The sequence below is a fragment of the Biomphalaria glabrata genome, chromosome 9, assembly GCF_947242115.1.
Source record: "Biomphalaria glabrata chromosome 9, xgBioGlab47.1, whole genome shotgun sequence".
Classification (NCBI taxonomy): Eukaryota; Metazoa; Mollusca; class Gastropoda; family Planorbidae; genus Biomphalaria; species Biomphalaria glabrata.
In genome coordinates, this window is record NC_074719.1 from 37,261,212 (window position 1) to 37,333,300 (window position 72,089).

Here is a 72,089-nt window from a genome sequence, read left to right on the forward strand (position 1 = left end):
AGGGGGAACTTGAATTTACTTTCTCGGATCAAGTTGAAACTTTACACAATTTCATCGTACCTAGCAAAACACGAATCATTAAAAGATTTTAAAAAAATATTTGTCAATTAATTAGTGGTGATTAATTATTTGAATTTATAGCAAAAAAGGAAATAAATCCTACATTATTCAGAGATATGGTTATAAATGTGGAATTGAGTAAGCTAAAAGCGTGCAGATGTGCTGAATTAAACAATTCGTACAAATATTTTCTAATCGAACAGATTTATTATCACAAATTTAATTGCATGACTGACCCAAACTAATTGATACAACTACACTTAATTCAAGCTTTGTTTGTTGTTGTTTTTTAAATTATTTTCATTTTTTTCTTGTTTCAAATTAAATTTTTGATTCTTTGCACTTAGGTATCGAAGGAGGCGGTTACATCCAGCCCAAACAGCAAGTGGAGAGTGACGACAGCAACTTCTCCACCGATGCCTATATCACGATACTATGGATTGTACTGGTATCGTTGCTCGTGATTACTATCGTACTTACTCTGGTCCTGGTGGTCGTCTGCAAATACAACAGGTAAAGTGAATAGAGTGATCTAACCAGGGCCCTAATCAAGGCAGAGCAGGTGGGCTACAACCCCGAAGTATCCACAAAAAAGGGGCCTCCCTAAAAGAGATCTTAAAAGTCATCCATGGTCTCCCACAAACTCAAATTAAAAAAAAAAAATTTTTTTTTTGGACAAAAATTGCATATTAAATAATTTTAACTTTTTTTAAAGTAGTAAAATTAGATACAATTTACAAGTACTCTTTTTTCTTTCTCCTAAAATATAGCTTGCTATCAGATATCAGTATTTTTATTGATAAGTGAAATTTTATTAAAGCTTTCAAAAAAGTGTGAGGGGTATCAACAAATGTCTGGGGCCTCCACATACTGAAATCCTGGATATCCCCCCCCCCCCCGCCACAGTGATTTTGTTTTCAGCATGCACTGAAGTCCTCTCTAATTCCATTTTCATTTCTGGGGTCTTTAGTCTTTATCCTAAACAAGATATACGTTTTAATCATTTTTACAAAGCTTATATCAACTCACTCTGTCTGTCTGGTACAAAGGTTGTACACTTTATTTCTCCCACACCCATTCTTGGATCAAGTTGAAACTTCGCACAATTTTTCATGGGCATAGATAAGACAGGAAACAAGAAAAATAAATTAACAAATTAGTAAAATAATCAATGGTAATTATTTTTTTGTTTGTTTGATACCAACAAGGGAAAGTAGTCCTTCAGTATTCACATATACTGCTAAGTATGTAAGGTTTGGTCCCCTTAAATAATTGTACATTTTATTTCTGCAACACCCGTTCTTTAAGGAAGTCGAGACTTAAAACGATTATGTAAAAAAAACATGAAAAATAATAATAAATTAGTTAATTAATTATTAGAAATTAATTTTTGTGTTTGATATTAAAAAGGGGAAATAGCTTCTACATTATTGAGAGATAGAGTTCTAAGTGCGGAGTTGTTACCCGTAGATAAGATTTTGTTGTTGTTGTTCGTTTGTCTACACGTTTACATATGTCCATCTTCTCTTCTCTTACATCTTACAGAAGCCGCACAGAGAAGAGGAAGGCAATAGAGAAGTACACATACAACAAAGAAGAGAGCTTATCACTCTACGAAAAAGAAAGGTAACATTTGTTTTCCATGACAACGGGTCACATGGGGCAGAGCTGTGTCTGCGTCATGTCAATGCGTTGGTTCTGTTTTTTTTTTTTAATAGTTCTAAGGTTTTTTTAATCGCTGCTTGATATATCAATGTAGATCTAGACACATAATAATACATTAGTACGATTGGATAAATATTTATCGCAACTTTCATGCTGATAGCATGCTCAGTGCACTAGGGCCGGGGTCGGCAACCTGCGGCTCGCGAGCCACATGCGGCTCTTTGAATGTGAAGCTGCGGCTCTTATTAGTTCCATACGCAAATATTATTTATTTTATCGAATTTTTTTTTCAAATAGCCACTTGTACTCGCTTTTCACCAAACCCCTATCCCATTACACACGTCCTCACTGTTGATAAGTCCGTCGGAAGCTCTCGGCAGTCGTCGGATGTTTCTATGTAGGTTTTAATTCGCTTTCGACGCAAGACGAATTAGCATCTTCACCATGTGCTTTGGCTGTGACGAATAGTTTGTTGTTTCAAGTAAATGAGTTATTATCTTCTAAAAGCTAGAAGCAATGTACAAGTAATGCAAATATGGCTAGCTTTGCGGTACCACTAGAAATTGCGCAAAAATGCTAATTATTTATAGATGGTGAGTATGTCAAAGACTGCTTCAGACATGCATCTGAAGAACTGATTTATGATTTCAAAAACAAACCAGAAATTTTGAAAAAAAAAAAGATTTGCCCTATCCGCTAAAACAGAACAAGATAGAATAGCTCAATTGTCTTCAAATGTAACATATTTGCAGATGAAGATATTCCAACTTTCTTTTGTCTTATCACTTGATATAGATGAGTCTGGCAACATAAAGATACAGCAAAAGTTGTCCATTTTGTCAGGTATATGTCAGGTATATGTCTTCCCAAAGGTCCAAAAGAAGAACTCTAGGATTGCTACCGCTCTCGTTACAAACTAGAGAAGAAGATATAGATTAAGATCGATTTAAATAAAATCGTTTCAATAACAACTGATGAAGCAAAATAAACAGTGAAATTCCTACGTTTCACTGCATAATACACCAAGAAGCGCTCTGTGCCCAAACATTTTAGGCCGAAATAGTTCAGGTCATAGATTTGGTAATGAAGATTGTTAACAGCATGTTGTCAAAAGCAACCGTGGTCAGTTCAAAGACTTCTTAAAGGAAGTGGAGACTCAGTATCCCTACCTCCTTCTTTCCAATAAAGTACGAGGGCTTTTCTAAGATTGAAACGTTTTGCTTTGTGCTTGAATGAAAGAAATACATTCCTAAATGATAAAGGCATTAATCACCCTGAATTGGAGGAAGACAAAATTTTTTCTATATGGTGGATATAACATCGAAATTAAACGAGCTGAACCTTAAGCTGCAAGGAAAGCCGATGCTTTGGTAGAAGAATTGTTTTGTTTTGAAGAAAAAGCTTTCAAAGAAATGTCGCGAGTTAATGAGTTGAATAGTCTTCCCGACTGCTACAGTCAGGTAAAGAAGTTGGCATTTGGAGTGCTGACTATCTTTGGATCGACTTATTCGTGTGAGCAATCGTTCTCTTGTATGAATAGAATTAAAAGTAAAGTAAGAAGCGAACATCAAATGAAAATTTAGAGTCGTGTTTGAAACTCAAAACAAATTATGAGCCAATGTATCCAAACTTTCTAAAACTTCGCAAAGTCATCGCCCCAATTAAATTGGTTTTGCTCAATTGTTTGTTAGTTAAGTACAAATTAGTGTTGTAAATAGATATTTAGCTGCTTTAGTTAATTAGCTAATAATTCAATATAGTATCTAATTTTTTGTGAAAAACACAATATATATATATATATAGGAATAAAAAGTTTTAAAAGAGTGTGTGAGTACTATTTATTGTTGGCAAAAAAAAATGTGGCTCTTTAAAAACTTAAAAATTTTGTAAATTCTATGTAAATTCTAATTTTTGGCTCTTCCGACTCAAAAGGTTGCCGACCCCTGCACTTGGGTCCAATCACTTTTGTGGACCAGACAGGGGGGAGGGGGGTAGCTGAGAGAAGGTTGCCGTGCTGCCTTTTCAAAAACAATTTTTTTTTTTAAAAGTTGCTTGAGACTGAATTTGAACTCGAGGTCTGGAGCCTCTATGATGGAAGGCCGACATGTTTGCCACTGAGCTATTCTAGTACTTTTACAAACAGAAGACTTTAACGTCAAAAAAAAGTTTTAGCGAACGAACTAGTTTCTACACAACATTTATCTCAGTACATTTCCTACATAAAACACAATTAATTAAATACCACTAACTGAATAACTAAAGGGTTAATTTTTTTTATTTATTAATGTGATTTCATCGACAATAAATAATTGTGCGAAGTTTCAACTTGATTCGAGAATGAGGAATGACATGTAACAGCTTCCACCCAGACAGACAGACAGAGTGACTTGATATAAGCTTTGTAAAAAGAGTGCAGTTCTAATAAAGTGGAGCCTGACTGAAGTGTGATAAACATTCGAGGCATAAGTAGGGCACATATGCCCATGTTGCGGAACAGTTTAGGTCATGAATATATATATATATCAGAACGATGTTTTTTTTACAGAAATTTAATTTTTTTGTTTACATGAGAAAGACAGGTAGATTGGCCCGGAGGGGTATTGTAATATCCTCTGAAAGGTAACGTTTGGGGTCGTACTGGCTGTTGATCAGTGTTTCCAAAACTCTGTTTCGCTTAGCCCTAGTGTTCCGCGAGAAGGTGTTCCGCGAGGCCTGAGAAGGTGTTCCGCGAGGCCTGAGAAGGTGTTCCGCGAGGCCTGAGAAGGTGCTCCGCGAGGCCTGAGAAGGTGTTCCGCGAGGCCTGAGAAGGTGTTCCGCGAGGCCTAAGAAGATGTTCCGCGAGGCCTGAGAAGGTGTTCCGCGAGGCCTGAGAAGGTGTTCCGCGAGGCCTGAGAAGATGTTCCGCGAGGCCTGAGAAGGTGTTCCGCGAGGCCTGAGAAGATGTTCCGCGAGGCCTGAGAAGGTGTTCCGCGAGGCCTGAGAAGGTGCTCCGCGAGGCCTGAGAAGGTGTTCCGCGAGGCCTGAGAAGGTGTTCCGCGAGGCCTGAGAAGATGTTCCGCGAGGCCTGAGAAGATGTTCCGCGAGGCCTGAGAAGGTGTTCCGCGAGGCCTGAGAAGATGTTCCGCGAGGCCTGAGAAGATGTTCCGCGAGGCCTGAGAAGGTGTTCCGCGAGCTACTAGAATAATTATCTAATAGGCCGCCGCGTGAATCAACCTCTCTAAAAAATAAAAGTAAGCAAAGTGTTCCGTAAACTACTCAGAATGTGCGAAGTGTTCCGTTAAGGGAAAAAGGTTGAGAACCACTGCTGTAGACGATTATCGAGAAACAGGTTGAAAGAGAAATTATTTTAACATAGATACAAAATGTCTTCTCAATTCCCCTTTCAGACCTTGTGATCTATAGGGTAGATGATGTAAAGGTCATCTGTTTATGTGACCCAGAGGGTGTCATGTGGCCAGAACAATGACCAACCTTTACTTTTCATGTCTCGCCCCTTTCGAAAAGAGAGGGCTGGTTGGTTGGGGGGGGGGGGCTGTATCCATAATGAGCGCCTCATGAATGACTGGGGGGGGGGGCAGTGCAGTGGTAATTAAAATACTGACAAAGGATACACTGCTGTGAATGGATGACTTGAGGAATAGATTGTCTTATAGTTGACAACGTTTGTGCATGACTTTATGTGATTTCATTGATTTTTCGGTCAATGTAGAAATAAGTTGAATGATATAGAAAAGTCAATTGACATGAGTAGTGAGCCTATTTAGATACGTATCTTTTCTTTTTTCTGCAGCACATCACCTAAAGTTTATGAAGATGACTTTGACTCTATCAGGTATTTATCTAAGTATATCTTTGAAGCATAATCAAATACTCCAATCTGAAAAATAAACTAAAAAAAACGTATCTGTATTCAGTTCAAGAATCAAAAGAAGGGGTGATCCTTCATGCTCAATGACATTGAAAAAATAAAATTATCATTGATAATGCCCTTTTCATGCCCGTTACTGTTAACCGTTGACTATTCCCGTATGGTTAGACATCTCTGAGTAATATATCTGAATTAATACCAAATCTCGAAAACAATGCAGTTCAGAATTATATGGAAGAGGAGAGCGTTAAGGATTATCATTTTTTTTATTGCTATTATAAACATCTCTGAGTTAACAATATAGGCGTTCATAGCGTTATATTAAACAAAATATATAATAAATACTTTTAAAAAATATATACTTATCTAATGGAAAAACCTCCACATATATAGCTATAATCTCTATAATGTAGAATTAATGTCCTTTGTCGGTATCCAACAAAATAGCTAATTACCAGTAATTAATTGAGATATGGTTATTTTTTTTTATTGATTCCTGTATTGTCTTCGCCAATTAATAATTGTGCAAAGTTTCAACTTGATCCGAGAATGGATCTGTGAGAAGTAACGTTTTCAAACGTTTTACCAGACAGACAGACTCACAGACAGAGTGAGTTGATGATAATTTTTGTAAAGTATTAAGCCACGGTGGTATAAAAACTATCAGCAGTTTTGGATCCAAATTTACGAAGCGTAATATAAACCTTAGTTTCTTAAGAAGATTTCAATCTGTACATTCATTTCACTTTTATTCTACTTTCAGGGCGTTTCCAACAGAGACGGATATATCATTTTCTAACCCACTCTATCGAGGCTGCCACACGGCGCCCCCAAGACGCAGTGAGATTACCTTAATCTCCGCCTGCGACGCCCTCTCGGACAGTGGGTGCAGCAGTAGTAACAACAGCACTGGTCAAGGCAGCACAGCACTGCTAACCAGTCCATGTTAAGGTCAAGTAATGGCCTAAAGACTAGACCAAGACTGTTTTGTAAAGACAACTAACGCTACAGCTGATGTGTATAAAGTAAATACATTTTCTTAACACTGTTGATCAAGCTCGATTAACGCCTGACTCATTTCAATGGATCTAAAAATGTTCAACAAATACCTGGCCCAAGCAGTGGATCTAAATATGTTCAATAACTGGGTGGCCTAAACAATGGATCTAAAAATGCTGAACAATAGCCTAGCCTTAGCAGTGAATATAAATAAGTTCATCAAATGCCTGGCCTAATCAGTGGATCTCAAAATGTTCAACAAACGCCTGGCCCAAGCAGTCGATCTAACTATGTTCAATAACTGAGTGGCCTAAGCTGTGAATATGAATATGTTCATTGAATGCCTGGCCAAAAAGCAGAGCATCTAAAAGTGTTTAGCCAATGCATGGTGTAAGCAATGGATCTAACTATATTCAATAAATGCCTGCCCCAATCAGTGAATCTAAACATGTTCGGAAAATGCCCGGCTCACATCGTTGAAGCCAAAATGGATTGCACACCGTAGAATTGATTATATTGGAATGTTCATTTACCACAAGATAGGCTTTGCCTCTGTGGTTCATTCTTGTATTTTCCTGAAGCAGAAACACCAATTTACTGACTCATAGTCTCTTAATTCCGAAAATAGGATGACAAACTCGATTTTTCTTGCCAAGAAGCAGGAGGAACATGCAAAAGGTGATTCAATTTAAATATTAGTGTGATTATATTGCAGTAATTAATATTTTTTTAAAAGTCATTGTCGATTTAAATATAAAATGTGGCTAGTGAGTTTTCTAAAGAAGAAAAGAGAATGGATCCCACGTTACAAACATAGTTATTAGTGAAGATCAATTAAGATGTTACACGTGATGAGAAAATAACTGCACACAACCATTCCCCATTGTGTATGCCGCTTCCAGTAGCTCTATGTCAAGCAAAAGGGATTCTTGTATGCGAAAGTCAGAAAATTTCAAAAGTATCCGCACATAAAGAAGGAAGAAAGGGTTAAACGGAATTCTAAACTTGTTATGATAGATTCTAAGTGCTAGATCCTAGGTGTTAGGTGCTAGTTGCTGCTATGTGTATTGAGAGCCAGACAAACTAAACGACTTACTGTGAAAACAACTACTATACCTTTTACTACATGAAGTAGTCGGATCAAAGTTCATATGCAGCAATGGCTGACACTCACCAATCAGCAGACGAAGAGCAGGGGGCATGTCCAAAATGTTTGACTTTTACCTGATTGACTAGTTTACATGGAGTTGTACATAGGAAGGCGTTCTTAAAAGGGGGGATGTCAACTCTAAGAGGTATACAGATACCCTCTAGAGACACACAGATACCCTCTAGAGACATACAGATACCCTCTAGAGACACACAGATACCCTCTAGAGACACACAGATACCCTCTAGAGACATACAGATACCCTCTAGAGACATACAGATACCCTCTAGAGACACACAGATACCCTCTAGAGACATACAGATACCCTCTAGAGACACACAGATACCCTCTAGAGACACACAGATACCCTCTAGAGAAAGAGACACACAGATACCCTCTAGAGACACACAGATACCCTCTAGAGACACACAGATACCCTCTAGAGACAGATACACACAGATACCCTCTAGAGACACACAGATACCCTCTAGAGACACACAGATACATTGTAGAGACACACAGATACCCTCTAGAGACACACAGATACCCTCTAGAGACACACAGATACCCTCTAGAGAAAGAGACACACAGATACCCTCTAGAGACACACAGATACCCTCTAGAGACACACAGATACCCTCTAGAGACACACAGATACCCTCTAGAGACACACAGATACCCTCTAGAGACACACAGATACCCTCTAGAGACACACAGATACCCTCTAGAGACACACAGATACCCTCTAGAGAAAGAGACACACAGATACCCTCTAGAGACACACAGATACCCTCTAGAGACACACAGATACATTGTAGAGACACACAGATACCCTCTAGAGACACACAGATACCCTCTAGAGACACACAGATACCCTCTAGAGAAAGAGACACACAGATACCCTCTAGAGACACACAGATACCCTCTAGAGACACACAGATACCCTCTAGAGACACACAGATACCCTCTAGAGACACACAGATACATTGTAGAGACACACAGATACCCTCTAGAGACACACAGATACCCTCTAGAGACACACAGATACCCTCTAGAGAAAGAGACACACAGATACCCTCTAGAGACACACAGATACCCTAGAGACACACAGATACCCTCTAGAGACACACAGATACCCTCTAGAGACACACAGATACCCTCTAGAGCTCTCTCAAGAAATGCAACATCGAAACAAAAATGACTTGGAAGAACTATTCTGGAATCGATCAAAGTGTGGTGCCGTTGGTATTGTTCTAAGCTTTAAAATACAAAGAAAACCGACATCAAGACAACAATCTAGGAAACTTAGAGCTGAAAGAGACAAGGCAGCAAGAGGAGCAACGTTCTCGTGTCCTGAAGGTTATCGACTTTTCAGACCCGAACCCTTCTATTTACGTTTAGGCATTTAAACGAGCTTCAGCATTGAGGAGAGCTGTCTGGTTCAAACCCCAAAAGCAACAATGTTATCAACATGAGCCATAATGACTTCTATTTCCTTCGATGGCTGCCTGCTCGTGAGGTAGGCCTATTCGCTCTGTACTTTTGTCTCGATGGTCATGGGTTCAAACCCTGCCTACCGCAATCTCCAGCCGTCCTGCTGGATTTCTGGGATTTTCGGCTAAAATGTAAAAATTTTCATTTCTTAAGGAACCGCTAAAAAAGTACAATCCACTTTAGATAAGTCATGGGGTCTATTAACTCTTTCTCTCCGTAATTATTTACCATATTCTGGTGGAATCAAAGCTGGTATCGTCAGTTAGGAGAGAAAGAGTTAATGAAATTCTTTTATTTAAATCGGTGTCACTAAAAAGCAGTTAAAATTATATATATATTAACGAAGCCTACTTGCTGAATGTGTGTATCGAAAGACCACCGAAGCTTACATGGCTAGCAATTTGAAGGACATTCAATGATAGGGCATCTTATACTTCTAGAACTGAACGCAAAACTGTAATAACTATTTATTTATTTGTCATTGTATCTATCCAAGTATCCATCGAGCGATGTAATTATTTGTACATTTAAATATGAACCTTTACCGTTTTGTAACTACAAACAATTGTTGATTGAACATTCTTTGATTATCTAATTATAATAGTTTTATTTGTGTATATTTTTGTTGATGTCATAAGGCTTACATTTAATTAAAACAGTATTTCCATTGTTTTTTTTTATTTTTTTTTTTTTTTTTTTTTTTTTTTTTTTTTTCAAATATCAAAATAGTCTGACTATACATAAGGCTTCATAGAAACTCTGTTTAAGTTGCATACAATGTGCAATGTAAAAAGAATATTATAGCACTTACCACTTCCCATATAATGTAAATCAGTCACTATCTTGTCTGACTGAACCTCTAACTGTTATCGTCCACAATTCTTATAATACTTTTAATAAACTAAAAGTATTCACGCGCGTTTCATATTTTTAAAGACAATTTTTTTATTTTTTTACGTTAAAATATCTGAAACATCTAGTGATTGAATAGTATTATATGCGTTGAGATGAAAAAAAAAGATTTTCTAGTCAAAGGGGAACAATCGCACAAATGAACGGTATACTATATTAATCCCTCTTTCCACAAGGTTTATAAAATTATGCTTCTTCTAGGCTAGGGTATTTAAAGTTGTAGCTAATTTTTATATCATTACAATTTCAAATATTTTTCTTATTGAGAGTTCCAAAGTTTAATTTGAAAATGTATTGTATATCTGATACCTATATCCTTGATGTGGTTCAATTATGTTTGCCTTAATACAATGTTGTTACTTAAAAGAGGTTAACGGTTGGCATTATAGAACGACTTGAGGTTCATTCATTTTGAATTTCATATCTTCATAATTAATGTAATGTGATGTGAGATAAGACACTTAGTCACTGAGGCAGACAGAGAGAGAGAGAGAGAGGCCTTGAGATTGTGAGTCGGAGAGAGAGAGAGAGAATTAAAGATTCTTTATTTATAAAAGTCCAGTCTCGTAACAAATGACATTATTTTTAAAAAATATCATTATGTGTGTTTATTATTCATTGCTATTGGGAAGAACTCTACATTTACAGACATAATTTTCAATACTGAGAGAGTTATTTCCAATCAAACAAAATTTGTCCATTATGGCCTACCACTATTTAATTAGCTAGCTGATTTACTGTTTACTGTTTAGGAACAGTTTGAAGTTAGCACGATAATTTCCCTTGAATTAAACTTAGAATTCATTCCAAATATTTTTCAGAACTTACCAATGTACATCCTTTTTTTTTTAATGAGAACTACATAGTGAACGTCACTGTTCCATTCTTTGTTCATTCTCTATAAATAATGTATTATATATAAATATCTACGTATGAATTCATCTCACCAATGCATAAAATATATATGCTACTTTGAACATAATGCTACATTGACATGTAGGCCCACATCATTTTTATATTTATCATCAATCTATTTATAACTAATCCTGACGATAAATGTATAATCGAGTTAATAAATAATTGAGTTTATGTTTTAATTCAATGTTCAACACAAATGCTGTTTATTTTTACGATGTTAATTTATGGATTATATTTGTACATTCTATAAAGTACAGGTATATAGTTTATTTGTATTTTACTGTCATTTTATTAATGCCCATATTTTGGTCATTGTTTTCTATATTACGATACGGTCAAATAAAGTGAGTGCTGAACATAACATTTGAGGGGTTTTTTGTTTTCAATAATTCCAGTCAGGGATGTCCACTTAACACCCCAGACTATAGAAATAACAGTAGTGGAGGTGTCAAAAAGAGCTACTAACATACGTCAAATTGTTTTTCTGCACAGCGCTTAGCATACAATGGATCGCAATAAAGCTTTAACCAGAGCATTAGATTTTTTTTTTTTTTTTTTGGTTTCTTAGTTGAGAAGACAACTTCAAGAATGAATAGGGTCTGGTCATTGAAAAAGACTCTAGTCAAGACAGAGAAGAATGGAGAAAGACGGTCGAAGAAATCATGTGTGGTGCCCCAGCGGTCCACAGACCAAAGGACAGGTGGATTGACCTTTTTTTCACAGAGTATCTCCAAAATGACCAATTATTTCCAAAAAAAGCATCACTGTTATTAGGCGTACGATTCTAGATAAAATTGTAAGACATCTTCCATCTATAAAGTTCTTGTCAATAATTTATAAAAAATTTTTTTTTATTTAATCTAGGAAATGAGACGGGCTAGATAAAGGGGGATGGAGAGGCAATATAGTGATTATGTAGTTAAATATGTACCTTTCAAACTTGTATCCTGAAGAGAACTCAGACTTTCAGTGTAAAGTGTAATGTTAGAGGGCAGACTTCACTGAATTGGGGATAATAAAATCTCAGTGGATGTGATGGCTAAACAATACACTTCCAAAATTAAAGTTGCAACTTTGACACTATTACTAAGCACTTAGTAGGCCTATACACATGAGCACAGGTTCTGCGACTATATAGTTCCACAATATACATTGTTGTTTTTTATGTTCAATTGATTCACTTCAGTCAATTAGTGCAACATGCAGTGTAAAACAGTGATGCCCAACCTTGTTAGACCTGCGGATCCATTTTAATTTCCGACATTCGAAAATGTACCGGTACAAAAACGAAATAAAATTGACCTGATCGACACGTTGTAACAACGTTTCGGCGGGCCGAGAAATAAAAAAAACGTCGTGGGCCATATTTGGGCATCCACTGTTGTAAAACATTGTGACTGGCAAAAGTTGTACACCTGGATTCTACTTGGGCAGAAAGTATTCATACAGGTGACAGACAAGCCTTAAGTCTTAAAAAGTATGTTGAAATACAAGTATCAGCATTTTGTTCTTCTCACTACCCTCCACACCCCAACCAACAATTTATCCATCGCCGAATATTTCTTATCACTGCACTGACTCATTCCATGCGCCTATTAAGGATACCCCACCTACCGGCCTTTTTTTTCCCAATGGGGCAAAGATGGTCATTTTTGTTGTCTATTTTTAAAGAGGAACAAGAAGGCGTGGTGTCTGATTGGTTAAGTGTTTGGGCTTCCAAACCTGGGGTCCTAGGTTCGAATCTCAATGAAGACCTGGTATTTTTAGTGTGCCCTTGTGTCCACCCAACTCTAAATGGATACCTGACTTTAGTTGGGGGAAAATAAAAGGTGGTTGGTCATTGTGCTGGCCACTTGAACCTTGACCGTTGGCCACAGAAACAGAGATGACTTCCATTATCTGCCCTATAGATCGCAAGGTCTGAAAGGGGAACTTACAACTTTACCCCAACCAAAGTCTTAAGAGTAGTCTTCCATTACTCACTGCCTTTTTCAAAATGAGTAACACCAAAGTCACTACTTTTGTTTTATTTATTTGTATAGCATTTATATCATCACTTCCTGACATTCAGTTTCTCCCGTCTGTCATTCAAAGTTATAGCACAAACTTAACATCAACAAAACAAGGAAGTCAAACAAAGGAAATAAAACTTCACATAAAAAAAAAAACATGGTGCCATTGTTATATTTTTTCTTCTTCTTCATAAATTGAACAAAAAAAAATATTTCTGATAAAACTTTATAGGATACTGTACATACAGTCACACACCAGCCTCAGTGTAAGAAGAAAAAAGTCTACAGTTTGCCCTATATTCTGTCTTCTACATTCTTATACATTGCATTATACAATCAGAACAAAGGGGTAAAGACAAAAAAAAAGCTATTAATGAAAGCAAAATAAACAAGTAAAAAGCCACAATGTATGATGGGAAGGGAAAACCCAAGGAAAAGAAAATCACTACATGACAAAAAAAACATAGTACTGTCATTGACTACAAGGGTGGTATATACTACATCACAGAACCAGCCAATGAAAACAGTAGATTTGAATCATGGTGACACATTCAAGCACACACACACTCTCTCTGATTGGTCACTTCTGCTTACATTCTGGCTTTGAAATTCTTTGATTGGAAAAATGAAACCAATGAATGCTCTAGTGGAATGAGAGAAAGACAAGGGGGTGAAATAAATAACTTCTACACTGACGGGAGGAGGGGGGGGGGGAACAAGGACCAGCAACATCCTAAGTCAGGTCAGACTGATCAAACATTCAAGGCCACAAGAACACTGCTGTAATGGCTGTCAGAATGATACAAGTTAGGATGAGCAAATAGCTATTGTCTAGGATTTGGGCTGCATTGATTACAATATTATAACAAATCTAATATACTAGATTTAAAAAAAAATAGTTTTGCATTTATTTAGATCTGGGCAGACACTTCCAAGACCAACCCCCCCCACACACACACACTATTTGGAGCCCTCTGTAATATTTTATCAATAACGGAAGAGGTGGAAAGAAGGTTTGCAGATTTTGTGGGAGATGAGAAATGTTCTCTCTGAAGTTTGTTCTGCTGGCCCTTGAGTTTCCCCTGGTCAGTGCAGGACTTTGGTTATAGCTGTCTTACCCACACCTAGACATCTTGAGTTTCTCTTTAGCTCTACAGGCTAAGTTTCAGTTCCAATGAAAGGAACATCAGTTTGAACATCCACGAGATAAGTTCTCCAGTTAACGAGATAAGTTCTCCAGTTAACGAGATAAGTTCTCCAGTTAACAATGTGGATAAAGTCTGAAGATAAATTGCAGTTATGGTCGTCACCATCTACATCTTGAGGAAATATCTTAATTTTTATTTGATAGTAATTTAAGTTTTATTGACAGCTGGCAACTTTTAGGACACAGAATTCAACAAGCCAATGTATTGGTTCAAATAATTAGATGAATACACCATTTAGTTACCCACAAACGCACATTGTAAATTCATACACAAAAATTATTTTTAAAAAAGAATAAAGAACATATTTATATATCAATAAAAATATATTGGGTTTAGTCCCCTGGCCTTTCAAACCAGAAGAAAATGCATACAGGTTTTTCAAAGACATTCAAAATAACAAGATGGCAAGTGCAAGGTGTGTTGCACCAGTAACATCAAGAGAAAACGCCTAGGAATAATTCATTCATTTTGTGTGTGGATATTGAAACTAAATATTGCCATTCCTCACTAGCCACACACTTTTCTGTACTTGCACACTGATTCAAACGCTTACAATTTTATACATTTTGAAGGTTGGATAGTCAAGTGTGATTTGTCACTAAATTGAGTCTTGTATAGTTATGTACCTGCATTAAAAAGAACAAAAAACTATGAAAAATAATGTTGACCTTAATTTGCAATTTTATACTCTAAGATAAATGTCGTAACTTTAATTTTAAAAGACCAGTCACAAAATACAATATGATTCCAATTTAGAAACAAGTGAGTCAAACTAATGTGAACCTATGACAAAGCTAAAATAATTTTATCAGATTTAGAAACCTTGAAAAATAAAATACCTTTATTCAAACAGTACCAGTATTTAAAAAAAAACAAACAAAAAAACAACTTAATTTTGATAGATCTCATCAAATGAAATTATTTTTTTTTAAACTTTCGATGTTCTGTAATGGGCATTATTAAAGGTCTCAATTCCTAATCCTTGATCAAACATGTCTCACATGTTGCTGAACTATTTTAAAATGCATTCTAGCCACTATACTAGTGTGAACAATATCAAAATCTGTTCGTATTCCCCATAAAAAAAAAATGTAACAAGCTACAAGACTTTCACACCAAACCACTGATAAATCCACAATATATGTACTGTACAGGCTGAACAAGGTCACACAACATACAAGTATGTACATTTATATACACACAAACTGTATACACATATATAACATCACTATATATATATATATATATATAAATATTTATAGACTTCACTCTATATACACTTTATATACAGTAACAACTCTGGAATAGTCAAAAAAAAAAAAAAAGGGACAACAAAAGACGAATGAAAGGAAATGTTCTCTATGTTCATAGATATATATATATATATTGAGTAGAGTGTGAAACTAGATTTCACACAAACAATAAGACAAGGCCTAGGAAATCAATACTGTGATAACATTAAACAAACATAAGCCTTACATAAACAAGGTAATTGATAAAAGTAAGACTAATTTACAGCTGTAAAAGTTGGACTTGTCACCTAATGTAGATCAAAAATAAAAAGGACATCCCATTTAAACACTTGCAAATCAATCAAGGGGCACTACATAGAATGCAAGGCTACGGGTGACACTAGCACTCATTGTGTTTATGGTTACACAGTTATGTAACTTTACTTTCTACTTTATGTCATTATAAATAACAAATGTCCAATGCATCTGATGTAGTCACTGTTCCATCGGTAACTGGATTTCCCATTAAACACAATTTTATAATGGAGGTGAGAGTCCTTTTACTCCAGTGGGTTAAATAAAATTATATATATATATATATTTATGGCATTTCTGAGTAAAAAAAATCTAGAAATTTTCAGATAAAAAAAAAAAAAAAAGAAAATTATCAATTAAAAACATTTTATTTTTAAAAAGAGCCAACAGTAGTAAAAAAACAACAACAAATAATAACTGCACCAGGGTTCCGAGACTAGCGTTTCCATTTTTTTTTCAGGGGGGAAAATATGAATTCTTCAGTGAGGTAATAATGCAAATACATTTAGTTTAAAAAATGACACACCAGGTATTTAGCAGTGACATTCCTGGTCTATCCTAAAAATAAAAATCCACCTTTTTGATGTTAACTATTGGTCCTGCCAATGAAGGAATTAGAATAGATATTTCAGTGTTAAGTTCTGAATAAAACTTCATGTATTGGAAGTGTTCAAGAAAAAGTTGACAAGCCACATGAACTTCTTCCAAAACAGGAAATGGCTAACAGGAGGTCAAAGGCTCCACTAGTTTAGTTATAAAAGTATAAAATTATGCTAATTATAAAATAACCATTAATATGGTCAACTTACTAGCCTTGATAAATCCCTATATTCTAATGTCTAGAGCCTAGTCTTATTCGTATCGATCTAGAAATCTGTGTCTCAAAATTCAATTAATGTGTTATTGAGTTTTCAAGTTTCTAGACTCGATAAAAAAAGTGGGACTATACACCTGTATACAAAGTTCTTCATCTAGTACTAAATAAATTAGATATGTATTGAATTAAATGAATAAAAATATTGTTTTGGACTTTTCTTTACAAAATTTTCTACATTGATCAGTCATTAAAATTATAAAAAAAAACAACATATTTTTGTTTTTAAATAACTCTGCACTGGCGAAATAGTAAGAAAAGGTGTTAATTAAATTACATGTATTTCATGAAAGCTCACAATGAAATTTTTTTTATAATGAGAGTGACTGTTTTGCATAATGAAAAAAAGTTTATATCTCATAGCTAACAACTTGGCATTATAACTTTATTAATTTTTGTTAATCTTTCTCAGATTTCCAGAAATGATTTTCCATAACAAATTTTTTCCACAATAACGGATTCCACTCAGAAATAAAAATAATATCTACATAGTAGCTATTAAATAAGAATTTTAAAAAAAAACCACACACATGGAACAAAAATATTTTCAAATTTTCACATCAATTATAACTTAAAAGACAAAAAAAAAATACTTTGTGTGATTGAAAATAAAAAATTAACACTAAAAAATACACTAGATGTGTTCACATTAAAACTGATATTTAATCGAACCCGTACAAGAAAAAAAGAGGGTGCATGACATCAATTACAAAATAAAAATATATTGTATCCTCATGTGTAACTGATATACCCCTAAAACACATACACAGATATATGCCACCGTCATTTTGTCATCACATAAAGGATTTAACTGTGACATCACATTGCTTGTACGCAACAATATCATGTTTGGAGTATGTAGTGATTTTGTTGGTCACACAGCCAGCCACTTTGCTCACACTCCAGATGAAAGATAGGGTTTCAAGCTTTGGTGCCAGGATCACTTAACACAAAGCCAAATAACAAAAAAAAATATAAAAATAACCCAAAAGTCTAGGCTTTTAAATTATAACCTTTGACATGTTCAACAGATGGTTTTAAAATGCTTATTTATTTTGATGTTCCAGAAAACGTCTATACATATTGTAAGTGAAAGTTTTGCTATTTTCTATTTTGCCAAGTTATGGCCAAACAACTCTGTATACAAAGTAAGTCTTATTAGCCTCCCCTCTTATGTGTTTAGCCTGGACAGTCTTGGTCTTTAGTACTCAAAGCATGACATGTAAATAAAAATGAATACAACTGCTGACAAAAAGCTTCAGCCTCTTCTCTTGGCATGAAGCATCTCAGTAAGGAGAGTCTGGTCAGGCACTTCATTGCTCATGTGCTTAAAATAGAGAAAGTCTTCCATACGAATTGAAATGAGGCGAATCTCAGGGAGCCTCATGAGAAGCTGGCTGAACTTGTCCGTCATCTCTGGGTAGAACAACAGGCAGTATTCAAACAAGGCAGCGTTAACCTTCTCCTGACTCTGTTCAATGAAGTTTCGGTTTTCTAGGCCAGAAACATCTAAGGGAAAAAATGTCAATAAATCATTTATACCTACAAGAGTTATTTCAATTTTTAATGAAATAGTTAGGATTGGCTTAACAGAACATCTAGATTAAATGTCTGAAGCAAAATTATTGTGGTTTTGTTAGCAGCAGCTGTTTGTTTTTTTAATTAATATAACCATTTAGATATTTAGATGTACATCTTATAAAAGACATTACAAATATTGCTTTTGAGTTTGGATTTGCACTATTAAATTAAATATGATCATTTAGTGGTTTTAACTAATTTTGTCAAGTTGATCATACATAAAAAAAAAAACTTGATTTCTGTAAAAAATCAATATTTATTTTTATTTGTCTTAAGTTGGAGGAGGTCCAGATTATTTAAAAAGTTATATTTAATTTAATTTGGCTTGCATATCTCACACAGACATGCCTATCCCGAAAACATACAATGATGAGCCCTTGTTAAAAATGTGGAGCTTTTTTCCTCAATGTATACAATAAACTTTAAGAGACATTTATGAAAGCAAAAATTAAAAAAAACAACTAAAAAAATGAAAGCGCATTGATAAAAATTTATTTCTTTTAACTATTTAAACGTACAAAATAAGTAAATATTTTACTTATCTTATATAAACTTCTCTTGGAATATAGATTTAAAATAAAGAAATGGAATTTCAAATTCACTGCTAAATAGCTATACACTGTATTTTTGTATTTTGCGTTTTTGGCACATCTGCACAATTTAGGCCATGTCAAGCCTGTAATCCTCAAGGGTTATTCTCCCTTCATATCACAAGAGCTAAATTTTATACAGTTAGGTCATTAAAAACAAGGTCTATTTACAGTTAAGATAGTAAAAAATGTATTAATTCAATAAAAATCTGTTGTGAATATTGTATGTTCACAATTTCTTTGCCTTATCAAAAATCAAACCTTTGCAGGCAACCCTACCTACCTCCCCAGGGTCAACATTATCAAACAGTTAACTGGGGCAATCAATGAGGATATGTTCCACGGTGAGACAAGTGCCACAGTACTCACAAAGTGGGGGCTCCTCTCTCTTCAGCACAAAGGAGTGTGTGATGTAGGTGTGGCCAATACTAAGTCTGGACATGGTCATGCCTTGTCAGAACCTTAGATGTGGAACTACAAACTGCAACTGCTGAACAATAGACAGCCCTGTGCATCCATACAAATCTCTGTACAAAAAGAGTTCTGGGCACACACTATTTCTTTTTGAAAGATGACACTAACATTTTTGTCTTCTGTAGGTCAATTTATACAACCCTTAAGGGAGCTTGACTTTAAGTACCAAGGGGACTTACCAGGATTAAGCAGAATCAGAAATTTAAGGCACATGTATTCATTGGAGTCCAGCTTGAGTTCTTTCCCTTTCTTGATCAGTTCAAACACTTTAGCTTTCACATCTCCGAGACCAATCTTGTCCAGGATATCAAAACCAATACCTGTACCATTCGGCTGTGAGGAAGAAAGAAATAACACTTTTTCAAAGGTTGTGAGAACATCTTTGATTCTAATACCTTACCAGTGCAAGATATAGGCTAGCAAGAGATAACGGCATAGATCTCAAACTAGCTGAAAGACAGGTTATCGAGAGATCAAAGCATAGATATCAAACTAGCTGAAAGACAGGTTATCGAGAGATCAAAGCGTAGATCTCAAACTAGCTGAAGGACAATACCAATTCTAATTCAGTTTACCTATGATCTAGACCTAGATTTTCATTACTACTGTTCATTTGTGATAAATAATGGATCTAGAATAGTTTTATATTTCACTTCTATTTAGCAGTAAACTTTGTGAACTACTTACAAGTCAGAGTGCAATATGAACAAATAAAGCCTTGGCAATGATGATTTTTTACAGATAAACAATACTAAAATAAATTGCCCAGCATGGATAATTATTGGATGTAGATCTACCGTTTCTGTTGTTTTCATTATAAACATTAGTCTTAGGTCTACAGATCTAGTTAAATGTAAAGATAGATAAAAGCTTAGATCTCAAACAATCTTGATCTTCATTCCAGACCTAGCCTTAGCCACATTAGGACAATACTAGTAAATACTAATAATATCCAAGTCAGGTTCAACCTTTGCTAAATCTAGACCTACTAGATCAGTGATTCCCAAAGTGGTCTATACTGACCCCCAAGGGTCTACGAAGACTTCAAAGGGGTCTAGAAAAGTGAAAAAATAAATTGGGGGTCTATGAGATGTCTACGATTATTGATTTCATTCAAGCAGGTCGTGACTTTAATTTTTACATCCCATTCATTAATTACATTATATTATTTGTACTTTAGTTAATCCTTTAAATATTCCTTCAATATTCCTGCTATTCAAATGAAAAATTATTGTATTTAATTCCAATACTTATTTAAAGAGTTTAATTTAGTCTACATGTAACTAATGTTTAGCATAAAGAAATGTAGACTGTACAACAATGATTATTTAAAATTGGGATTCCTTCCTTCCTTGTCAAACAAGCGGTTGCCTAAGTGCCTCTTATATGATGATATTAAACAAATTATGCTGGAGGATCATCCGAGACGATGCCATCCTGACAAAATAGATAAAGATTTGAAAAACTTTCGAACACTCAAAGATAAAGAATAGAACCACAAAATCTCTATTCGACATCATATAAAGAAGATGATGGTTTGTGAGAGTCTTACAATATCTCTTTATAGCAAAATACGGAAAACACTATAGATAAAACATTGATTTTCCCAGCCGTTGTAGTTTTAAAAACTGTTTTACACAACAAACCTACATCTGATATTATTAAAAGAATTTTTTTAAAGCAAAATACAGCACATAGGTGGCATGAGTTATAAAATTAAAGGCTTCTTAAAATTCTTTGCAAACGACATATATACAGTTTGGTATCAGCGGCGTTACAGGCTCTGACAGGGTGTAGCGCTGTGTGCTGCAAACTGCCTTAGGGTTGCCGACTCCTAATATTTTTCTTAGGGTTGACCCACAAAAGCTTTTCCATGTTTGGGCATAGTTTCAAGGTTGCAGAGTTTTAAATTCAGGTGGGTAGCAAGCCAAGACTAATGAGCCCTTTCTGCTCAAAGCTTACTGGTTTAGAAGCCAGTTACTTGCCTTCGCCCCTCCTCCCTAAGTGAAAACAGTTCTGTGGATTCAATATTTGTGCCACACGTGAAAGATCTTCTGTGGACTCATTATTTGTGCCACAAGATCAAGATCGAGAAACTGCTCTTTGCAAAAACTTTTACAATGACACTTTAATTAATTAATATTTAATGTTTGAAAGAGTACTTCATAGAACAGCAAATTCCCATATGAAATATAATATCCGTAGCAATAGATGATAAACCTTGGAAAAAATTATTTCCAGTGTGTTTGGTGATTCCAGGAATACATATTGTTATGTTTAAATTTGAATTTTATCAATAAAAAAGACAGATCTTTATAACTTAATTTGTATTTATTTATTTTTTTACTCAACGCACTAAAGTTAGAAATTAGTTTTTACAAAATTGTTGATGAATTTGTAAAAATGCAATACAACTTAAGCAGGGCGTCTACCAAAAACAAGAAAACATGGCAAGGGGTCTAAAAGATAAAAAAGTTTAGGAACCACTGTACTAGATCTATCTAAATATTCATTATCACTAATATCACTATTATAGAAATATTGTTAAGATTCTTCTCTAGTAAACATTGTGGGTGTGTCTTGGACTAGCCTAACCATGGAGTTGTTATTTGCAGATAAACAATACTAAAAAAAATGATCTAAAATAAGCAAAAAATGCCCACTGTGGATGATTATTGGATGAAGATCTACTATTTCTGTTTTTATTTGTTCTAGTCTTAGATCTAGAGATTTATGTGTTATTTATCTATATCTAGAGACAACAGCTTAGGTCTAGTCAATTGCAATCTGCACTCTACACTAGCCTTGTGACACTACTGGTTCTAGATCTAAATACTATATATATATATATAAATAAATACAAATCTACTTCATCCTATGCTAAATCTATACCTACTAGATCTAATCTCGATCAAAATCTTTATTTCACTATTTATTTATAGAATAATTATTAAGTTTCTTCAGTAGTAAACATTGTGGGTGTGTCTTGGATTACTGTAGCCATTGCGACGTTTTTTACAGATCAACTATCATAAAAAACATAATAAAATAAATGTCTAAATAAGGCCAAAATAGTTCTAGTATTGTTAGTTAAAAATTTAGATTAAAAAATGCAATGAAAATAAGGTAGGGTACAAGCATCTTTCCCAGAGAAGTTCTGTGCTTTTAGGGGTTGTCAGACTGTCTCTCTGGTCCTACAGATTGCGGGGCCCTATGCGAAACGGATTGCGCAGGACCCATTCTGGGTTGTGATTAGGATAATAGATGAAAATTAGGATATTGTATTAAAAAATAAATTCGTCTTTGCAATTTATTCATACTTTGCTAAGTCACTGGCAAATTAGTTTGACGAGCCATCTACAGTAGATTGTTTTTCAACAAAAAGCTGCTAAACATTCAGATCTGCCTTTTAGATTTACTATCGACTAGCAAAATATCGCTTTTGTTGTTCTTTTTAAGAGGTCGAGATAGATTTAGATCTATATTTGTATGCCAGTGACTATTAAAGTAAATTAAGAATTTGAACTTTTGTTTAGGTTAAAATTTGACTTATTATTACATTTTATTAAATAAAAGCTGACAATGCCATTTTTTATTTCCAATTGCTAGTAAGATTAGCATTCGCTATATTGAATGACACCCAGAAATGACAATTTTATCTGTTATTAAGGAGATTTGCATCAGTTTTCAGAAGATTTTAATAATTTCAGGAGATTTTCATGACCTTTTACGTATATTTTACTATTTCAAGAGAATTCCAGAAACCCTTTAATATTAAGTTAAAATGGTTTATTTTAATAATTTACACCTAGAATTCGCGCGGGGCCTGTGAAAATGTGGGGCCCACTGCGGCCGCATAGGTTGCAGTGGCCTGAGGCCCTGCGGCCGCATAGGTTGCAGTGGCCTGAGGCCCTGCAGCCAAATGAGTTAAACAATTAAGAAATCAGAGTAAATTATTATAAATGTTAAGTGCCAAACAGACTGGATGATCCTGACTGACTGATCAGTAGAATAACTGAGTGACTAAGTGTACCATAATGTGTAGCACTTACATATTTAACTTCTAACAAGTTACAACATTGAAAGCTGATAGAACAATGATCAAAGATTTTACTTTTCAAAATAATGATGTCCTCAAACGACCATTGTATTCTAAAGAGCCAGATAATGTCTTGAACTTATGGCCCACTGCTCAGCATCTCACTTGCAAAGTCTAGTGCTGCTTGAATAAAATGTTTTAGAAAGACTTACTTTCATGATATCCTTGCCCCAGACACTGTGGACATTCCTGTACATGAAGTCTAAGATAAGTATCTCACTCCAACTGCTGTGTAGTAACTTCATCTGGTCTTCAACCTGAGGGAAGAAAAGCTGAAGTTGTCAACTCATTCAACCAGTTGTAACCTATATCCATCTGAGATATGGGTGCAATACAGAAAGCAACTTTAGACTTCTTGAACGCTTTCATTAAAGATGTGTGCATTTCATCATGGACATAATGGCAAGGGGTAGGTAGGTTTCTCTTTTCAAACATTACGATCTATAGGATAGATGATGTTAAAGACATCTGGCCAACACAATGGCCAAAGACTTCCTTTACTTTCCCCAACTAATCTAAAATTGGGTAAACATAAGAGTAGGCTGGACTGACGGACAATAAAGATTATTATTATTATTAAAATATCTAGATTCAAAACCCCAGTCTTCACCGAGTTTCAAACCCAGGACCCAAAGCTCAGAAGCCAAACGCTTAACCATTTGGCCACCGTGCTCCGAATGACGGCAAGACTGCACTACAAATAGCAATGTTCTTGTGAATGCACGTATGGACATTATAGATGGACTCCTTATAGTTTGACAGCTATATCGAGCAGGGTGGCCATATGGGGAACAATTGATTGCCAAAGGTAGTACGCGAAACAAAGGTGCCTCCAGAAACGGAGTAGCTTAAACTGACATAGAGAGAGAGAACCTTGCAGCAGGCCGCTTCCAAGTGACACAGCTGAGAGATTTCTAAATTTTCACACAGGCCACGGAATACACATTCGAGACCTAAAGAAAATCCAGAGCTGAGGGCAGAGATAGATTGTCTACTGGTTGACGTTTTTTTCTGCGCACTGGATGTGGCAAAATATATAGTTGCAGCTGTAACTGCGTAGCCACATAAAATACTGCACTCCTCAATAAACTTCAGATTCAAAGACATGCCTTATTATACTTAGTATTAAAAAGTCTTTGATAAGTGAACCAACTTCTTTTCATCCTGATGGGGTAAGAAAAGAAGATGAAAGTCTTACTCAAAGGTATGTATTGTTAACTTGTACTGTCTTGAAAACTTAGAACTATTAAAATGAGGTCACTCCTTCAGTACTACACATGAGATTCATTCACCACAGCTTAGGATTTAGCAACAGCAATGTAATGCCTGTACAATGAATGATTCCTCTCTTGACAGCTAAAAATAAACCTTAATTGCATGTTAGAAGTGAACTCTTTTCAAGTGCCACTTGGGCATGAGTTATTTGAACTAGCCAGGGAAACCATTCAATTTTAAACAATTTTAATTTCTAATTGGCACCAACAACTAAAACATATATGCCTGTGGGCCGGATGTAATGTTTGTAATTTAAAAAGAAAATCTGTATAAATATTTTTTAAGAGACAAACTAAATCGCGGGAGAGGAAATTGATAAGGGAATTATAACTCACTAGCATGCACACAAAACATTTCTCTACTCCCCCTTTTAAAAACTTCTTTAACTGCTAAATAAAAGTGCTGCTCAGCACATATTTATCTGACTTAAACACTGTAACACAAGGACCTATAACTAATCAGCCTAACATGTCACTTATTCACATGTGGTTTGAAGACTAAATAGAATAGCCAGACATGCCTACCCCCAATACCCAGAATGTGGAACACTCAGGTTGAAAATGTAGAATTTTGGACCTCAATGTGGAATATAAACGCGTTTACATTTGGCAGCCATTTTGCGTGCAATAAATAAAACTTCAATTACTATTTAATTAACAATGCTAGTTTGCTTCTTGTACATTACATAATGTAAATAGTATAATTAAAACTATAAAAAACCTGCCTGTCATATTTACGTTCTTTGTTTGAAATCAATAGTCCTATCTAACTCTATATGATGAATTCAATTCAAAATGTATTCTAATGACCTAGACTTTAATGTTACTATCTATTTTTATTTACTACTAGATCTAGAATAATCTAGATCTACTTGAATATCTAGGGCTCTACTCTAGTCACTCTAGATGTAACCTCTAGTTTTAGATCTAATTCCTCTAAGTCTAAGGACACAGATTAGATTCTATAATAATCTATAGATCTACGGACTTACTGAGAACTAAATTTATTACATTTACATCTAGAAATCTATATTTATCATCTTCTAATTCTCTACTATTTCTCGTCCTCCTTGATTGCTTCTGGATTCTAGATCTAGAAACTAATTTAGACTAAGTAATAAGTATTAGTATATCTATAGCCTTATTTAGGCTAAAGCATTACTTTGTCTACGGTAATTAATTTCATTTAGGTCTAGATCTAGATTTTAATAACATATTTATTTTTTTAAAATCCTTTAATTTTTTAGATAAGAAACCAGTTAGATCTAGAACCATTGTCCGGAAAAGAAAGGGATTTGAATGGAGCATTTTGCTTATTAGTGATTACAAGATTCTAAGAATAGACCTAGTACCTAGACTACTAGATCTAGATCTTTGTATAGATCTAGATCTAGTCTCTAGATCTATCTCAACCATATCTTTGTAAATTTAGGACACACCGGGTACGGAAGGAGATGAAATGTAAACAATTAACACAGACCTATTTTATTTTGCATTCGGTATTTTCATTTCACACTATTAATAATTAATTTAAAAAAAAAAAAGCCAACTTTTTAAGTCGGAATTCAGACTTGGTGGAACAAAAAAATTGCGAAGAATGCAGAATGTGTGAGCTTTTTTTGATGATTTTGTGGGACGGTTCTGCATAATGCAAGACACGTTAGGCATGTCTGGTATAGCTATAATGTTGGTGCGTTTTTTTTGTAATAAAAAAACAACTCATTTTTGATATATATAGTAGATTAGTCTTACCTTAATTTCTTTAAAGAAAGAAGAGTTCCTGGCCCATTCCACCATCAAAAACAGAAGCTGATCCACAATACGACACAAGACAGGAAGAAACTGTTCAGGGTTGGACAAAACATCTATTTGAGACAGTTCGTTCTGTAACAAGCTCAATATTTTGTGCTTCACCTGCAGGAGACAATTATTTTGATGTTCAATCCCACTGTGTACACAACTTAAACATTTACATTACTATTAATTTTGACACATTAACAAAACAAATAATATAATAAAAGGATATATATATATATATATTTAAAATTAATTTGTGCTCATTCTAAATATTGTTTATTAAATATGTATTAGAAAATTTGATGCACGTCAATGCTCAGCATCTAAAGCAAGGCTACTAAAACCAGAAAAAAAAAGGACCTTAGTTATTCCCTAAATTGAAAAAGTATCCTTTTTGATATAAATAAGCCAATATTTTGATTTAAACTGAAATATATAATATACACATGGCCAGAAAAAAAAATCTAGCATATCAACCATAAGATAGAAATAAATGTTTCAAGTTGCAAGAAAAAAAAAGTGCTTTCAGATAACCCCTAAACCCATGGCTCAATTACTTGACTAACAATAAAAAAAAAAAAATGCACTATAGATGTCAAAAAGAAAGGTTACAATAGAGAGAGGGTAGTGTTAAGTGGGACAACTGATATGCAAAGATCTCTCCATTGTGTGGCTGTTCTCCATTTCCAGGGCCTTATCCAGGCTAGTGCTCAGCGTCATCCGATACTTTCATATACATCATAACAATGCGTTGGGTTTTCTTCCCACCCATCCCACTTTGACAAATGTTCTTACATGGTTAGGGTTAGCTTGTCAATGTTTATTTCAACCTCCGTTTGAAATGGTGCTAATGCAACTAAGTTCTCATTGAAAAATGTTTCCCAGTATAATGGTAATACATTTCCATTATCATTTACAGAAAATACCTGCACGCTAGTGATTCTAATATTTATTGAGATATTTTTAAAGCATGTGTACAGTATATAAATATTTTAAAAGAAAAAACATATATTTTTTAAATATACATCAACAAAACCGAAAACTAATATGAAATGTGTGTATGTTTTAAGTACAATTTACCTAATCTTACTATATACTAGCCTCCCAGTGTTTCTTCAATATTAGGATTTCATTCACAAAATTAATCAATTCAAAAAGGATTTTACACTAAAACTTTTCCTCACTGACCATTTTAGTGTTAACCCTTTGGACCCTCAGTTCCCTGCCCTTAGTTTCCTATTCCCCTAGGTTCTTGGGGGAAAATTACACTTTACACAAGCATGCACAAAAACAAACTACTGGAATTAAAACTTTTAAATGTCTATAATATCCACTACCGAGCTCACAAAAAAATTCCTAAGAAACGAAAGCCTTGATCAGCAAACATGAATTTATGAAGGTACACAAAAGTCTTGGTCACAAGACTATTGATAAAATTAACATGGATATGACAAGTAAACCAATATCTAGACATCAACAAAGAGCAAACAATGATAAAATGAGTACCTAGTTCTCAGAAAAAATTTGGAGACGAATCAATGGTTTTCAAAAGAAAAAAAAATCTCACAATACCAAAGAAAGCTCAGGAAAATATTATCTTACTATGTCATTATTAACCACTAGTCGTCAGAAAGGTTAGTAAGAGCTTTGCAAGTCATTAAAAATGGGGCACCTGAAATATCAATGGTGGTGGCCCAATGAACAAAAAGTTATTAAAAAGTCCACTCCACCAGGATAGATTGAGCCATTGTTTGTCTAAAACATGCCTAACGGCTGTCTGTGTCGGCTCTATTGAAGTTGTTGGTGAACGGATGCTGCGAGGTGGGGGAAGGGGCTAGCTAGGACAAGTGACCATTGACCACTGGGGTGGTAATTTGCATATGGGCGAAATGACTCTGGACCAGAAGAATATTTTTTGACATTCCGGTGGTCTAGAGGTTAAGTTCACTTAGTGCGTTATCGCTAGGCGGTGTTGTCATTTCCAGGGCCACTGGTTCGAGCCTTGGTCGGCACAGTCCCTTATTTTCGTAGCATTTAATTCACTAATTTCTCTCTTAAAAACTAGGTCCCTGGTGCTGCTATTCATTTATGTTTAATATTTAAAATGATGTATTTCTATAAAAAAAAAACTGCTTGCATAGTTGATTTCAAAAATTAAATTTTTCACTTTCAGAAAAGAAAAAAGTAGCTGTTGCATCAGAAATAAATATCTAAAATATAATGTTGGATTTTCAATATCTTTTCTTGTTTGCGAGATCTAAATGGGGCGGACGGACGGAATTCCACATAAAACTAACAGCGCCTTTTCCGCTTTCGGAGGCCGCTAAAAATGACTGATTAATATTTAAATGCATTTTAAATTTAATCATCAATTAACTGTTAGAGGCATCCCTATTAAAACTCATCAAAACAAAAATAGAACAACTTGGCCTGTATTTTCACTCTTCAGTAAACACCACCAAACTAATTTTATAATTGATTTTACTTATAACTATTTAATGGCTGCCTGGTCGTGCGGTTTGCGCGCTGGACTGTCGTTCAGATTTATCGATGGTCCAGGGTTCAAACTCTGCCCGCTCCCATCCCCCGTCGTCCTGCGGGAGGTTTGGACTAGGAAGTAATTATCTTCAACTCTGAAGGAACATCTGAAACATGTAAAACATTTTACATTTTACAAATTATTTATACTTTCAATCATATCCAGCTTTTGCAACTTGTACCATACAGTTTTAGAATGTAAAAAAAAAAAGTTCCCCTTTCAGACCTAGCAATCTACAGGGTAGAAGATGTAAAAGTCATCTGTTTCTATAGCTGATGGTCAATGACCAACTGCCTTTACTTTAACAAACTAATGTCTGTTACCCACTAGAGTTGGAGGGACTCAGGACTCAGCACCCTAAAAATCATGAAATTCAAAATCCAAACATCCACCAAGATTTGAATCCAAGACACCTCAATTCAGAAACCAAGCACTTTAACTTTCAGCTTTTAGAATGTGAAATCCTGATATTTTGTTTTATAGATCATCATCATCAAACTCCATTTGAGTGAGGGCTTGAGAGGCTTAAATCCTCTCTTGCAAAAGCCCTGGACAGAAACCCTACTGTCTTGCGTAGTGCGTATATGTCCCCATAAGGTCGAGAATTTTTGGTTTCCCAGGCCTGTCGAGGCGGAGATCAGCAAGTCTGGGGCAGTCAAACGGAATATGAGGCATATGGTTTTCTCTTCTTCCCCGCAGCGGGGGAACCTTGAATCGAAATTTGGCCATAGCCGTGAGAAATATGAGCAAACAGGACAGTGGCCTGTCCTGCACTGTGCTGTAATAGGTTGCTCAGGCCTGGACAGCCTCCACCACGGGCCTCATGCGCTCCCAGACTCCACAGGCTTTTTGGGACTTGTCCCAGCACTCAAACCACTTTTCCATTTCTGTTTTTTGAATTATAGCCAGAGCATGATGAAAACTTACAGCCTGTTCAGTGGGTGAAATTTGCCCTCCCTGGTGGGCCAAGGAGTCTGCAATAGTGTTGCCAGTCACACCTATGTGACTCGGTACCCACTGTATTATTACAGGGGTGCCATAGCGTTGTTATATGTTGTGTGAAGCCATGATGACAGTGTCGATCTTGGTTGGCCATGGTCCGGGGCTTTGCAAAGCCTGTAGTACAGATTTTGAGTCAGTGACCACAACAATCTGTGTTGCCTTCAAATGTCCCTTGCCGAGTTGAGAGTCAATGACCTTTAAGGCTTCACAGACTGCCATGGTCTCCGCATCAAAAATGCAAACACTACCACATGGTCCAAAGATTTTTACTGAGTAAAAGCCAAGAAAGTCGATATAGGCTCCATAGCCTGCTCTTCCAGAATCTATCAATGCCGACCCATCAGTATATGCAAAAATAGCACTGGGCTTGAAGGCATTAATGGTTTCCAGTGCTAGAATTTGAAGGTCGTTAGATGAACAACTAAGCTTAGTTGCATTAGGGTCTACTAGTTTCAATCGTATGTCTGGGGTCGTTGGGCAACACCAAGGGGGAAGGAGATGAAAACGTTAAATGTTTTGTCGATTGGTGGAGAGGCCAGCTTTATCAGATAGTCTAGTGGCATGATGCATAGAAGACTGCATCTGGATACGTCTTCTGCATTTCCAACTATCCACTAATTTTCTAGCTGGGAGGTATAAAAATAACCAACTTTTTCATAGGATACATGACCATACCATCCATATTATATATTATATAATACATTTTTGTGGGGAGAAAAAAAAAAGAGTATACTTATATAAAAGTGTTTCGTAAACAAATGGTTTTAAAAACTTTAGTCCCGGACCAATGTTAAAAAAAAACTGATTCACATGGCAAATGGTTCAGGAATGTTGTAGTGAGGGGAACAGACTTTAAAGGGGAACAGACTTTAAAAAATTTTAAAGAAATTTTGTAACCCCTCCCCCCTTTCCGTTTTTTAACTGGCCTGTCGCGGTGACTTAAAAAAAAAGATGTTGCTGAAACTTTTAAAAATTATGTAGAATTATTTTATTTAATATTTTCTTCAATTAATGTTGTATTCACATAATAATTACACTGTATAAACTTTACTGCACACATGCACACAAAATGCATGCAAGGCACTATTGTTTGTACATATAGATGAGTGGAGAAAACGTTTTTGGAGATGCTTTATATCTGGGTCCAGGCAGTCTGAGCATTCTGTATATATATTACTGGTATTGTAACAACTACTCTCTTAAACAACTATAAAGAGTAAATGTGTTTGAAAATCAAAACATGTTGGAAATACCTCAAAAGTATGAGCTACACTTCTGTTTGTTTCACTGATAATTAAATTTTAAACAGGAAAAACTTGTTTATTAAACTTTGCACATGAAGTCCACCAAAAATGCTTTGAAAAGCAATTGAGAGAAAGCTGCTGAATATCTGCTGAGTTCTTAAGCAAGACAAGGAAGAACAACCAGATGGGGAGCAATGCTTAGAGGAAGAGAATGTTAAGCAATAAGCAATAATATTGAGGATTCCTTATGTGAATCTTTTTCACGCTGATACAAGTTGTTTACAAGAAGTGGATCTCTACCACACTGGGCTTTTAAAGCATTAATAATGATTTGTTATATATAGAACAAACGTATATATTTCTCACTATAGATCTAGATCTATCTATAATCTAGATCTTAAATCTAATAACTTGGATCTACATCTCTAGTAACCATAGATCCAATATATATTATTGTAGGTACTTTGATAAAAATTTCAAACTCAATATATTGTAATGAAACTGATATACTTAGATAGAGCTCTTTAAACTGAATTTATTGATACCTAATTTATGTTTATAAGATAATTAGAACAGAAGTTATAGCAATTTTAGTGGCGAAAATTTTGCCTATATTTTAAAAAATATTTCGTGACCGAAAAATGGAAATTTTGCAATAAAAATGCTGTAACTTATAAACTATTTGAGTTCTTTGCATGAAAATTTCACAAGAAATGCATGATTATGTCCTGATATTTATTTTACTTTCAAACAAGGGATAGACTTTGACGAAATTTTCTTATTAATTTTTTAAGTGAGGTTAATTGTAAAAAAGAAACGATAGACGAAGAAGTACTTTTTCACATTTCAAAGACTGTAACTTTTGAACCGTAAGAGATAATTTAATACAATTTTAAACAGAGATGCTTGATTACCTGTTACTACTTATTCTACCTTTAAATTATACATAGAAGTCCAAGAAAATATTTTACACTTCATGACGAGGCACCACGTGTCAAAAAAAAGACAGAAAAAGTACTTTTTTTCTGTTAAAAAGGCTGTAATTTTTTAATTTTCAGAGATATATGAAAAAAATTTTCAGCACAAATGCCTGAATTTAATTGTGTTGTTCTTTTCATTATTTTGAAACCTGAGATTGAAGTTAGCACAAAACTTTCTTTGGTTATAGAACTGTGGCAACAGTAAGTAGATGTAATAAGTCACCAGGTCGAAAATAATTTTCCAATATGAACTATTTTGCTTGCCCTCAATGATAGTGGCAGAATCTGTTAAAGTATTAAATTACATCCCTGTCTGTTGCTGCCACATTAGTGTGTATGACAATCATGTCACACTGCAGCCACATCTCCTTCTTGAGCTCTGCGATGCTGCCAGGTGTCAAAGTTAGTGTATCATCCAATACAACTTAACTACACCACTACTGCTCCCTGCCTCTGCATCATCAGTGTATGTTTTGTTTGTTTTACATGTTCCGGATGTTCCTTCAGAGTTGAAGATAGTTACTTCCTAGTCCAAACCTCCGGCTGGACGACTGGGGAGGGAGCGGGCAGGGTTTGAACGCGGGACCATCGATAAATCCAAACGACAATCCATCGCGCAGACCGCACGACCAGGCAGCCATCCATCTGACTATCATGTCACCACACTCACCACCTAGTGGCACACCACTGCCAGTTACATCCATGATGAAGTTTTCTGTGAAAATAAAAAAAATATTTATAATTGAATAATTGTCTTTAATTTGATTTTCAATTAATTATCATATTCATAATTTAACACAATTTATTAGATTTTGATTTATTTTAGAAAAGTTATTTTAAAATCTTAGCTACTGATCTAGCATAGTATGTAATAATAATATTCTTTTAAATAGACCTAGTATTCTAAAATTAAAAAAATTAAAAAAAAATTATGTCTTTAGAAGATGGGTCCTTGCTAATCCAATCTAATCTTAATTATATTTAATGATTTTTAGGAATCCAGTCTTTTCGGACCTAGATCTATTTAAAATCTAATTCCACTGCTTTATGTATATATATATATATACATGTATAGATCTACAATTTAAATTAAATAGCAAAGATTTTTAAATAGGCTTAATTATAATGGAGTTATGATCTCGCAACTAGATCTAGCTTTAAAATTATTTCTTAATTAACGGCCTTGATCGCGATTGAATATCAGGCTTGTTGCGAGATAAATGAAGAAAATAACATCATAAAAGTTAAATATTATCATCAAAATAATACTTCTAAAGTTTTAAATTAATAGATGATCAAAGAATTGATCGCTGTTGATGGATTTAGAAATAAAAGGAATGTAAGAAAAATGCGATACGGCCATTGTTATCATTGTTTCCATTATTTCCAGTAAAATAATAGCGATTTCTTCGTTCTCGAAAACAATACCCGCCCTTAGAGCTTACGACTTGCCATCAAGGCAACAACTTATTGAGATAAAACTAATGAAAATAGTTAGGTCTAATGTTAATCTACATGCAGTAATTAGTTTCAATGACGACACGCGATAAAAAAATATAAAAAATTTTGAAGTCAACTTACCACTATCTGCCGTACGAGAAATGTCCATGAAAACAATAGAACCACGCTGATGTTGATCTAAATAATTAACTGATATCCTATCCATGTGAAAGGAATGGGCACTATTAATCCGATTAAGGATGATTTTGAGAACAAAACCACATTATACTAGACTACACATTGTCTCAGCCTTATATACTGCCGCAGGGGAACACCAGTTTCCGGTAACCAAAAAAAATCGACCTATTCCGGAAAATCAAAGTACCTAATTATTGTTACATCTATATTCTATCAGACTTATACTCAGTAACTCACTATAGTCATGTAAAGTAGAACTATATCTATAAAATCTATATCTTATCTATATATATATATAATAATATAGATCTAGATGGCCGGTAGTTAGGTCTACTTGAATACTAGATCTTATAATTCTTATAATAGATCTAGATGTCTAAATCTAATCCCATTGGAGCTCATGGAAGTCGGCAGGCAGAGTTCAAATTAGAAAAATCTGGGGCCATCCTAACAACAGAGCAAAAATTAATAGCACATAGCAGCCGGGCATTATGATACTCTGCTGATACTTTTCAACAAAAGTAGAGTAGTCTAGACTAAGATCTAGACTTATAAGACAATACAGTAACACAAGATTTAACAAAAAATAGAGCTTTAACTGTGTCAAAAGACCAAATGTGCGCATCTTCAATACAAATCAAAAATCTTATTTCGCATTCTTCCAATAATGGAAAAATAATAAAATCGATTTTTTTTTCATAAAAAAAATAAAAAATTCAAGATTTTTTTTTTTAATGTCGGGAAAATTTTGATTTTTTTGCTAGAAAATCTGATCATTAGAAATTTTCAGAACTCTGAAAATTTTCGGAAAATTCCCATCACTGATGTGTGAAAAATTTGGTAATCCAAGTGCTGGTGAATCAGCTCTCTGGAACGATTTGTCATTGTACTAGATGTCTTGTGAACCTTTCAACATAATCACATTTTTATTAGTGTAATATCAGAATAGCTTGGTACCTGTTGCTTTAAAACCATCACATTTTCTAACATCATTTGTGAATAATGAATTTTGATTCATTGGAAATATTTTGTATGATTAAAAATGAGTAGTAAGTTTATGGTGTTGCTGTAAAAAAACATAAATGTTAAAAAGTTTAAAAATATATCTCACCTCTACTTCATCTCCCATGGTTGATTTCATTTCAGCAATGAGAGGGGATAACACAGAGTGCTCTGAATGTCCCAGGTTCATAGGACTTTGTATCTGGAAGGCTCTAAGAGCCTCTATCACATTAGGACTGGCCTGCAAGGAGGATGTAGGAAAACTGGTCTCACTATCCTGACCCATGGCTAGCAGAGAGTTGTTATTGTTATTGGCCTGGCGACGCCTGACGTTGTGCAGCTGTGCCTGGTTCAGGTTGGGCTGGATCTGAATGTCAGACAGAGCCTGCATGTGCTGAGGGATGGCCACCTGGTGGTGCTGTTGGTGGTGCCCACCTGGGGGACTGTTGTCCCTCTCCATTGGACTGTTCTGAGGCTGGTGAAGGAGCTGGTTACTATTATGATGGCGATGCTGCTGTTGGTGCTGTACATACTGAATTTTCGGTGCCTCAGGCACGGCCAAGGTTGGCATGTGGCCAAAACTGGGCGTGAAACCCTGAGATGCTGTCAAGGGGACTAGAACCTGATGAGAGGCATGGTGGTTGCTGTGTGGCATCTGGTGAGTGTGGGCCGGAGGGGATGGGGAAGAGGCACCATTATGCCCTCCACCCGAAGACACACTGGACGACGGTGTGGTGGCAGTGGCTGATAGACAGTTAAGGCCAGACATTATACCAGGCATGAAATTTGAGGTAGTTGGAGTAGATATGGCACCAGAATACATATTCAGGCTGGCCTGCAATAGGAGAGGGTCTGGTTTGACATCTTCAGGAGAGCCAGGTGGCTGACCACCTGTATACATTCTAGAAGGTATCCTTGGCATATCTGGACAGGCATCCTGTATAACCTGTGCATGGCGTGCTGCCTGCTGCTTCAAGGCCCTGTCTCGTTTGTACATTGGTCCAAATTTGTTGCGGCCACCGCGCATGCGGTCTGACCTTACAGCTATTAAAACAAAACAAAAAAAAAATCTATTAAAACTTTTTAAAATTTAAAGTTACTTTCTTAAGCATACAAATAACACCAACTGGACAAAAAAATAACAATATATGATGACAACATAGATATAAAAGTCTATACACACCTTCTAATTTCATACCAACACTGAGGCATTTCTGAAACCTACAATAAGGACATCGTTTGCGCTGACTTTTGTCTATCTGACAATTGCGGCTGTCAACACACTGATAAGTTTTTTTATTTTGAACTGTCCGCTTAAAAAAACCTGTGAACATTAATATACCAGATATATGATATATCAAAATCTCAAAGTTAAAAAGTTTTAGAAATGCAACAAATGTGACCAACCTTTACAACTTTCGCAGGTGAGAAGGCCATAGTGATAGCCTGACACTTTATCCCCACACACTGGGCAGAGCTCTTCAAATCCAGATTTCACATCTTTAAATTCTGAATCTATCAAGGAACTGGAGGCTTTGAAAGGAAAAGTTGTAAATAATAATATTATAAATATTTAAATGAATCATTTTCTTGTTAAAAGAGAAATTATCTTTTGAAAATGAATATTATATGTAGTAAAACTGAAGAAGCGCACTATGCATAGAACATCACAGATGACAACTAACAGTAACTCTTGATAAATTAATATCCATCCATCCATCCATCCCAGTGGCTCTACAGCCCATGGAGGGCTCTGGCCTAATTCAACACATCCTTCCATTCAGATCTCTCCTGGGCCCCAACCTGTTGCAGATCTGCTGCCACATCATGAAAACAAAAATCATGTCCTTTTCCAGACCTAGGTCGTTTTCCGTTGAGATCTGTTCGGGTATTCTTGTGTGTAGAAGCTTTTTTTTGTAACAGTATTTTTTTTACATGACAGAGTTGTTAGCCCTGTGCAAATCATCTGGGGGGCTGCCCCTATCAGCTCTCTGGATAGCTGCCTTTATTTTCAGGTAAGGTGCCCTAGCCTTTGTGGATCTCTCCACTTCATGCAAGGCAGCAGGTCTGATTTTGGTCCACCCCAGTACCCACCATATCTTTGGGGGGGGGGGGGGGGGGGATTTACCTATCCACCAACTGGGGAGGCGCTCGATGGAATATCAAAAAATCCACACGAGCTTGATAAATTAATAACATTGAAAAAATAAATTAGCAGAAGGATCTATGAAATATTACAAACGTATTTAATTCCATAGTGGCCAAATATGGCTTCTACCTGTTGAATCCATTTTTTCCGAAAACAGACAAGCAGGACAGATCTACACTACCAAGTTCTATACAACAAAGTATCAATAGCCAATAAAAATTATATATTATATATATATATAATATTTAAAAATTGCTGGTTTTTTTTTCCCTTAAGCACCAATACATATAATAAGGTTTAGCCAGTAATCACCTGTAGTGTGTGAAGCATAAAATACAGTCAAAGACTGCCTAATTACAACTAGCCGTTATAAAAACTTAAAGGCAAAATTTTAAAAAATATAATAAGATTCTTTGCCAATAACAAAAATTGCACCAATACATATAATATAATATAAGGTTTAGCCTGTAATCACCTGTAGTGTGAAATGGATAAAATAGGGTCAAAGACTGCCTAATTACAATTAGCCATTATAAAAATTTAAGTGCAAATTAAAAAAAAAAACGAAGATTCTTTGCCAATAACAAAAAATTTGCATGCAGGCCTCGCTAAGTAATGGATATTAAATAAAAGCCTATTAGCTGCTATGCATCTGGGAGCATTCATAGGTGTTAACAACATTAACTTGGAATGGAATATTATGTGTTAGTTATTCCAGAACTTTTACTAAAAATTTGTGTCACACACAGTCATGTTGTTGATATTATGGTTATATAAGGTACACAATTCCAGGTGTAATAGAGTCAATAAGTCAGAAATGCAATGTATATATATATATATATATATATATATATATATATATATATATATATATATATATATATATATATATATATATATATATATATATATATATATATATATATATATATATATATATATATATATAACATATATTTTAAAATAGTGAAAAAAAAAAAAAAAAATCAGGAAGATTGAGACATTGACTTTTAGCTTTTGTCAGTAAATAGGTTTTGTACAGTGGTTCAAATAATCCTTTTTAGTGGCTTGTTGAAGAAGATTAAACTTAGATGCAATCTAGTCTACAAAACAATGTGTCCACTAGTATCTCAAGGACAATGGCTTGCCTAGTACTAGAATCAAAACAATTACACCCATGCACTATTGACTATTGGTTCACCCCGACAGATTAAGAATTTATCCTAAATTTGAGGTTACACTACATATTTGTTCAATATTGATATTGGGAAGACATAGCTCTAGACCGCACCAGATGGAGAGAGACAATGACCAAGAAAGCTATGGACAATGAAAGAACATGGGTCTCAGCTCAGGAAAAAAATGAACAATACAAAAAATGGCCAGCTCCTCTACCACCGAAGCAAAAGCTATCTTAATCTGCGATATTTGTGGATGGGAGTGTCTCTCCAAAATAGGGCTCCACAGCCATGAGGAAGTGTGCGAGATGAACCATAGTCGTTCTACGACTGAAGGTTGCCAACATATATATAGAGAGAGAGTGGTGGCTGAGTGGTTAAGCACTCGGCTTCCGGACCTGGGATCCTGAGTTCAAATCTAGGTGAAGACTGAACTTTAATGGGTATATGACTTTAGTTGGGGATAGTAAAAGCAGTCTATGGTAGGTTGTTGTGCTGGCCACATGACACCATGCTCTTTTACCTTGGTCAAAGAAGATGATGATTTAACATTTAATTTTACTTTATTACAAATAATGCTACACAGCTACTGTGTTGCTGAAACCAGGTAATTTTTTTTAGATAAATAATTGTTTTCATTCAATAAATACATTTCATCATCACACAGGGCCTTGTGACACAGTGGAGTTTTATAATAAATTATAATTAAATGAAAGGAAAAAAGTTTAGATTCAAGTGGCAGGGGACGGCCTTATGCCAATGCACCCTATGACATATGCAGCCGCAGTGGGCCAGCGCAAACGTCCAGATTTAAACTATTAAATTAAACCATTATAACTTATATATTATAAGATCTTGAAATTGCAAAATATATAAAAACATCCTGGAAATCTCATGAAATTATTAAAATCTGAAAACTCATAAAAATCTCCTTAAAAATAGACAAAATTGTCATTTTGGGGTGTCATTCAATATGGTAAACGACAATCCTACGCATAATTGTTCTTACGGACAATAAAGATTATTAATATTATTATTATAAAAAAACAGCTTTCATTCTATAAAAAATGTTAATTTAACACAATTTAAGGACAAATTTATTTTCTAATACAAAATCTTAATTTTTACTTATTATCCTTATCCCTACTCAGACTGGGACCTAAGCAATCCTTTTCGTATTGGGCCAGCCTTGGTCAAAGGAGTTTAGTTTGCACATCAAGGAATGGATTTAAATGTTCAATCATTATAAGTTACTATCTAATAGATTCTTTTCTTTTATTCCTCAATTCATTAAGTTTAAGGCAGGCGTGTAATTGTAGTAGAAGGTAGGGCCAGAACTATATCTAGACGACTGACTAGACCTAACTCTAGATGATTTTAAATTTAATTGACTTCAACAATATTCAATAATTAGTCGGGGTCACAGACAAGTTAAATGCACAGGTGGAATGACACAACTATTAGTAACTAGTATTAGAGATACTCCTAACTCTAGAGATCTATAGTGACTATACTACTATTGTACTATACTCTATAGTTTATAGTTTGTTAAAAAATCTTGTAGTACTTTAGACTCAGGATCATATATTAGTCAGTCTATATTCTATATTTTTTACTATTTTATAATATCTTAAATAGATCTAGATCTAGACTACTAGTACTATTCAATACACTAAATCTATTCTAGTCTCTAAGACTATTCCTTATAGATCTAGATCTATACATTTAACTTAAATAAATCTACTATAGGATATGTATGATATACTTTAGATTAGTTTAGATCTAGATCTACAACTATATTAAATAATTAGAATCTAGATAATCTAGTCTAGTCCTAGCAGAGATCTTGAGTGACTTGACCTAATCACTTTAATCAGTCTTTTGACAATAAAAGTCGATATGGCGGAAAACAGATTTCCTATAGCCTACTATAGGCTATTGAAAATGCATTTTTGTAGTTCAACATTCCTTTTCTACATAAAATAGATCATCCATGTAAAATTTGATTTACTGATGGATAGAATCCGATAGATCTATCATTTCTGTGTTTGTGTATATATATATAAATATAGATCTATAGGCTAATAAGGGGTCTACATCAATTAGATCTAGATTAGAATACTATTATCCAGAAATCTAGACTGTATAAAAATATTGATGATTTAAATTATGAAAGTTTATTTTAAATTAGAATCTAGATCTATTTATTGTATCTAATATCTAGAATTTTTCTAGATAGATTATTTTATTATAAACTATTAAATATAATATTATCAGTAATATCAGTCATTACTATTACAACATCATAATCATATTATTCATATGAATAATGATTATAATAAAATAGATTATTATTATAATAATCATAATAATGATCAAATGATATGAATTTAATGAATATGATCAGCTGTTCTTGAATTTTATCAAAAACGTTCTCATTCTCAGTAAGTTACACTAGTTACAGTGGTACAAGTCTAGATCTAGACTAGATTTAAATCTAAATACAAATGATTATAATCAACGGAGATATGGTATAAATCGTGTTAAGCTGTTAACAAATAAGGACCAATAATATATTTTTAAAAAGAGCATATTTTCTATTTTATTGACCTCTGACACGTCTCAAGCAACCTCTATTTGGGCACATGGGCTGAAACGAGGACACACGTCTATCATTATCAACCACTAATCGAGTTGGTCGGCCATGAGTGGCATGAGAGTGCTTAAATAGATCAAGTGCATTAAATGCATGTGACACACATAACAATTATACAGTAATTGATTTACCATTAAGCTCATCTTTAGGAGTCATTTCTGATATGTCATCTACTGTATCAAGCGTTGAGACATTCGGGGTGGTCTGCCTACCGGGTAAATGGGAATGCCCAGAAGCAGAACCGAGAACTGCTCCTTGGGCTTGATGAGCATGATGGTCATCGTTTGACCGTTCCGCAGAGTTTCCGTCGGTAAGATCCAGAATTTCGCTAGTTTCGATCATACCAAAATGTAATAGTGAAGACTAAACAAGTCTTCTTTTGTCATATTTTGGGTTCACTGTCACGTATTTTAATAAATCAATCCCGTCGCTGATTTGTTTACTAGAAATCCATTGCGTTTCTTCTACATTGGTGCACTCCAACGCCAGTTCCTTCTTTCGAGGTAATTTGCGCATGCGCCATCGGGGAAATGGGTCAAGCTTAGATAGCAGTAAACAGACAAATTTCGAAGGGATACGAAGATTATTGGGAGAACAGTCATATATGTCTACCTTTTAATAATACATAACAAAAGATAAAACTATTTTAATGGGAAAGAAATAATGAAGAAATATTTAAAAAAATGATAATTTTTTAAGCAATATTATATTTAAATATGGATTAAAAGTTAAATTTAGAAATAAAATATTATGTTTGATATCTACAATCCTTTCGGTGCTCAAGCATATGCTGGCAACATGCTTTTTCATTACCTACACGGTGCAGGTTTTGTTTAGTAACAACAAACAAGGGAGAGAATGAGCGCGAAAATCATTACCCAACAAATTATGTAACAAGCAAATTACACCATCCTATTAGACTAATACTTTGTGTACATTATTATTCTAATTTTTGTTGTTACTTTTTAGGTTGAGCACGGAAAGTAAAGATATAACACGTAATGCAGGTAGGATGTTATGTGACATGATACCGATATCAAATCTTTATAGTAGGCCTATGTATATGTAAATACGAACAGCGGCGTCGCTAGGGGATGCGATGAATAGAGTAACACCAGCTGACCCCAGCCCCCTCCAGTGACGAAATGTTCGAAACAGCGAGGCTCTAAACAAAATCATAAAAAAAATTGTAGACTAACGTCGTGTACCTATCATTGAATATATTATCTGTTGTATATATGTTTCAATTAGGAATTTTCCCGCAAGATTGTCATTGCCGAAAGTGGTAATGGATACAAGCTTTCCACTACCTATAAAATGACTCCTAATGCCATGGGTCTCAAATAGCCTCTGACAACCAGTCCAACTTCTGGCCTTCACGTGAAGCTCACGCGTGACTCAGGATAAGGGGCGAAGGTGAGTAATTGGCGCCTAAACCAGTAAGCTTTGGGCTTGAGGGTTCGTTAGCCTTGGTTTGCTACCCACCTAGGAGAAGGAAACCTTGAATTCCAACTTCTGCTTCCTTGCGGCTATACCCAATCATGGGAAAGGCTTCGGGAGTCAGCCCTGAGGAAAAATCAGGAACTGGCGACCCTAAGGCAGTTTGCAGCACTGTGTGCACCCTGGCAGAGCCTGTGACGCCGCTGACAGCACTGTATCAGTACTTGCCATTCCATTCCATCAGCTGCGCGGAGAGGGAGGGGTGGACTGCTGTATGGGCGTCATCGTTCCGACTAAAGCTAATGCCCAAGCATTCCTCTCATTTCTATGAGACGACCCCAGTGGCGTAGCTAGGGTGGCTGGGGAGGGGAAGAATTTGTATAACCCTGGGGTCCCTCCTTGGGGGGGGGGCCCAAATTATTATTTTTTTACATTAAATATTACGCAAAATGCAGGGTCTCCCAAAGAGGTCAAGCTCCCCAGGTCCCCAAATGTTGGCATATTCCTAGCTACGCCCCTGGACTATCCATAGTCTATTCGCGACTGAAGAAGGCCATATATGTCTCAATTAAAGGGATAAGACATGTATGCCTACAGCCACTTTTTGGGAAAATTAGTTTTAAGAAGAGGTGATGGTGTATGAGGGTGATGAATTAAAGCAGGGCCGGATTTAAGTAGGCGAAGGCCCCTGGGCAGGATTTTTCGAAATATGCAATAAGTGTACACTTATAAATAAAAATATTTATATATAAAGGCAAGCTAAATTTAGTCTTACTGTCTTACTTTCCAACTTTTTAAAATATGCATATTTTAGTATTTGAGTTTGTGGAGGTTAAGGCTCTTGGTAGACTGTAGTAGTAGTAGTAGTGAATATAGCAAAGATGAGTGATAGAGATAATGTGTGCAAGGAAATATAATCAGAGAAAGAGCTAGAGAAGAAAAGAATTAAAGAGATATTTAGGGAAAGAGGAATATGTTTTTTTGTGTCTGTCTGTCTGTCTGTGTGGTAAAAATTTTGTAAACTTTATTTCTCCGACACCCAATCTTGGACCAATCGGAAAATTTGCACAATTATTTCTTTTACCTGAAAAGAATCTGTTTTAAAAAAAATAACCAATTAGCTAATTAACTATTGGTAATATTTTTATTTTGCTTGGTACCTCAAACAAAGGTAAGAATTTGAAAGAAAATGAAAAAGTCCCCGTTATAGGCCTAAGTCGGCGATTTAAAATAATTTTCTAACCAACACTAAATAACTATAAAATCTATTTTCATAGGCACCTAACTAGCAGAGTGGTTAGGATGTCTGCAAAAACAATTAGTAAAAATACTTCTAATCGCACAGATTTATATTGTTAGTTTAGATCTATTACAAATTTAATTACATCACTGATCCAAACTAATTAATACAACTACACTTTGTATAAGCTTTTTTTTTTTTAAGTATTTTTTGTTTTTCTTATTAGATAATCACGAGAAAAAGAATAAAATATATTGAGAACGTAGAAAGGAAGAGAGAATGAGAACTAGAAAAAGAAAAACAAAGACAGAGACTTCTCTTTCTTCCTGAATGTGATTAACAAGTCATTGTCGTCAGGGCCGGCCTTAAGCATTGGCAAACTAGGCAGCCGCCTAATAAGGCTTCCAGTTGGTTGTGGCCTCATACAGAAAAAAAAGAAATGTGATTTTAAAAAAATGCGAAACTTGGATCAAAACTGAAATATAGCATAGCTTTATTTGTCTACTAGCCTAGTTCTAAGTCTTTACTGCAACCCAAGGTTTATTCGTGAATGTTTAGATCTACTTGTTAGACTATTTATGTTAGAATGGTGTTTCTTCTTTTTTTTAAAGGGGGGGGGGGAAGGGGGGAGGCACCAAATTTACTTCGCATAGTGCCTCCTACTACCTAAGACAGGTCATGTTTTCGTGACCGTAGAAATTTAGATTTAGCTTACTTTCTACTAAGAGAGAGGGGGATACATTCAATTTAATATTCTTAACATAAAAACCATTGCTAGTTCCCCACCCCATAACCGACATTTACTCAGCTTATAAGTCTTGATAATTGGCAAGAACAAAAAGATAAGCGCCCCAAAGCCGAACACAATTACACAATTTCCCTCTATTGTAAATAGATTTGCCCTTCCTATCGTGACTATAGGAACCCTAATACTTTATAGTGCTTTCTTTCTTTGTTATACGTTTTGCGAAATGCAAATATGAATAGCGTTCGCAGACAGACTAGGTTCATTTAAGACCGCATTATTTAGTTGAGTGAAAAGACCTCGTGATAACTGCGCATTATGAAATATTTCCATTGTTAACGCCAAAGCGGTATTTACATAAATTAATATTGACTAATAAAAAGAGCAGTTTCATAATCTCAATTATTTAACGATTCCCCTTTCTCACGCAAATTAGCGTGAGTCGTAATCCATTGTTTCGTGTTATATTTTCTCTATCGTTACTGCAGGATCAATTTGGTAGATAACCCAGAGTAATCTCAGATACAAATCGCTATAGTATTGTTAATTGTGGGGCAGTCTTACGAAAGTCAATGAAGTGCATAACTCAGCGGAAACAGAATATAAAAGTTTTCAAGGGAGAGCACCGCGAAGATTAACCGTATCGGAAGATCTCAATTACCTCGCTTTGTACAGAGAGATGGTTTTCGTTGCTTTCAAGTCCAGAGCCAAAATTAAGCCTTCATGTTGTTGTTGTTTTTTCCCCAAATATTTGTTAATACTAAACAGCTAATTGATAAGTTGAAGTACGATGGGGAATAGATATCAATAAATATGTTTAAAATAAAATGTGCATCAGTGCGTTCTATCGTTGACAGACGCTGTGCGTATTTCAACAGTCTGCACAAAGGAATAGAAGTTTATTTAATATTTCAAATAGGCTACGTAAAATAACTATTCTTGGTGATTATATACTCTTTTTAAGAGGAGTAAGTGTGGTACAGTAATATTTAAAAAAAAAATCAATTTTGCTTATATAAATCGAGATATAATCTATAATTTCTCATTCTATTTATTTCTTGTAGTTCTTCACTATTGATAGTCTTTCCAGTGAGACTTGCACATTCAAGTTCTTCCCTTATCAATCCAGCTAATGAGTTCCACACGAAGTGCAATATGTTCATGTTCATCCACTCATCTTTTTATTCAAAGTCCTTGCTGAAGACAAACATTTGAGTCGAGTGCGGGAATACCCGCTTAAGTGTTGAAAATAAAAAGACGAAAGCAAAATTTCATTTTAAGAAGATTATAGTTTGAACAAAAATTATATATAACGGTCAAATCAGATTATTCACTATGTAGTCAATTAAGCTTTTTTACTATTTTTTTCTCCTTACGATATACATAAGTTGTCAAATTTCTAGGGAAAAGCGTTAGAGCCGCTTTCGAAATAGTGGCTACCCGACCACCCAGTGCCCACCCAGAACCCATTAAGAGTTTGCAAGCTAATAAGTATTTTTTTTAAAGAAAGAAAATTAAATTCTATAATAGAAATACATTTGTAGAGCACTCAATTGATATTCCGAACGGTTTATTCCGAAATCAAATCTCCACTCTGTAATTTATTGCATACAAATTTTTTCTCCTGTTGTACCACCCTCAAATCAATACGTTGTTTTTATATTGTTATATAGATCTACATTATTGGTAATTATACTAATCTAGCAATTTTTAGGAAATTTTGAAATAGGCCTATCTAAGAAATAGTTTCGCGGAATATAGGTCTACATTTTTATTTCATAGTTGACAGTAATGGACGCGTTGCCAGGTAATCTATGGCGTTGGATGTATGTATTTCACGTCAGGGAAAGCTTTATTAGGTACCTCCTCTCCGATTCAATTTAGCAATGACTTAAAAGAAATGTAATATTAGAGGGAGGAGAACTACAAAATATAACTACGCGCTTGAATGTGGAACAGATTGGTTAGCGTTTAAATCCTTGTGAGAAGTGGAATGCATTGTCCTAATATTTAGGTTGTAGATATTTGTTGGTCTTTTTTTTTTTTGTTACAACTGACTTACATCCAAATTTATTCAAGTGATAATAAAGGGAGATTGTGTGAAAATTTTTAAGCCTCCATACAAACTCGTGGGTAGCCCCTGAGGGTTTGTTGTAATCTCGCAATTACACATAAATATTTACATAAAAAAAAACTTGCAGAAAGTCAAAAATGTATACTTAGTGTCTGTTATATATAAATAACGTAGGCCTATATAATTTTGAATACTGTTTTTAGGGTATGGGGCGATTTCATTTACTGAACCCACCCCCACCAGATCCTCTTATCATAATATCGTCATACTGTTTTATTCTGCATTTGAGAATTTAGTTGATTGCAAGTACACGTTTTTGTTTTTAAACTGCTAAAAGCTTATCATATAAGAAGTTAAATTAGGACTTGATCTAAACTACTTAAGCATTAAGTTGGATGACTTTTTCTTTTCAACTGCTGAAAGGTGTTTGATATGAAAGCCCAGCAGTGAAGTCATTACATGTAAACATTGTCTTAAGTAACATTATCCACAGAGAGAATGCTATTAGCCTCCTTTCATTAGAGATTCCATTGACATAAAAAGAAAGAAAAAAAGTAATTGCTATGAATTATTCACTGAGATAATCAAATATAGGTGAATATTTCGTTTACTGGGCTCTGTAATGGAAAATATATTGGAGATATAATAATGCTAATTATAATAATGGCATCTATTTCAACACCCACGCTTAAATATATACACATAGAAACTCACATATAATAAAATACAAAACCTCATTGTAGTACTCCGGACTTGCAGAAGCGAATGATAGATTTCTTGTTCAAATGCATGCTGAATGGTGGTAAGAGCCAAAGAGACAAGAAACTGGGATGGGACCTGTGCTTAAATAGAATTCCCCATAACCCGCTTCCCCCCCCCCCCAAAAAAAAAAAGAAAAAAAATTCCAACCCCTAAGAATTATGATGTTAATAACAATTTATGACAACGGTACCCAACGGAACTGTAAGAGTATTGATGACAAACATACAGGTGTCACTAGGTGTGTGTGTGCATACTGCAAAAAAAAAAGGGGGGAGGGCATTCATAACAGACAGACTGGCAAGGTTAGTAGAGAGTTGTTAATAGCATATTTTCTTAGTAAAATTTCCTCTATCAGACCTTTCGATCTATGGGGTAGATGATATTAGGGTCATTTGTTACTTTAACACATAAATTGAACAAACTTCTGTTGTGAACAAAAGCTCATTGAAATTTTATAACTATATTCACAGATTTAACTGGAAATGAGATGTAGAGTCTACTAATAGTGAAATAAACTGATATTTAAACAAAATCTAACAACAAAAATACGTCTTTTTTTCTTTCATGGCTCTAGATCGTCTGCTGTTAACATACATTATGACACACCCTGTCGTGATTTCATCATTCTCCAAGACCAAAAGTCAATGCTCCCTTTCATCATCACCTTGGAAACAGACCTACGCACACTCCATAACAGTGGGTGGAAACAAGAAACATGCTTAAAAATAATGTGTTATTACAGAAAAATGACAAAACGGAATCAACTGTCGATTCACCTCTTCCATTCAAGCTTATATTATACCATTATCTCAGAGCCATGTTCTCTACGTTAAGACCAATTGCAAGCCTACTTCTCCATTGTGAAAACTTTTCTCACTCTTGTCTCAGGTTTTCACTTATTCGACTTGTAAACCCTATCCTCTTGACCCAGACTAACTTACCTACTTGTGGGTAAATCTTTTTAGTAGCCACTTTCCAAAATTTTTGTCTTGAAATTTTAAAATATTTCTCTTTTAAGCGCTGTAAAAAAATAATCTTTTTATTCTTCACAGGATTTCATTTTACCTGTTCTAGATTTGTGAGTTCAGTCACTTCCTCTAGGAAATGCTGACGTATCTGGCACCATTTCCTTTCGTTTTCTCTCGCTGTGTCTGACACACACACACACTTTCTTGTTCTCTCTTCCACTCTTTGGTTCTCATCACTCTCTCTGTCTTTCTCACAATATTTGTTTCTCTCTCTCTTTCTCTGTTTCTCAGTCTCTCTTTCTCTCTCTATCTTTCATTATGTCTACCTGTTTTTCTCTCTGTTTCTTCCCCCCTCTCTTTTTTTCTATCTCATTCATTCACTCTCTTTCTCCTCTCTCTTTTTTCTCTCTCTGTTTCTCACTCGCTCTCTCTCTCTCTCTCTCTTTCATTCTCTCTCCTGTTTTTTTCCCGTTTCTTCCCCCCTCTCTCTCGTTTTCCATCTCTGTTTCTCACACTCTCTTTCTCTCTCCCTTCATTCTCTATACTTTTCTTCCCTCTGTCTCTTTCATTCTCTCTCTCTCTCATTCTCTCTTCTTGTTTTTCTCTCTTTCTTTGTTTCTCTCTCTCTCTCTCTCACCCATCCACGTTCTCCCTTTTCTGAACCTTTTCTTTTCCATTTCTTTTATCTAGTCTTCACGTCATTTGTTTTCTAGCCCCATGTCCTAGTCAGCTCTGGTCTGTCGCCGTTCAACTGTCTGTCTAACCGGTGGATGTCTATGCCACTATCTCTTTTAAATCCACGTGTTTGAGCCCGGCTGTTGACATTAAATGTTCCAAGTTCCTTCCTCCAAAAGAACTATTTCCCTCTTATACATCGACTAGCGGGAGCACACTGCTCTTGGCGGGCGTTCAACTATGTCGCTTGAACGCCCCCACCCCCTTTCCCTTTTTTTTTTCATTTCCCTCACTCTTCGCATCACTTTCAAAGCATACACAACTATTGACCCAGGATGTGTGTGTGTTCATAGGTCCGAATTTAGCCCTCGGTCCACGGGACGAGAGCCCTTCAGTTAGTTTCTTCGGAGAGTTTGTGAGGTGATCAAATGTGCCAAAAAAAAAAAAAAGGAAAGAAAATTGTCACGAGATTTTAGAGTATTAGTTTCCGTCGAGCTTGTGTCATATTCTGTATATAGATGTAATACTAATGTTTATTTTTATGTTTAACTATTGAATTAATGAATAAATACACAATAAACAATGAAATGAAAACATTTCTTTAATTTTTAGGACTCACGGTCATCATAATCATTTCTCGATGACTTTAACCGCTCGACAATGTTCAATGGTCTGGACGTGGATCTGTTCAAATGTTATGTCTTGTGTGTTATTGTTAAAATAGAAAAGAATGCTATGTCAAAAAAAAAACTTTTTCTTTCTTCACGCTTGGCTATGTATCAAAAGGGCTTGAGTTCGAATCCTGAATTAAGCTGAGATAAGTTTGCTGAGCGCCTTCATGCAGCACAGAAACATTCTCCCAGATACCTTCTCCACTCCCACCCACCCCAACCCCCAAGTGCTCTGAGTATGTTCATGTATAAAGGCTGCTGTTTACAAAAGCAATAAAAAAACAACACTATTTCTTTTATTACAAACAAAATTTGTTTGATAATGCTGATAATGTATGATACTGTGATTCTCATGTCCTTGATAAGTTATGTATTTAGAAAATTATTATGCTGCTGCACTTGTTATAACTGCAGAATCAAATTTTCTAAGCCCTGACGTTTCAATCACAAAATAGTATCAATAAGGCGGCAATATTGAATGCTGAACCTATCAACAAGAAATCGCTAAAAATTAAAAGGGTAACTAGCTAACAATAATAAATCATAGCTAAAAGGGAAAAAAATGAATTTGCACACCTATAAGATATTTATTTGTTTAGTAATTGTTCAGTTTAGCGTCGTTGGTATTGCTAATGTTATTTATTTATCTATAAAATCTCTTTCAATCTACTTCCCATACGTGTTTTATGTAGATGTCATGATACTGCGCCCACCTTTTTCCATGTCACTTTCTTTTCTTGACCATATGAAAACGATTAATTAAAGAATGTAAACCAGATCTAAAATGTTAAGGTGGAGATGACTGCGATTAACATTTCTGAAGAAAATCTCTGATAAAAAGATATTTTAAACAATAATTAAATACGTAGCAGAAAGCTGTTTGTATTCTTGAATAAGAAACAGAAAGTACATTTGAAATAAAAAGGAGACATGTTTTATATAAGAAGCATACGACACATTTGAAATAAGAAGCAGATGACACATTTCAAATAGGAAGCAGATGAGACATTTCAAATAAGAAGCAAAAGACACATTTCAAATAAGAAGCAGATGACACATTTCAAATAAGAAGCAGACGACACATTTCAAATAAGAAGCAGAAAACACATACGGCACGTTTACATTGCACTGACGGCTCCAACTACTTACACTTGTTCAAGATGTAGTCGACCACCACAGCATCCTCTTCCCGGCAAGCTATGGCGTCTAAGGTCAGTCCACAACCGTAGGAAGTGATCTGATGACCCATTAGTTCCGGCATTGTGACTTGCGATTACCTGAACAAAAATGTATAGTTAAAACGATATATCATCTACATATAATTTAGAAGTCTAGATTTTTATTTGTTTTTTTTTTTGTAGAAAGACCCTTTTTCTCTGGTTGACGCATTGTTGATTTTTTTAATTTAAATTCATTATTAACTTTTTTAGCTGCCATAGAAAAGCCAACATAGTTTTGTGTACTTTTTGTCTGTCCTAATTTTCATTTAACTTTTTTTTTTACATCAAAAGTACGCTTGTTTGTTGTATTAACGCTTCTATAATAGGCCACTATTCAAAAACGAAAACTGTTATTGTAATAACATTTCGCCTTCATAATCTTCCCTCGCTTAAACAGAGGAAAACCTGTCCTATATCTTAACCTGCATTGTTTACCAAACAACGGACCCGCAGGGCTAAGTACGAGTTTGTTATTTTGTTTTGTCTTCTAATGTTCCAAATATTGAAAATAAAATAAAAATTGATTCCTTCTATGTTTTATATTAGTGTCTTTAATTAAACATTTTAAAACATTATCAAGTATACAATTTACTTTCCATACGTTTTTATGTAGAGATATTGATTTTATTCGCTGATTATAAGCAAAAAAAAAAAGGAAACCACTTTCACAATCATAAATACAAACCTGCTTCGTTCAAACATTGAAATATATTACAATGTACTGACTCTTTTTTTTTTTTTAAAGAAAACCCATACGAAACACACACACACACACACAAAGGAATTAATATCTCTTAGAAGAGAAAAGAGTTATTAGAAAATGAGTTTTAATTAGTGTATTAAACATTCGCATGCTAAGCACTAAAAAGACATAATTACTTCTTCTTTTCATGCTAATGGGCAGAAAATTATTATTACATCTATACTATTGTGATTGTATTTTATAAAGTGTAGGCTATATATTTATATATACACCGATATAGCAGTGGCGTAGCTAGAATAGAGGAAGAGGGGGAGAATTTGAAAACACCCCCGGGCCCCTACTTGAGGGGAGCCCTCAAATGAGTGTTTCTTACATTAAAAATCAAATGATACAAAAAATGCAGGGCCTCCTAAGAGGTCAAGCCCCCCCCCCCCGACTCCAAAACGATGGAAAATTCCTAGCTACGCCCCTGCGATATAGACGGTAGATGGGTGGTCGAGGGAAAATCGAAAAGTTTAGCAAACAGCTATTTATTTATTTTTTTTTTGAAAAGAACAAGTTTTATAAAGTTTTTTGAAAGCAAATGTGATATTACACCTGTAGATGCTCAAAATATCGTTCGTACACTTCAGAGCAGCGTCTTAGCATAGAAATCAAAGCTCGTTTTCAAATCGTCGATACAGTTTATGTCTCATCAACAATTGTGAATCTCTGTTAATAATGAATTTCAAATACAGTAATCCATGAAAACTTTTGACTTTTGAAAACTTCTGGACTTTTGAAGTTGGCTATTCATGATCTCATCTGACCCTCAAATTTCCTAGCGACCACCCTGTATATCTATCTATCTATCTATCTATCTATCTATCTATCTATCTATCTATCTATCTATCTATCTATCTATCTATCTATCTATCTGTCTGTCTGTCTGTCTGTATGTCTGTCTCTGTCTCTCTCTCTCTCTCTCTCTCTGTATATATAAATATATATATGTCGCGATTACTTTGTGCTTCATAACAAAAGAACGATAGATAAAAACAATATACATTTATTAACCAACCCACCCCTTTAAAATATATATATATAGTTACAGTTTTATTTAAATCTACTCAGAGTATATACAATTCTAGTTTGGTGATATAGATCCAGACTTAACAAACATAAAAACAACAAGATTACAAAGACAGTTTGTGTGGAAACACAAGCTCAAAATTGGCCCCCGAAGTAATCCACACAGGCAGGTAAAAAGACAGGTTTCAATATTTTCAGAAAGGACATCAGAATGAAATTCTATCAAAGACAAATAACAGAGAAAAATGGAGAAAAAGGGTTGACAGATCTTGTGTGGTGCGCCTTCGTGAATGTGAATGTGAAGTTAGATGTGAACCTGGTCTAACTGATGTCTTATAATAAATATCTATTTGATCTAATTGTTTTGTAAAGGGTCAAAATCTTATTAAATCCTCAAGAAAAAACAAAATTTTCCCTTTGATTGAGTGTAATATATTTGTGTTTATGTATTGCAGTTCACGCGATAATATGAAAAACGACTTATTAATTGTTGTTTTAAATTATGTCCAACTTATATGCATACTAAATAGATTTTTCTCTTTAAAATAATAGTTAACATTTTTTGTGTAAATGTAGAAATTAATATGACACAACTTTCTTAACTTAGTAATAGAAATGTAATAAAAAAAATTTTCACAAAAAATCTAAAACCGATTGCATATATATGTTACAAATATATAGGCATTGTGCATCCCTACTAAAGAGCCTCCCGTGTTTGTTACTATTAATAGTGAATAGTTGTAAAAGTGGTGTATTTTTATGAAAAATCTTCTTGCATAGATAATTTTTAAAATTAGATGGTTCTATTTCGGAAAAGAAAAAGTAGCCTTTGCATCAGAACTTTGAATGATCTAAAATATCATGGTGTCCGATTTTCATTTTTTTCTTCTAGTTTCTGATATCTAAACGAGACGGACGGACGGACGGACGGACAGACAGGCCACACAAAACTAATAGCGTCTTTTCCCCTTTCGAGAGCCGCTAAAAAGTAGACTAGACTGAATTCTACAAAAGATGGTGCGCAAAATGTTCCTGGACGTCTATTTGTTTATTTTACTCTTTAGTGATGTAGTGACCTTGTTTAGTTTAGAGATTACGTTAGGTTTGTACATAAATATATTGTGTATTGTTTTTTAGCGACGGTAAAAGTAGTGACGTACAAAGACAGACGAATGACGTTGCAGAATAGGTGTACAGGTAGAACTAGTAGGCTAGGGCTTAGAGGAGGAACAATAGTGCTAGAGACTGATAAGTTACCGACGGACAGGGAGACAAGACGAGCATCCCATTTGTAAATAGATACATCAGTTGAAGTTTTCAGAAGTCTTGATTACGTCTTTCATTTTATAGTTACTATTGATTTAATTTCAGCTTAGCATTATAATATAAAAATGGGTTCAAATACCAATAAATATCTTATATTATATTGATACTCAAATTTTGTTCGAAAACTATGATTTTTCCTTAAAAATTGGACCGCCAATCCCCCCCCCCACCCAAAAAAAAAAAAAAACCTTCACTCGAATGGACTTTTGTGGGGAAAACAGTCCATGCACTCGCCGCACGGTAAGGGTAAAATCGGCCAATTTACTAGAGGGGAGGGGGGAGACAGTATAAAAAAATTAATTAAAACATAAATAGTAGTATACATTATTAACATAAGTAAATAGTTCGTATACAAATTATGTGATTTCTCTTCTAAAATTCGTCCCCCCCCCCACACACACACACTAATTGTCACAAAGTGAATGCATTAGTTAAAGCCAAACAAATTTGGATTTAGATATATACATTCTTATAAAAGTTCTCGTTTTAAAGATAAATAGACCAACTTCTTTTTCTTCTTCTTCGTTCTCATTTTACATGTCTAAAGGTTCAGATCAGTAATCCTATATCTGAGATGAACTGCGCAGTGGTTTCCAGATCAAGCAGTTCTCCGTATGGTTTTTGTTGTATAGAAGGGTTTTGGGACAAAAGTCTTGTTCGGGCCTCTTGACATAGTAAATAGACCAACAATAGTGATAGTAAAATAACACTTGAAAACAAAAATACGTTATATAAAATAAAAACCAAGAAACAAGATTTAAAAAAAGATAAAATGATTATATTTTCAACAATCTTCTATGGAAACCATTACCAACTGGGATTTTGTGTGTGTGTAATAGCCATCTATAACTACATAATGTTTTAATACATGCGTTATAATTAAGACTAGAAACATTCCATGTTTATGCCTATAGAGTTGTTTTTTTTTAATTTAATATCATTAACATTAATGTAAGACTATTAAATCTTTAAGCCTACAAAAATATGTTGAGCTCAAGTCAAATTAAGCTTATTACATTAAAAGCTTGAAGCAGGTTTAATGATATCTAATTATTTCTGAGATGTCATTTGTCATATGGCATTCAGTACATGAAAATATTTTCAATTTCTAAAATGCTATCCTGATTTTGTGCTCTGTGGCCTGTGTAATTACTGAGAGAAGAATACAAAATCCTAATGCCGAAATCGTAGCGCCAAAGTTGTAGCGTTTAAATTGTAGCACAGCGCTAAAATTGTAGATCTAAATTTAGTGTAGCTTATTACATAGCGGTCATAATAGAAGCGTCAAAATGTCCAAATTGTAGCGCCAAAGCCGTGAAACTTAAGATGTAGCGTCAAAATCGTAGCGCCAGAATCGTAGCTCTAAAGTTGTGCCAATGCAACACCTCTTAGTCACTTAGTCTCAAAATATATGTTTCTAGTAAAATCTGTCGCTGATTCGTTCTTAACTATCAAAACATTAAATAAAAACAACTAATGACATAAATTCATTAATTAATACACAAACGTTAAGCGCGCCGATCAATCTATAAATTTATTTTAATTTCCTTGTTTCTAGCATTTTATAACTTTTTATTCCTTCTCTAACAGACTACCCACCTCGTCGTGACGCCACTGACGCATTGTGCATACGTTCTCTTAGCGAAATACAATTTCTTTATAAATGGTTTATTGTAGTCAGTAGAATCGCCATTTAGGATCTACCCTATAAAGAATCGCCCCATTTACAAAGCTTATATCAACTCAATCTATCTGTGTGTCTATTTGACCAAAAGTTCGTACATGTTATTTCTTCGACACCAAATCTCGAATCAAGCTGAAAGTTTGCACAATTATTTCTTTTACCTGACAACACAAGAATCAATTTAAAAAAAAAAACAACAAATAGTTAATTAACTATTGGTAATAAAATATAATAAATAAATTATCGCTTTTATATAGCGATACTTTCATGCTTATAGCATGCTCTGAGCGCTTTGGTCCAATTTCCGTTGTGGACCAGTGGGGGGTATCTAGGAGAAGGTTTTTCCGTGCTGCCTTTAGGCGCTCAATAAACACAATTCTGCCCTAGTCGGGTGTCGAACCTCGAGCCCCCTTCATAGGTAGCCAAGCCAAGCCATGTTCAAGCGCACTTAGTATCTCAAACAAGGGAAAGAAATAGTACTTGAATGAAGTGGTGGTGTAAGCTAAATTAGTCCCCTGCCGTCTGAGGATTAGTGAACACAAACATGAAATAGAAACAAAAGATAACTATACAATCTCCCATGTCCATAGACTCTTCCTTAGCAGCGTGATTACGAGAAGGCTTTAGACTACAAGTTCGAATTCATGTCGTTCTCTTTTTAAAAAAAAAAATACATTTAAAAAGCGATTACCCAGATACCCCGTTCTTTCTCCCCCTTTACATCAGGTTCAGACAAGTGATGTGATCATAGCGTATAGAGAACGCTAAACGCATGAAACGTCGCTAAACGAAAACAATTGGTAAAAAAAAAAATATTTCTAATCTCACAGATTTATAATTGTTAGTCTAGATCTATTCCAAATGTCATCACGTGGCTGATCCAAACTAATTGATACTCATTAATAGAAGCTTTTTTTTTTTTTTTAAAGTCTTTTGAAAACAATTTTCCGCTCATAGATAACTTTGGATATCTGTCGACTTGATGGTCCAGGGATCGAGCCCAGCCCGCCGTCATGGCTCGTCGTCTTCTGTCCGGAGCCATGTTATTCTCATTCATTTTGAAGGACTATCTATTCCTCTACCCAGCCTAATCTAAAAGGGAACATGTCATTAAGACCCAGCTCCCCATAAAAAAAAAAAGTCCTTATTGCAATCTCTGACTCTTTCGCTTTTCAAGTCAGTGTCGAAAAATTAAGGCTTTCAGTTGGTTTTTTGGAAGAACAAAAATTAAATCCCACTTCCAGAACAGCTTACATCCCCCACCCCCTTTCAGAACTGCTCTGTAAAAACAAAATTTAGATCTAGATTATTCTAGATTAATATACCTCATATTTACTGTGAGAATTTGTTGGATATTTTGTTTTAGATGTATAACACATTTCCATGTGGATCTAATTTATTATAAATTATTTTAAATAGAACATAGTCGTAATAAAATAATACTTCAGATGCTACATCATCTTGTCTAGAGCTATATGGTTGTAAAAAAAAAAACAAGAAAAAAAGAGCTAATGTGTAGAATTAAACTAAAGTCTAAAATCTATCATTGATACCTGAGCAAACAGGAAGTGGACGTTTTTTTTAGCTATGTACAAAAATATGAAGCGCAGATTGCGTATTCTGTCGTCTTTTAAAAACATGCTGGGTAGAAATCGCGAATAAAGAATTGTATATGGTCAATTTTAACCGCTGCGGTTACGATAATGAAAATATCATACTTGTCCTAGATCAAAGTTAAGTGATAACAGGTTCAATTTTCGTATTTTTCTCCCAGGGTAACTGGTACAATTAGTGATGAGTGAAACAGGGCCCTTGTTAATATGTTATATCTTATCTTATTTAATACAGACATTACTTCAAAAAAGACGATGATTACGTCCTACGCGTCGTGCATTTAGTCATGCATATTAACCAATAACCTAAAGTCTGCCAATTAACCAATTCTGCCAAGTCACTGGTTTTCCTGGCTAGCCCAGGCAACCCATTCCATACTCTAATAGCACTAGGGAAGAAGGAGCATTTGTACAAAATTGTCCTAGCATATGGGACGAGGAATGTGACTTTATATTTGTGTCTTTCAGAGTATTTTATTAAATTTTGTTTTTGTATTTGAAGATTATGGTTCAGTGTTTTATGTATGATTGCTACTTTACTTTTGAGTCTTCTGTCATGAAGGCTTTCTAAATTCAGTGATTTTACTAAAGGTGTTACTCTAGTCAAATGTGAATATTCGTTTGTTATGAATCTCACTGCTCTATTTTGTGTCTGTTCCAGTTTCTTAATGTTTTCTTGAGTTGAGGGGCCCCAAACAGAGGATGCATATTCTATTATTAGCCTAACCAACGTTCAATAACATTTTAGTTTTATGTTCTTATTTGATTTATAGAAATTTCTTTTAATAACCCTAATGCTTTGTTTATTCACAACGATAATAATTGCAATGCCTTATAGTAGCTTAGGAACTCTTCGTAGGTTCAAACTCCGTGAAACCTGGACAGGTATTTCGAAAACTAACACTATTCCTAAAAATTTGACTTTATGTATATCTTTTCGGAAAAAAAGCAACTACTTATTGGCCACATAGTGAAGACTGTGGTTTCCGATCATTATAATTCTTCAAAATATAATATTATAATCATCTTAAAATTAAAGTTGTCTATTTTGAACACGTTTTCAGCGGGTATTCCCGAAGTCGACTCAAATGTTTCTTTGTATTCAGTAAGGAGCCAAAGAAATAAATAGACGTACACGAACATTAGAACGTAGACATTAGCTGCACTGTTAAAAGAAGAACTTGATGGCTCCTAGCTCAATGGAAATATTCCTGCAATATGAAAGTATTGCAGCAAATAAATTGAATGAGAAAATATTAATTACCATCAACTTCAGAAAAGAGAAATTGATAAAAAAAAAAATTACTTGTTTTTGTTTTTAGATTTTAGTTTTAGAGAAGATGTTTTATACATTTTAATCACAAATTAAAATCTATGTATCTATGTATCTATCTATGTATTTATCTATGTATCTATCCAAGATCGATCTTAATCGACCACCGGCGGACAATGGTTACGCTTGCCATGAATGTGGCAAAATATGTAGGTCACAGCTGGGGCTGAGTAGCCACGGGAAATACTGCATTTCTCATTAATCTTCGGACTTGAAGATCAGCCTTATTATTATTATCTATCTTAAAATAATACCAACGATAAACACAATAATAATTGAATTTTAAAAACATATAAAAAAAAACAATACTGTTTACATTACAATGAAAGCCAATGAACTAAGAGAAGATTATAGATGTATTCATTCCATTGTACAGCCCCGGGGCATACAAATTATAAATTAAATCCGCACTGTCCGTATATAGAAGTATGAACTTTTTTTTTTATAAAGTCAAGAAAGTCTGGACAAACCGCTGGTCAGCAAAGTCATTGAGTGACCAGAACTACTTTAAAGTAATGTAGGCAAGTTCAATTACATAATTATTTATTTAAAATCAAATTTCAAAATTTAAACTTCAAAATTGAAGATTATTACATAAAAGTAAAGCCCCCTCCTTTCAGACAGCTAGGGTGTCATGTGGCCAGCAAAAAGATCAACCGCCTTTACTTTTCCCCGACTAATGTCAGGTACCCATTAGAGCTGGGTGGACTCAGAAGCGCACAAAGATCCCGAAATTAAAAATCCCAGTCTTCAACAGGATTCGAACCCGGGACCCCCGGTTCAGAAGCCATGCGCTTTACCACTCAGCCACAGCGCCTCCGAAGAGTATTACATTCTAGCCCAAAGCTCCTGCAGAACGGAGGGGGGGGGGCGATGGCGGCTTGCAGGGCTCGAACCCGGGATAACCAAGAAGAACGCATACCACTCGACCAGACACATAATAATAAAATAAAGGACAAAACGAAGACTTCAATGACATTTAATGACTACTTACTAGTTAAGCGTGGATCGATTGACTGACTGTTTGACTGATTGATTGATAGAATTATTACGTCACTTTTTTCTATCCACTTTTTTATTAACCTTTTTTTTAATATATCACTTCTTTTTTTAGGTTTGTTTTTTCCACTTTGTTTCTAAACTTCTTGGTGGAGAGTCACACAAATTTAGCAGACGACAATGTATTGAAATTATTGTTTGGGCTCTTTACTAGCAAAGAGGGTGAGGAGAGGAACCTAGCAGCCAATGAGAGGTTCCATTAGGCAAGAACTTGTCTGGCCTTCTGCTGCCACTTCTGATATACATCCCCGCCTTCAGGCACCGCCCAGAAGGGGACAATGTCTTTTCACAGCCGAGGCGGAGGCCACGCCCCTTTCCTCAACTCCCCCCCCCCTCTCAAAACTATTGTCAGGTCATATTTAATGTCGCAGGTAAGAGACTTGATCTGGGAGTAGTGTGTGTGTGTGTGTGTGTGTGTATCTGAGTAAACTTATGTATGTGTTCGTACTAAAAGCAGTGAGAAGGGAATCAATTATGTTACTTGTTCGATGAAAAGTGCATGTTTTTAATACAGTAGAATTCGGTTTATAGCAACAACGGTTAATCGGAACAACCGTTGTTGTTGTTTTTTCGGAATGAATCCTAAATTACCGAAACAAAGTCCTATAAAACAGTCGAGTCCGGTTAATCGGACCAGTCGGCTATTATGAAACGATAGCGCCCCCACATTGTCAAATTTAACCGGATTCGACTTGTTTTTCGTTCGGACCTCAGGAACGTTGGATTGTTTATGGGGTACAGTGTTAAACAGATGGAAAAAAGAGGGGGGGGGGAATAAAATGAAAAACAACAACAACAAAAAAAAAAAAAAACTAGAATAACAGACATATTGCTGGCCCTAGGATATTGCCAGGTAATACGGACCCATCTTCTTTAGCCTTCCCGCCCCCCCCCCCTGCCATATAACCCAATTTCAATGAGTTTTCTTTCAGCAGTGAATATGTGGTTAGAAAACAGTTTACCCATTCACATTTGACCTCTGAACCCTCATAGTAAACACACACAAAAAAAAGCCACGCCACTAACAGAGTTTCGAATAACCTAATAAGACAGAAAAATAAAAAGGGGAAAAAAAAAGGGGGGGGGGGACTATGATATGTTCTAATGTCCTCTGGTAAAATCGAGAAATAAGCCTGACTCAATAATGAAAGTATTATTTATGTGTAGAGTTTGTCCATTTCCTTGCAAATGGGAATGTTTATATAGTAATTATTAGGTAGAGCTAGATATCCATCAAGAGTCTAGTGATAGTGTTTTATTCAGGATTTAAAAAATTGCTATAATATTAGCCTAGCCTATATAGTAACTTTTTGTTTGTACATACACTTTCGTTATATGCTAACTAATTGTTATCTTTTAATACAGAATTAAAATGTCGATGTCTCGTGATATTCTCTCCACGGCTACCAGCGATATACATACATATATATATATATATATATATATATATATATATATATATATATATATATATATATATATATATACAGAGAGAGAGAGAGAGAGAGAGAGAGAGAGAGAGAGAGAGAAAGAGGATGTTAATTACACATTGGCATCAGGTAGCTTCGAGTATCAACTTATACATTATGCAATGTACCAGAAGATTTGTCAACTTTCGATTTTTTTTAGTCTTCTTATGTTAATTATTATAGAATTTGAATGATATTTATTGTTATTAGATGAAATACATTGTGTGATTTTTGGATTTATTGTTTCAACTTGGAAAATTAATGTTTTTCTAAATTAAAAAAAAAAAGGAGTTTTGTCTCTAATATAAGAATCCCCGGTTTACATTTAGATACAGCTAACAATGTTAGGACATACTGAACACCAAATACAATTGCAACTGTAACAGTTGATTATATGAATATACAATTCTAACATTTCTAAAGTATATTTCCGAGCATTAAAGAAAAAAATATTTTATTTATTATATAAAAGTTAAAAAACAAACAAACAAGTAAAATAGAAACAAAACTACAAGAAGTAAAATAAAAATTGTATATATTGTTATAAACTTGGTGGTGGCACAGAGAGGGGTAGTGGTGTGTGTGTAGTCAGCCGACGCAAATCGCCCCAGGCCAGCGCTAGACGAGCGGTCAACCGTGACGAGCTACGACGGTCAGCCGAGTCGAGTGTCAACAGGACAGTTCGGGAAGGATCGCCGTCGTGAAAAGAGCTCAGGAGCGTCACGATAGTTGTAGTCATCTGACCACCTAGAAACGTCGAGCGGCGTTCTGTCCGGTTCGAGAAGGCCAGTAGGGACCCTATATAAGAGCGGAGGTGTCGCAGTCAAGACGGTTCACGACAGAAGGTTCACGACAGGGGCTCAGAACACGGTCGACTACAGCACAGTTCAACGGTGTGGTTCTGTACGGAGCATTACGACGGTTCAGTGCGGAGTACTTTCAAGTACAGTTGAGACGATTGGCGTCTTGATCTTGGTCTGCGATCGAGTCCGACACAACGAGCCTAGTGTGTGAAGTCAGTCCTGAACTGTTGAACCCAGTGCAAGCCCGGAACGAGACGGAGAGGCCAGTGCAAGAGTTGATACGGCGGTACGGTGTTATCGGAGATATATTTGTACGGTGTACGTGTTGCCAATTGTACAGTATTGGCTGTTATTTATTCAACTATTAAAGTGTTAGTTACTTTGGAGCCCTGAGTTGTCAAGTTCTTTAAGTTGGTGGTGTATGGTGCAGTTTGCAGAGAGCCTGGATAGTGAGATTCGTAACAATATATTAAAAAAAAAAGAAGCGTTATACAAGTGGAAGAACTTCAAATTTAGAAACCATATATCTCAATGTTGTAGGATTTATTTCCCTCGATGATGTCAAACAAAATGATTACCACTAATTAATTAATCGGAAAGACAGAGTTAATTTATATAAGCTTCGTAAATATATATATATATATATATATATATATATATATATATATATATATATATATATATATATATATATATATATATATATATATAAAGCTTATATTGAGTCAAATTGCATCAATTATTTTGAGTCAATCATATAATTATTTTTAGCAAATCTAGAGTCTAGACTAACTATTATAAATGTATGCGATTGAAATTTTTTTAAATTTTTTTATTTGTTTAACGCAACTTGCTTGCTCATAGAATGCTCAGTGCCTTCTGGTCAGATCCCTTTTGTAGACCAATGGGGTGGGACTCAACAATGGTAGAGGAGTATTTGGAGGAAGGTTTCCGTGCTGCCTTTTCAAAAACAATTTAAAAAAAAAAAGGTACTCTAGTCTGAAGGCTGACTTGTTAGCCACTGAGCTATCCATGTAGTTATAAAAGTAAAATGTCAATCTTCACCGGGATTCGAACCTGAGACCTATCTGTTCGAAAGCCAAGCTCTTTACCACTCAGCCACAAAATCTCCAAAGAGACATTAAGCTTGTGAAAATAAAAAGAGATACGGTATGTACAAAAAGAGATAAAGTGTCTGAAAGAGATAAAGTGTGGGAAAAAGAATACCATAATAAAGCGTTTAAAATGAGATATAAAATGTATAAAAGAGTGTAGATAAAGAAGAGAAAGTGTATCGAGAAGAGAGATAAAATGTGTACATTCTATTCAATAATATAATGAAAGAGTATGAATGAAAAAAAAAGGAATAAAGTCTGTGAAAAAGAGAGACGTAGTGTTAAAAAAAGAGTGATCCAGTGTGTAAAAAAGAGAGTTAAATAGTATGAAAAAAAAAGAGAGACCAAATATGTCTAATAAAGAGACAAATATTCTGGACTAAAGACACAAAGAGAGAATGTCTCAGACAAAAAAAAAGCACAGAGAGTAAATGAGACACACAAAGACTCGAAGAGAGTAAAAGAAACAGGAAGACGAAAGAGAGACAAAGAAAGAAACATTAAAACAATGCAGGGAAAGCAGCAATGTATCAGCCGTGTCTGACTGGATGACAAACTGACGCTGGTGTGCCTAGGCTCACAATGACCTCTCCCTTTTTAACGTCTGCTGTATCCCGTCATTCTCTCGGCCCTTTTACGACCTTTTTTTTTAAAAAAAAGTCGTCTCCATGTGTCTTCCTTTCGCCTACCGCCCCAGAAGAGGCCCAGGTAGAGCCAGAACCATACCCACCACAGCCACTACACCACAAAGGGGTTTTATGTGAGCAGCCCAAAGGGGCAGGTATAGCGTGAGTGAAGCCCCTTGGTCTATAAAAGCGACAATAAAACTGCTATTATCCAGATAAGAAGAGATTTAAGACTCTTGAATCCCGTCCTCGCGTCTTACATCCCATATTTTCGTAACAACAAACCCCCCCCCCCCAAAAAAAAAATTGTCAATGAGAGATTTTCATAAAAGGAGTCTTTGGTGTATCCGGTGTAGAGAATACGGAAGTATGGATGATGTAATTTAAAGAACGTTCTATATATTTGAACTATGCATAATGAAGTTCGTAAACAAAAAAATTTGATAATAATTATATATTTTATATAGAGCTACTTTCATGCTTATAGCATACCCAAAGCGCTATGGTCCAATCTCATTTGTGGACCAGTGGGGGAAGGGGGGAGGAGGTATCTGGGAGAAGGTTTTCCTTGCTGCCTTTAGGCGCTCAGTAAGCACAACTCTGCTGGAGTCGGGTGTCGAGCCTCTAGCCCCCATCATATGTAGCCAAGACAAGCCAAGTTTAAGCGCACTTAGTCTCTCGACCACGCCATCCACATCTATGGGGAGATGATGTTAAGGTCATCTGTTTCTTTTGGCCAACGGTTCACGAACAGGGTGTCATGTGGCCAGCACAACGACCAACCGCCTTTACTTTCCCTAACTAAAGTCAGGTAAACCCATTAGAGCTGGGTTGACTCAGGGGCGCCCTAAAAATCCCGAATTTTAAAATCCCAGTCTTTACCTAGGTTCGAGCCCAGGACCCTAGGTTCAAAAGACAAGCGCTTAACCACCCAGCCACCGCGCCCCCAGATGTTTCTGTGGCCTACTGTTAACGAGGGTGTCATGTAGCTAGAACAACGACCAACCGCCTTACTTTTCCCCAGCTAACGTCATGTACCCAATAGAGCTGGCTGGACACACCCAATCTCGGGTCAATCTGAAATTTCGCACAATTATTTCTTTTATCTGACAACACAACAATCAATGAAAAAATAAGCAATTAATTAATTATTGGTAATTATTTTTTTAAAATCTCAAACAAGGGAAAGAATTGGTACTTGACTGAAGTGGTGGTTTAAGTCCCCTTTATACAACTTCGACTGAGTCTTAGTGAACACAACATAAAACAAGGTTACAAAAGTCAGTTTGTGTGGAAACACAAACTCAAAATCGGCCCCCGAAAAGGTCCATCCAGGCAGGCTTCAATATTTTCAGAAAGAACATGCAAATGAAATTATATCAAAGACAAATGAGAGATAAAAATGGAGAAAAAAGGTTAACAGATCTTGTGTAGTGCCCCAACGGTCCCGCAGATCAAATTATAGGTGAAAGTGAATGTAAAGTTAGATGTGAACCTGGCCTAACTAGTTCCCCTTTTAGACCTTGAGGTCTATAGGACAGATGATGTAAAGTTCATCTGTTTTTTTGTGGCCTACGATTAGCGAGGGTGTCATGTAGCCAGCACAACGACCAACCGCCTATACTTTTCCCCAACTAATGTCAGGTACCCATTAGAGCTGAGTAGACTCAGAGGCGCCCAAAGATTCCAAAGTTGAAAATCCCAGTCTTCACCAGGATTTGAACCCGGACCACCAGTTCGGAAGCCAAGCGCTTTGCCGCTCAGCCACCGCGCCTCCCTTGGCCTAACTGATGTCTTATAATTGATCCAATTGTTTTGAAAAGGCTCAATCTCTTATTCGAATCCTAAAGAGGTATATCGCAAAATAAAGTTCATAAAAATGAAGTTTATAAGATTACTATTCATTTTAAATTAGGTCTAACTTATACTAATACTAATTAGCTTTTTCTCTTTAAAAAACTACTTGCACGACTGATTTTAAAAATTAGATTTTTCGCTTACAGAAAAAAAAAGTAGCCATTGCATCAGAACTTTGAATGGTCTAAAATATTGTGATGTCGGATTTTCACTATCTTTTCTAGTTTATGAGATCTAAACGAGACGGACGGACAGACGGACAGACGGTCAGACGGACAGACATTTCGCACAAAACTAATAGCGTCTTTTCCCCTTTCGGGGGCCGCTAAAAATAGGACGAGACTATAGGTAACTCTATAATCTTCCATCCGAGATTGGGTTTGGGAGAAATAACGTGAACTAAGTTGTTTTGAAAATCTGTCTTGAATGTGATGTGAGTTTTAGAAAGTGTTTAGTCAGGTTCAGAAAACGTTGACGTCGACGCCCCAAAAGAATGACAAAAAAATCAGAGAAGTTAATTTGTAGAAATTATCAAAATACTATGTCAAAGTAAAACCAAAATAGGCTTTGTCGGTATTGACTTTTGAAGTAGAATATTGCGACTTTGATCTTCAATGTGAAAGTTATTGTTTTTTTTTGAAGTCATGTTTTTGTTTACTATACATTTTAAAAGTAAGAAATATCTTTTTTTTTTTTTAAATTTCCAAACGTTTCTATATAAAAGGTATAAAGCTCTCAAAATATGCCACATGTTAGAACATTTTTACCTTAATTTTCACGTAAGATATACATAAATGGTTTCATCTGTTTATTAAATGAATTATTTATATCCCCTACTAGCAAAATATGCTGTGATATTTATATCCCTATTCTCCTCATAAAGTAATCGCAAACTTATTGTCTATAGAAAGGGGCAATAACTACGCGGTGTTTAATTGTTTTCTTATGTTTCGGGTATTCCTCCAGATCGGAAGATTATAATCTCCTAGGCTCCTAGACTAAACCTTTCTGGCACGTCAAAGGAAACCAGATTGGAAGATTATAATCTCCTAGGCTCCTAGACTAAACCTTTCTGGCACGTCAAAGGAAACCAGATTGGAAGATTATAATCTCCTAGGCTCTTAGAATAAACCTTTCTGGCACTTCAAAGGAAGCCAGATTGGAAGATTATAATCTCCTAGGCTCCTAGACTAAACCTTTCTGGCACGTCAAAGGAAACCAGATTGGAAGATTATAATCTCCTAGGCTCTTAGAATAAACCTTTCTGGCACTTCAAAGGAAGCCAGATTGGAAGATTATAATCTCCTAGGCTCCTAGACTAAACCTTTCTGGCACTTCAAAAGAAACTAGGTCTGAAGATTATAATCTCCAATGCTCCTAGACTAAACCTTTCTGGCACTTCAACAGAAATGGCAGCGGGCAGTTTCGAACCCGCTACCATCGAGTATCGTGATGCTTGTAAAATGTTTGACATATTTCTGATGTTCCTTCAGAGTTGAAGATAATTTACTATTTATTCCAAATCTCCCACAGCATGACGGGGTATGAACCCTGGACCATTGAGACAACTGAACGACAGTCCAGCGGGCATACTGTGCGGCCAGACAGTCCAGAGCACATAACGAATGACGAGGTTGCCATCCGGTGTAGTAAAAGCTATTAACCAGCTTGATAGAAACAATCATCTAGCGCCACGCATCAACAGGAGAGGCCGCTTTCTAAATAAATAGTGAAATAGGCATGAAATGTAATCTACGATTTAAGAATCTAAATACAAGAATTCTAAGAAACAAAGAGAGACAGAGACAGATACAGAGGTAAAGGAGGACAGACAGAAAAACATAGACAGAATGACAGATAGATAGATCAATAGATACATAGATACGTATATAAATAGATAGACAGATAGATAGATAGATAGATAGATAGATAAATAGATAGATAGATAGATAATAGATAGATAGATAGATAGATAGATAGATAGATAGATAGATGGATAGATAGATAGATAGATAGATCGATCGATAGATAGATAGATACATAGATAGGTGTATAAATAGATAGATAGATAGATAGATAGATAGATAGATACATAGATAGGTGTATAAATAGATAGATAGATAGATAGATAGATAGATAGATAGATACATACATACATACATACATACATACATACATACATACATACATACATACATACATACATATTACATAGTTACATACAAAATATACATACATAGTTGCATACATACATAGATACGTATATAAAACGAATATGCAAGATAGAAAAATATATTTAATTTCTGTTTAAAGTCCTAGTTATTCACAGGACATATGACTTGCTGTAAGATCAATTACATTCACATTTAACAAAAGAAACTTTTTTGTTACATCACGATGTCACACGATGAGGAAGAATGTCCCAATGAAAATAGCCAATCTTCATGAAAATTCGAACTTGGTCCGTTCGGTTCAAATTTTGGTACTCTACTAGTTAGCTACTTATTTCATTTAAAACTAAACAACCATTTTATTTCTTTCAATTTTTATTTTTTCTATGTCGTAGAAAAAAAAAATCTAATTTTCACAATTAAAACCCGAGGTTTCGTAAGTAGCTTTCTAACTTCCTACTTCTAGCTGCGAAATGGTTAGCTGGTTTTAGTAAGACACTAGTGACATTTCTGAAGTATATGACTTGTAAAAGAAAGTAGAATATATATAGAAAAAACATTTGAAGTAAAAAGACGAAAACGCACCTGCTTACTGGGCTAATACTCCAAAAAATTCACTAGGATCAAATCCATTTCTTTTGAAGATTAATCCGTTAATCTACACATTTAAAAAATTCCAGATTAAAACTAAGAACTCTGAATTTATGAAATAAGAAATAGTCGCGCTATTTCCAGTTCGTGGCTAGATTAGTAAGACATTAACATTGTATTTCAAAACCTATTAATGTTATGTAACATGGCTACAGTGCAGAAAGCTTTTCTTCGGACATGGTCAGCAAATATTTTGAAATGTCTGACGATGAAGTGTCCAGTGGTCAAATCTTGGGGTCTCCGGAGCAAGCGAAAATGAGGCCAAATTTTGTTTTGCTTCTTTCTTTTGGTCCAATGGAAATTTGGCTCAAAATAGTCTGGACTCTAAAAATAGTCGCGTTAAGGTGTGTGCATACAGGCGAGATTTTTCTCACTCCATCAAACACACACTCACAGACCCACACAAACACACACTCACAACCACACTCAAACACACACATAGATGTACACACACATGCCAGGCATGTGTAAGTTTGAGAGACACTGTCTCGTGTCTTCCCTAAGACAACTCAACATTCTGGCATGAAATTTGTTAAGAAATTTTGTTTTGCGACTTCTGCTTTTGGCTTCTTCCCTGTCTTCTTCACTAGCCCATATTTGTTCTTGTCAGTCACTTGCCTATGCAGATTTTTTTTTTCTAACTTTCCTGTAAAACTAAAAACTTAAACTTGATCAAAAGCAAGAGAACATTTTCTCAACAAATTCAAAGAAATAAAAAAAAAAAGGTGATGTCTAAAAAAAATTGACAAGTCTTTCTAGATCAAAATAATTTTGTTACAAACAAATATTAACAATTAAAAACAAAATTATTTTTTTTCAAACTCGTTGGTGGCCAAAAGGCTCAAACGTGCTCAAATAGGCTTATACAAATTCATTTCTAAGTAGCAGAAAAGGGGCTCCAACGGACTGCCTTCTAAATTTAATTTTATAAGGATGGACTGAAAGTATATGTAGTGAATATTTATACGTTAGAATGTATACAAATAAAAAAGTTCCCCTTTCAGACCTTGTGGTCTATAGGGCAGGTGATGTAAAGGTCATCTGCTTTGTTGCCTACGGTTAACGAGGGTGTTATGTGACCAGCCGCCTTTACTTTTTCCCCAACTAATGTCAGGTACTTTTTAGAGCTGGGTGGACTCAGATGTGTCCTAAGATCCAGAAATTAAAAATCCCAGTCTTCACCAGGATTAGAACCCGGGACCCCCGGTTCGGAAGCCAAGCGCTTTACCGCTCAGCCATCGCGCACATTCCAAGAATGTAAAAGTTTCTACTAAATATGAATGTGTTATTTTCGTTTCAGTTGTACAAGGAAAAATGTTATAAATTTTTTTTTAAATTCTTTAAAAACAACAACAACAAATCCGTCTTTAAAACTACTTCTACCAATACTGTACAAGTCATTTCCCTTATTCGATATCAAACAAAATAATTAATTATCAATACTTAATTGACTAATTTAGTATTTTTGTTTATTGATTCATGTTTTGTTAGTTGAAAATAATTGTTTAAAGTATCAACTTGATCGGAGAATGCATGAGGGAGAAACAGCGTTAACAGTAATTAAAGGAGACTTTACCTTTACCTATCTCATAGTCTGTTGGACCGTTGGGGCAGCAAGCAAGACTTGTCGACCGTCTTTCTCCATCCTACCTGTCTTTTGCCTTGTTTAAAACCTCTTTCAATGGTAGGCCCTTCCATTTTTTTATGTTGTCCTCCCATGGACTCATCTCTATCAGCCTTATAAGCCATCTCAGCAAAGTAGGCCTACTGTATATTAAAAGTATATTAAACCGGCTAAAACCGATAGAAGACATCATATCAGAAGAACAAGCGGGTTTTAGACAAGGTCGCAGCACAACAGAACAAATCCTAAACCTCAGAATACTCTATGAATCTTTTTCATGTCTTTATTGATTTCAAGAAAGCTTTCGATCGAGTATAGCACGGGGCACCCTGGGCGACAATGGAAAAGTACAACATTAATAAAAACATAATTAAAGTTATACAGAACTTCTACAAGGATGCCACCAGTGCAGTGTACTTCAACAATAATATTGGGGACTGGTTCAAAACCACAGTTGGAGTAAGACAAAGCTGCCTACTTTCACCAACACTCTTCAAAATCTTCCTTGGAAAAACAATGGAAGAAGCTCTCGAGGGCTATGAAGATACTATTAGCATTAGAGAAAGAAGAATTACTAACTTGCGCTTCGCAGATGACATTGATGGCCTAGAAGGGACAGAAGAAGAACTAGCTGACCCGGTGATTCGCACTGACAAGACTTCCACAGCATATGGCATGCCGAAAAAAAAACTAATTTTGACCATTAGCCAACAGGGCTTTAAAAGGGGCATCAGTAATGGAGGTCAAAAGCTGACTAGTGTTAGCAGCTTCAAATACCTCGGAGCTATTGTCTCAGATGAGGGAACGAAACCTGAACTATTGGCCCAAATAGCACAGTAGCCCTTTCAAAACTTAAAATAATATGGAAAGACAAGGGTTTAGCTCTAGGCACCAAAATCAGACTGATGTGCTACCTGCTCATGACCACATTTTTATACGCTTGCGAGTCTTTGACGCTGACTGCAGAGCTAGAGAAAAGGATCCTAGCAATGGAATTGAGATGCCACAGAAGGATCCTAGGTTTCACATTTAAAGGCTGCAGCGGCCGAACCATATGATAACCTGCTAACTATTGTAAAAAAAACGCAAGCTTAGAATCTAGGGCCATATTACAAAATCTGCGGGGCTCGCAAAGACCTTCCTTCAGAAAACAGTACCAGGAAAGAGAAAAAGAAGAAGTGGGACAAAACCCAACAAAGTTAGCCAAACATATTAGTTTCCCTTTTTGCTATTAAACAAAATAATGAATTACCAAAAATTAATTCTCTAATTACTATTAGTTTTGTCATTCTGTCTGTCAGTCACTTTCAGATCTAAAAAACTACATAAGAAATGAAAAATCTTACTTCACCATGCGTTGTGGTTTGCAAAGTTTAGGTGCAACGGATACTTTTGGTTTTTATAAAATTAATTATGCAAACGATTTTTTTTCATAAAATACACCAATTCTAAAACAATTACGTAAATGTAAGGGAGACTATCTTTACAATATGTTAACAAAGAAGGGTACTTTTTTTAAAATAGTATTTTCAGTATCACTTAAATTATGAAATGGTACAAAATGTACAAGAAATGTTCACAACAATTATAAATATTAGTTACCTGTGTTTTTTTTCCGGTACACTAGCTACTAAAATTAAAAGAAAAAAGTATTTTTGTTTATAAAAGCTAAGAATGCACTTGGTATGTAATGTTACGAACATTTCTAAAAATCGACATTTTATGCAGCGACTTTCATGTAGTAGCGTGACGGCCGCGGTAACAAACTACAGCATTAATTGCTAAAAAAAAATAATTCAATAATCAGATTGTATTTCTTTCTTTTATTAGTGCCCCCTTCAGAATAAAAGTCGCTTACTTTTGTGCGTTTTGTCGATCGGTCTGTCTGTCCGTCATGTATGGATAAAAAAAGACTAAAACATTTAATGTTCCTGTCGCAACTATCTATTTAATTGTATAGTAAAAATGTTCACAATCTAATAGCGCCGTTTGCATCAATAGGAGATGACGTCATTTGTGCTTTTTTTTTTTCGTGCATTAAATTCTCTCCCCTTGTCGCATCGTCTTAATTTTCCATATGACGTCAAAACTTTTCTTCTTGGTCGTTTGGTGTATTCACGCCATATTGTCCGACTGAAGCAGGCTGTAGCTTTGGAGCTCTTGAATTCTTCTTGTGTCTTCGCTACTGGATAGCCTTAGCGTTGGCCTTGGTGTATATTCTTGAGGGATTATTTGACCAATGTTTAGGGTGAGTTTTATTTCACATTGTAAAGTTATTT

General features: G+C 35.2%; 2 protein-coding genes across 4 annotated transcripts in view; one reads left to right on the top strand and one right to left on the bottom strand.

Moving 5' to 3' along the window:
• Window positions 1–7,967, top strand: part of LOC106056355 (uncharacterized) — a 167,840-nt gene extending 159,873 nt beyond the window's left edge. For 2 of the 3 annotated variants that reach the window (XM_056042494.1, XM_056042493.1), the window contains 4 exons: window positions 408–573; window positions 1,606–1,686; window positions 5,516–5,557; window positions 6,357–7,967. In XM_056042494.1, the coding sequence (XP_055898469.1) occupies window positions 408–573; window positions 1,606–1,686; window positions 5,516–5,557; window positions 6,357–6,543 (476 nt within the window). In that variant the 3' untranslated portion in view covers window positions 6,544–7,967. Of the gene's footprint in view, window positions 1–407; window positions 578–1,605; window positions 1,687–5,515; window positions 5,558–6,356 lie in introns of those variants that run through there. The other variant, XM_056042495.1, reaches the window with a different exon arrangement.
• A 5,115-nt stretch (window positions 7,968–13,082) lies between these two features.
• Window positions 13,083–41,409, bottom strand: LOC106056356 (nuclear receptor subfamily 5 group A member 2-like). The gene is made up of 8 exons (XM_013213060.2): window positions 41,042–41,409; window positions 36,335–36,460; window positions 36,111–36,251; window positions 35,037–35,971; window positions 26,478–26,639; window positions 23,604–23,708; window positions 19,532–19,685; window positions 13,083–18,216 (listed from the first exon to the last, which is right to left on the bottom strand). Exons 1-8 carry the CDS (start codon window positions 41,250–41,252, stop codon window positions 17,966–17,968), a joined length of 2,085 nt encoding a protein of 694 aa, XP_013068514.2. The 5' UTR covers window positions 41,253–41,409; the 3' UTR covers window positions 13,083–17,965.
• Between the last annotated feature and the right edge of the window lie 30,680 nt (window positions 41,410–72,089).

What these genes read in the sequence shown, in the direction of transcription:
- LOC106056356 (XM_013213060.2), bottom strand. Translation starts at nt 41,252, where the DNA reads ATGATCGAAACTAGCGAAATTCTGGATCTTACCGACGGAAACTCTGCG. An exon ending in TGTTGGTATGAAATTAGAAG is followed by an intron (nt 35,972 to 36,110) that starts GTGTGTATAGAC and finishes TTGTTTTAATAG; the next exon opens with CTGTAAGGTCAGACCGCATG. An exon ending in CCATGGGAGATGAAGTAGAG is followed by an intron (nt 26,640 to 35,036) that starts GTGAGATATATT and finishes TGTCTCCTGCAG; the next exon opens with GTGAAGCACAAAATATTGAG.